Consider the following 54278-nt stretch of genomic DNA (forward strand, 5'->3'; position numbering starts at 1 on the left):
CAGGAAACACCACCATGTGCTTTACTGTGTGACAAGCTAAGGACCAAGGATAACTGGCCACTAGCTCCAGAATGCCAGTCTTCAGGAAGAAAGCATCACTTGATGATGCCTTGATTTGGACATTCTCTTAGCCTCAAAACCATAAGCTAATAAATTCCCATTGTTTAAGCCAAACCATTGTCTGGTAATTGCTTGAGCAACCTAGGAAACTATAACAATTGGCAATATTTTGCTTTCAGCACTTTAAAAATGTCATCCCATTGCCTTCTTGCCTTTGTAGTTTCTAATGGGAAATCAGCATTTAAACTTATTGAGGCTCCCTTGCATTTGTATCATGTTGCTTCTCTCTTGTGGCTTTCAGAATTCTCTCTTCAGCTTTGGCATTCAATAGTTTGATTATAAAATATCACAGTGTGCATGTATTTGGGTTTATCCTGTTTGGAGTTTGTTGAGAATCTCAGATCTTTATATTCATGTCTTTCATTAAATTTAGGAAGTTTTCTGCCATTATTTCTTTGAATATTCCTTCTGCCCCTTTCTCTCTTTCTTCTCCTTCTGGGACTCTCATAATGTGTATAATGGTGCACTTGATGGTGTTCCACAGGTCTCTTAAGCTCTGTTCACTTTTTAAAATTATTTTTCTTTCTACCCCTCAGTCTGAATCATTTCGATTGTCTTGTCTTCAAGTTCACAGATTCTTTCTTCTGCCAGCTCCAATCTGCTGTTGAAACCTATCAGGGAATCTTTCATTTCAGTTATTTTGGTCTTCGATTCTTGTATTTCTGTTTGGTTCATTTTAAAATTTATATCTCTTTATTGAGGTTCTCATATTGTTCATTCAATGTTTTCTTGATATCCTTTATTTCTTTCTCTGTGTGTTCCTTTACCTCCTTGAGCATATTGAGAACCATTTTTTAAAAAGTCTTTGTCTAGTATGTCCAATATCTGATCTTCATTGATGGTTTCTGGATTTTTATCTTATTCCCCTTTGATTGGGCACCTGTGCTGGTTTGAATGTATTATGTCCCGCAAAATACCATTATCTATGATGTAATCTTGTGTGGGCAGATGTTTCAGTGTTGATTAGATTGTAATTCTTTGAGTGTTTCTGTGGCAATGTGCCCCACCCAACTGTGGGTGATGACTCTGATTGGATAATTTCCATGGAAGTGTTACCCCACCCATTCAGGGTGGGTCTAAATTAAATCACTGGAGCCATATAAATGAGCTGACAAACAGAAGGAACTCAGTGCAGCTGAGAGTGACATTTTGAAGAGGAGCTACAGCCAAAAGGGATGCTTTGAAGAATGCACTGGAACTGAGAGAGGAGCTTCAGCTTTCAGAGACATTTTGGAAATGGCCTTTGAAAGCAGACTTTTGCTCCAGAGAAGCTAAGAGAGGACAAACACCCCAAGAGCAACTAAGAGTGACATTTTTGAGGAGCTGAAGCCTAGAGAGGAACATCCTGGGAGAAAGCCATTTTGAAACTAAAACTTGGAGCAGATGCCAGCCACATGCCTTCCCAGCTAACAGAAGTTTTCCAGATGCCATTGGCCATCTTCCAGTGAAGGTACCCAATTGTTGATGCATTACCTTGGACACTTTCTGGCATTAAGACTGTAGCTGTGTAACCAAATAACGCCCCTTTTATAAAAGCCAATCCATTTCTGGTGTTTTGCATTCTGGCAGCATTAGCAAACTAGAACAGCATCATATTCTATTTCTTTGTTTGCCTTGTAATTTTTAATTGTGCACTGTAAAATTTAATATTTTAAGTGTTAACTGTGGGATTTAGACCTTAAGATGTCTGTTCCTTAAGTTTGTATCCCATTAGTAATATGAGAGATTACCTTGAATGCCAGGAGTCAACAAAAACAAACAAACAAATGCAAAAAACATTTTTCCCAGTTTTGCAAATTTCTTCTGTGTTGGCCAGTGCTCTCCTTCATAGTTTAGCCTTCCTATCAAGAATATTAGGCCAAAGCAAATGTGGAGTGAAGGGTTCTCTGTCTTTTCTGAGCCTGTCTTGTTCTGGACTTCTGCTTGCTTGTCACCTTAGGAATTTCCCCATTTGCAACAATTTGAATCCCCTCTCTACTTCCTATGATATAAACCTTCTCTCCTCCTGGTGGCCCTATTGCATGACTTAAAGCAAGTAACCCTTTACCGCAGCCCACTTTGCCTTTATTGTTTCTTACGCTGCTTTAGCTGTCAGCAAGCTGCTGCCTGTAGGGGAAGTTCTGGGAGGTTGAGCCAGAGACAAGTTTTCCTGTTTCCATCTTTCAGGTTGCCTCCTGATAGCTTGGCACTGACATACAGGCACTGTAGTATGCACATCGGCTTCCTCTGCTTCCCTGGAGCAGGCCTGGGATGCTCAGTGGGAGTGCAGGCTGGTTCCACACTCCACAATGGAGTGTGTGTGAGAGCGGACAAGGATGCCAGGAGCTGCATCTACCATTTTTAAAGCTCCTTTTTTTTCTGATTTGTCACTCGCCCAGTTACTGCAACCCTTTAAATGTTTTCCAGAGTTCTAAGGAAGATGGCTGTGCCAGTTTTTGCTAATAGCTCAAAGGTTCTGTGTGGGAATGCCACCCAGGAGCACCTTATGCCACTGTCTTGGTTGGCCAGAAACTGGTTTATTACATTTTAAAGCCAAAGTTGAAAGCTTTAAATAATATTGTCTTCTAACTAAATATATGCACATTTAGTTTTTTTGAACTGTATTTAGTATATTTCTGAATGTTTAAAACATACACAGCATGAAGTATTAAAATTAATAAGCAAAAAAGGAGAGTAGTTCAAACCTTGTCTTGTAACATTCATTCTTTTCTTAGAAAGAGGCAGTAAAAAGTTATTTGTTGCCTTTAGTGTAATCTGTCTACCAGCAGAGGTTTCTTATCAATTTAGTCCCACTCAAGAGCCTAATAACTTTTAGTGCATTTGTGCTGATATTGCCATATTCTTAAGCAATTTTTTTTAAAACAAGTAACAAAAGCCCTTTGCTTCTGAGAGACCTAAAACTTCATATATTTATTATGTTACCTTCTGTTATGTTTATTTAAAAGTGCTTATTTTTATTCTGGTTATTGAGGCTGAAAAACTACCACATTGCTTGCTTTTAGGTACCCATACACTTATCTTAATTAAGTGACCGGTTTCCTCTGAAAATTCTTTTTTGTTGTTGCCTTCCTCAAGCCAAACCATGTATGCATGAAAAAGTCAGGCTATCCTTTATACCTAAAAGTTTCTGTTTATTCCCAGATGGCCACTAGGTAGCACCGAAGGATAACACTTTCACCTTATAGAATGAAGGCTGCTAGAAGTAGTTAGACTAATGATTGGTAAATCTTTATGAATAGTGATGTACTATAGCCCAATATGAGATACAGTTCTTCTATTCTGATATTGTTGGCTATTGCAATAAATTAAACAGAGCCACTGGTCGTATCATCAGCAGATGTTTTCTGCTTTCCCCTCATGTTTGCCTGAAGGCCTCTGCTGTAAACTACTCATCAAAAATTGGGTCTCTTGAGAGAAACAACAGAAAAAGACAGCCTCAGAGGTTCAGTGGAAATTACCCTGCTAGGTACTCATAATAAATATCAGAAGCAAAAGGCTTTTGTTATTTGTTTTAAAAAATTGCTTAAGAATATTGCAAAGAATAGAATTATGAGAACAAATTTACCAGTTTAGGCTGCATTGTCACCTACTGACACCTGTGAGACCATACCAGGGAACTTAAAACTTGGAATTTACAGGACTATTTTAGTACAGAAGCAGATGAATTCATCAATATCATCTGCTAGCCCAAGATCAGTGTAACCAGAAACAGGACTGGATGAAATTGTTAACCGATATTTAACTGTGATGATTTATTTTAGAAAATTATAAATATTGCTTTAAATGTTATTTTCTAACAGGCATATGAAAACACCATTTTACTTTTTTCTTGATTTATCTATTTACAACCCTCAATTTTAACCTATGCCTGTGGAAATTGAAATAAAATGTTCTTTGGATGGTATTTTGTTTCAACAGAAACTCAGATTTCAGGAAATCTTAATATAGATTACCAAGATAATGAGTACTCAGGAGAAATTAAAGATGATGATGACCCCATTAACTGAAATTCATACAGGTGCTTTTACAATATGTTAAGCTTAGAAAAAGTTCAGCTATCCTTTGTTAAAGGACACTGAGTGAAATTCTACTTTTAATAACTACATCTATAAACATCTATAAATATACATCTATAAACAAACATATTTGTAGACAGCATCACTGGCAGAATATATGAATATTCTATAGAAAATATCATATACAGTGATTATTCTTTTAAAATATTATACAAAATGGCTCTTACGAGTTGCTTTACTTTTTATGACAATGTAGTAATTTATATAGTTTCATTAGTCCTTCTATCTATGAATTTGGAACTATAACTATGCCAGAAATTTCACATTTAAAGGAAAATCTCATTGATTGGATATAACAAATCACTGTTAAAGGGCAAGGATTAGAGTTCATACATGGAAATAAGGCTTACAAATTCCCCCAGTTTGCTGGTCCATAGCTAATTCAGTCCCTATGTGACAGGTGAAAAAGGATGTTAATTCTGACAAACCACAAGCATTAGTGAACTCTTGGCATCTTAAAGAAAAAGGCATTTTATCTACAGTTCTAGGCACTGCAAGCAAAGTTCTGAGGAACTGAGTTGGCAGAGGGTTCTCAGACTAATGAGCTGATAGTGGCAATAAAAATGTTTCTTAGTATGGTAGAAATGATTAAATTTACGGCCTTATGGGCCTTCTAAGGCTTCCAGCGGATATTAACTCCTAGTTTTGTATTGTTAGGACCCTGGCTTTGTTAACTACACAAGGAGGTCTTCATGTCAATCTTAAAATGGGCCAAAAGGAGGAGACTCTTAAATTCAGGATCCTGAATGAGAACCTTTCTGCACCTTAGGGGTAGCAAATAACCAAAAGGAGGAAGTTTGTAAAAAAAAAAAAAAAAGTTCAAAAAATTAAAAATAAGGTGAAATTGTGCTCACTTGATCCTTTAACATGCTGTACTCAAGCATTTTCTAATAATCCTGCTTGATCAAAATCTGAGTGTTTTAGGCATTGCTAATCCTGAAAAGAGTCCAGATGGCTGTGTACAATTGGAAGTTAATCTGTAGAAAGCTGATAAGCTATGATAGCTTTTGCTTTCTTTCTGGTAAAGAAGATAATGCCAAGGTTATGAATTTATTTCCCTTTGCCATTTAGCCATTTTGAATCTAACATGGTGATCTTTCCTGACTGACTATATATGTCAGCTTTTTCAATTACTCTTTGAATCAGGTATCTTGTTTTTTTCCTGGTTCCCTCATTAATGAAATGACTAACAAATAAATCTCTCTCAGAATTTGGCTCTCAGAGTGGAAATGCTGGAGCATGACTGGAAGCTTGTCTTGTGTCAATAAAGGCCCCAAACACACACAGAGCAGTCCTGAGAAAGAAACCGTAAACCTGCTGCTACCACCACTGCTTCTAGATGATCTATCTGCTCTGCTGTTGGGAACAAGGCTTTACCATAACCACTAGTGAAGGCAGCTCCAAAGCCACTTCTGTACCAGGAACTCCGCCTCTTTACCACTGCTTCCCGCAAAGTCAGTTTCTTCCTCTGTCACCCTTACTAGGAAAGTGAATGCAGAGTGGTTCTCTGTTTCTTCCTGTTTTCACTTTTGAGCTGAAGTCTCAGGTGGGCAAATCAGACTGGTGGGACTTAGGTCCCATATTTGTGCCCTCACTTCAAAGAGGGTGAAGGGAGGTAAGTTTTCTGGTTTCTACTCTGGGGAAGCAGGGCTCCTAAGGTAGGGAAAATTTCATATTTCATGTTCTAATATGATGGGCAGCCAGAAAACATAACTAATATCCATACACAGAATGTGAGGTGCTACATGGAGTGGCTGAGAAGAATAAGTGCTTTGGTTCATAGGCCACATCAGTGGTTCTTTTTTTTTTCAATCATTTTAAAATTGTAGAATATAACATGTATACATAGAAGTGGTAACTTTCTAAGTGTAATTTAAGAAGTAGTTAGAGAGCAAATTTCAAAAAATATTACAGGTTACAGTTTCACAGTTTCAGTTATTTCCATATTGTGAAATATAACATTCATACAAAAAGTTAGTATCTTTCCAAGTATGATTTAACAAGTAGTTATATAGGAAATTTCCAAAATTGTTATGAGTTACAGTACCATGGTTCAGTTATTTCCTTCTTGTGAAATATAACATATATAAAAAAGGCGATAGCTTTGAAAATATGACTTAACAAGTAGCTATAGAACAAATTTCAAAGGATGCTATGGGTTACAGCTCCACCATTTCAGTTCTTTCCTTCTAGCTATTCTAATACCCTAGCAACTAAGAAAAACAAAATTATATAAAGATTCAGTATTCATAATCATTTGTTAAATTCCTTCTTATCTGTTGCTACCCCTTCCTCTAGTTTAATCACTTGCCTGATCTTCAGGGATATCCAGGCAGTGACCACCCTAAATTGTTCATATGAAAAGGGGTGTTGACTTTATGAGAAAAGAGGACACATCTAGTTGATGTTCTTGAAGAGGCTATTGCCTCTGGGTTTTGGGTCTTAGCTGGCATAGGAGATCTCTGAAGGATTTAACTTTCTGAAGAATAAACTTAGTGAGTGAAACTTTTATACAGTCTCAGATAGGGATCCGGGTATTCTTTAAGGTTTTCAGGACCGCTATTGACTTGGGCTTATCATACTGTGGTCATTTGGAATATCTGGGTGAAGCTGGCATAGGAGTAAACTCCAAGACAGCCTTTTGACTCTATTTGAATTCTCTTAGCTACTGAAACCTTATTTTGTTGCCTTTCTTTTCCACTTTTGGTCAAAAAGGCATTCACAATCTCTGGAAGCCAGGGTCAGGCTCATTCTGGGAATTAGTATCTTTCAAAGTCCCATGTCACCAGGGATACTCATTCATCTGGGGGGGAGGGTCAGTGAGAGGGTGATGAATTTATTTGCAGTTAGGTTTACAGAGAGAAAGCTCACATTTGAGCAACAAAAAAGTTTCTCTGTAAGTGACTCCTAGGTATAATCATAGGTGGGCTTAGCTTCCCCTTTACAACCATAAGTTTCATCCTTGCAAGCTTCACATAGCATATGTTATGTCCATGACAATCCATCCTTGTCTCACATTATCATCGCTTAGTTGTACAATCCTCATCACTCTCCATTTTAAACAATTTGCATGACCCAAAGCACCTCGTAGCTCTTGACAGCCCTTGATTATTTGTCCCTAGTATTTGTGTAGTACTAGTATGGAACTCCTTAATTATAATCCCTAGTATGCAACAGGTAGACTTTTTCCCATATATCCTTCTGTTGTCAACTCTCTGTGCTAGTGCCATATTTTGGTGGTATATCATGCAAGCACCTATGTATATTTATGTTGCTGATCTGTGGGATACATGCCGTTAAACAACCCCTTTCAATACTATTCGCCTTGAATACAGCTCTGATACTTAAAATCCCATGAACAAACAATCGTCAACCCTATCCATTCCCGTACCTTTGAATTCACTATCATTAACCTATCTGAACATATATTATCATTCCCCTTCACTAGCTTCCGTCTATCACTAGGTCCCCAATATTCTACATCATAAGACATTGATTTTACATTGTTCAGAGAGTTCATAGAAGTGATAACATACAATGTTTCTCCTTTTGTGTCTGACTTATTTCACTCAGTATTATATCTTCAAGGTTCATCCATGTTGTCATATGTTTCAGGACCTTGTCCCTTCTTACTGCTGCATAGTGGTCCATCTTATGTATATACCACATTTTGTTTATCTACTCATCTGTTGAAGGACACATGGATTGTTTCCATCTCCTGTCAATTGTGAACAATGCTGCTATGAACATCGGTGTACAAATATCTTTCATGTCACTGCTTTTAAATCTTCTGAGTATCAGCAGTTCTTAAAGCCCAGTTGACCCATAGACTCACAAGAGATAATATGATGTTTGCTTTGTTTTAAACCACTAAATTTGGGTGTGGTTTACTATACAGCAATAGGGCTGAAACATACAGTATTTACTTTTTGCATCTGCCTTTACTCAAAAGCTTCTATGAGTGTCATCCATGTTGCTTTTGAGTCATTGACTTTTGTTTTGTTTTGTTTTAACTTCAGGGGCCAATGGTGGCATTAATTATATTCCTCAGTTCATGGTACATTGTTACGATTTGTCCATACAAAATCCTCTCTTTTGCTTGTTATTCTTTATTCCTTTTTATCCACATTCTCCACTACCCACTTCCTTCCACTTATTAAAAGAAACCATCCAATGTGTTTTATATGTATCTTTTTGTTATATGTTTTCTTGTAAAATGTGTGTTTTCTGCATATGTATTTTTTATTTTAAGTAAGTGGTTTTGTGTTTAATGATTCTTCATTCACTTGTTTGTTTCCTTCAAACCTCTATTTTAAAGGTCTAACCATATTACTATGAGTGCACTTAATTCACTTCTTTTAACTTCTGCATGGTACTCCAGGGTGTGCATTCATGACATTTTTCCTACTCTCTCCCTCTGGTAGATGCCAATATTGCTTCTGTCTTCCTGCCTCCACAAATCATCTTACAAATAACATCCTCATCCAAGCTCCTTATTGTCCTATATGACAGTTGGAGATGTGTTTTATATTCCCAGGGGTAGAATTGTTGGATCATACAGTGATTGTACATTTAATTTGATTAAGTATCAGAAAATTTTCTCTGGAATGTCTGTACCAGTCTAAATTTTCACTAGCAGTGCAGAAGGCTTCCTTCCTCTCTATTTCCTCACCAATAGTTGGCCATATCCAACTTTCTATCCAGTCTAATAGGCATAAAGTAATGTATCAGTAGTATTTAAATTTGTCTTACCATAAGAACAATTAAGGATTCTAATTTTAAAAGTTTAAATCTCAGTTCAGTTCTCCAAGTCTTTGCTGTGCTACTGAGGGTCTGTTGGCTCACGGGTGACCTGTACGTGGGAGGGTTCACTCACATAGTTAGGGAATCCCCTTCTCCTGTTCTCTCCTTTTGGAAATTCCCTCACACTCTCCCACCCACAAGGGCATCTTTTCTCAGTTCCTCAGACCAGAAAGGTGGTGTTTCTCCTGGACATTTAGTGTTTGTGCTGCCTTGACTTACGGGCAAAGCTGTGAAAGCAAAAATGGAAAACTGAAAAATTGCCACCTCCCCCCCACCCCAAAGGGTAACTCTCCAAGTTTTAACTCTTTCACATTCCACCTGATTTTATTTACTTTTCAGAGTGCTTGGGTAGTTGCTTTTTTGTATTTTGTTCAGAATTTTTAGGTCAGTGGGAGAGATAGGCCAATTGGGTTCACTCCTTCTTTTAAAAAACCACACACACACACACACAAAATGGGAAATGTTAGATTGTATATATATGTAACAGAATAAAAATTAAAAAAAAATCCATGGAACTACACTATACAAGCAGTGAATCCTAAGTTAAACCACTTACTTTAGTAAATAGTACAATTATCAATTGTAACAAATGTTCCACATCAATGCAAGGTGGTGGAGTGGTGTATGGGAATCCTGGATTTTACGTGATTGTTTTGTAAACCCTCAATTTCTCTAATAAAGAAAATAATAATAATAATACCTATATAGGGTTTTTTGTTTGGATTCAAAGAGCTAATGTTTATAAAGTGCTTAGCAAATACCTGGCTCAGTAAACATAGCTCTTTTGTTGTTATTGTTAGTAGTATTTGAAATTCCCAAGTGTCCCCCAAATATTCAAGTATTTACCATGTATTCATCCTTCATGTGAATTAATGGGTTATGAAGGGAATTCTGTATGTGAATTTGCTGGTGCTCTTAGCTGATACTCCTCTGTGTAGTTGTCTTGTCTACTCATCAGTCTTAGCCCTTAAAAGAATGAGTTCCAACTCTTCACTTGTACCCTCAGGCATCAGAAGGAGTTTTTATTGCTCCTAATAGTTCAAAAATCACTCAGTACCTGATGACCTGTCATGTACAGGTCATGTACAGGGCTCTTTCCAGTTCTTGTACTGTCCCCCACCCCATCCCCAACCCCCTTCTTCTGGATAGGATCTTTAGACGTGGGGACAAAAGAGCAAAAAGAGTATGCTGGCATCTGGGAGGGAAGACGCTCCCTCCTAACAAGCTTCCTCTGGTTGACTACCCATTTCCTGTTGACCATTCCAGGTTCTGGTCTCAGAGTGTTTATCATAAAATAAGGAAGGAACATCTGAGTAGATTCACTCATCATAGAACTTCGGCAGCTCATTGCCTAAGATTACTCGATGGTCCACACCAGCAGCTGTGATAGTGACCAGGTAGATGACACCCCCACTGGAGCCATCCCGGCCCATGGCCAAAGCGATAGCTGCACAGGGTTTCAAGTTGGAGAGAGGGAGAGAGAATGGCTTAGCTTCAGAAATCTTTTCCTTCCCCTCCTACCCATGTGCCTTTCAGACCTCAAAACACTCTCCCAGAGGGGCATATTTAGTGGTGTGCTGGTGAACTGGCTGGGGAAAAAAAAGCCTTGATTTGCACCATCTGCCGATGTGCATGGTATAAATACCCACACCATGAGCAATTTCAAGTTATCATCAGTTTAACAAGCAGCTTACAAAACACCTGAAGATCTAATAATCAGCTCTCATGAGCTGGTCCACGCCAGCTCCAGCACACTATTGGTTCTTACCATGACCATACTTCATAATGTGGTTTACTCAGGACTGTCCTGGTTTATTCACATTGTCCTGAAGTTCCTTCTAGTTTAGCATTTGTCCTGCCCCTTTCACTCTCAAAAGTGTTCCAGTTTGGACATAAAATAAATGGTCACACATGTATTCTTCTTCCTGATCGTCATAATTCACTTCCTTCCCATGTTTAAAAAACCCTTCCCAGGTTCCCTTCCACCTGTTGAGTTACCATCTGTAGTGAAGCGTCTGCACTCCTCAGGGGACATGCCTGGTTTATACGCTGCGTCCACATAACCGTAGACATAGGTGCTGCCAGAGCCACCAATGGCAAAGGGCTGTCGAATCAACATTCCTCCCAGGGTTCCATAAACCTAGGTGGGGGCATCCTCAGGTCAGCCTAAAGAAGCTTCTCCTTCCCACTGAGACAAGCAGTTGGCTTCCTCACTCCGCCCTGGTATCTCACACCCCAACAGTTGCTTTTAGGGGCAGTGCCTTGGAAACTCATTGCCAGAATGACAAATGACCACCGTCTCCTTCTACAGAGAAGGATGGAACCCTTGGGGAGGGGGTGGGTTAGGAGGAACTCGCCTGTCCCCCTTCACGTTGGTCCCAGCCAGCTACCATGAGATGAGCAGACAGGTCCTCCCGGTGTTTATAGGTGATGTTCTTCACCACATTCGCAGCAGCCAGAACCAGAGGCGATTCTTCCAGCTCCATCCTGAAGGAGATGTCAGGTGTAGGGTCAGCATAATTTCCCCAAGTCCCACTGTCTGGTGCCATTGCTGCCAAGTGACTCCTGATCCTGTGTTTATTAGTTCAAACTCCAGCTTCCCTTCCACAGGGAAAGCTGTACCGGGAAAGCAGGGTCACATGCCACCAACTGGTAAGAGCCTTTCAGTTGTTCACCCTCTTCTCCCTGCCCCACCCCACCCCTAATTACATAATTGTCTTTTGTCTACAAGGACCCTGACCTTGTAGGGAAAGGCAGGTAAGCTTTACTTCAGCCCAAATGGCCTTGATTTCTCATAAATTAACTTTGATTGAGATTATGGTGTGCCACATGATTGTTTTCTTCCTCATTATATGTATTTAGTTATATACAACTTTCAAATTGTTTTCACATATATATTTTGATTATCAAAATATCCATGAAGTGAGGTAGGGTAGGCACTAGTATCCACGCTTCACAGATTCAGAAACCTGCTTACAGCAATTCAAGTACCAGTTTAAAGCTAATGAAAGCAGGAGCCAAAACAAGAATTTTCCATTTTCTAACTCAGTGCTCCTGGAACAGAAGTTCATGGGATTAAGGGAGCTCCGGGAGGTGTGGAGTCGGGAGCTCCGGGCCAGTGGGGATTCCTACCCATGGAGTTCCAGCTGGTAGGAGGCCATGTCTGCCATGGCCTGGGCATCAGCAGCTGAGCCAGAGAGTGCACAGTAGATGTGCTGGTGTAGGGGGGCCAGCTTGTCAAACACTCGGTTCACCACTGCCTCTCTGTCAGAAAGGAGAAGCAGTCATCAATGACAGCATTGGCAGAAATTTCTAGGTTAATCACTGAGTGATTCTCAAATTTATTTGATAAGAGAACAGACATGGAGTGCATGAAAATTAATGCTTGGATTAAAGAAGAAAACAAACACTCTCATGTAAAATGTGTCACTGCAAGTATTAGAATTTGATTTATTTACAGGCTTAGATTTTATTAAAAACAAAATCAGTAAGTTAAGAAAGTAAGAAAAATGTTCCTTTTAACAATTTTTCTTTGCTATTCATCTTGAGAAAAATTAGTGTTCTATGGAACATAATGAAGTATTGATCTAATCCCATATACTCATATTGCATGTGAAGAAACTGGCCAGGAAGTGAATGGGGAGACAAAATTAGCTTAACAGTTGATAAATGAGAAACCAAAATAGCTGCTTGGCAAAACCATCTCTTCTATCCCTAAACATGGATGGAAGGAGGGACCCTCAAGTCTCTATCTCTTGTCCCTCTCAGACCTTATTCCTTTACACTCACCCCTGTATGCTACAGGGACAGACCACATACGCATTCAGATCCCAGATCTTCCTTTACGAATTGAGAGACCAAGAACCCATCCGACATCTTACTACAGTGGCCTCTCCTCTCTGAGGGGTCTGTTCCATTCTCCCAAAGCTTCAGTTCATCAGTTTTTGTTCATGAATGAGAGAGAAAAATGAGTATTTGGGCCATTAGCTTCTTTCTAAATCCATATACCTTCCTGATACTCACCCTGCAGACACCCGAGAATCAGAACCCACCACAACGCCCCCGTCAAACTCCACTGCCATGATGGTTGTCTGCAGAGACATAGAGGACAGATGTCAGAGCAGGAAGTCTTGATCCACACATTGTACAAGCGAGGAGACACTCCCAGAGAGGAGAGGAGACTGACTCAAGGTCACACAGTAATTCAGGCCAGAGCGGACGCCCAGTACAAGGTTTCTTCTCCATCTTTCCAATTTCTCTATTGCCTTACCCCGCTGCAGGGGAATGTCACAGCACAGCCTTGATATAACACAGAAAGAACCGCATCCTAAGCCCCAACTTTCTGGGTGGAATCCTTTCTATTCTAAAGAGAGATGGGGAAAGAGTCTCCCTGAGGCAGAAGTGCTCCCTTTGAGGGAAGGGCTCAGGGGGCAAATAAGCAGCCCCACAGGTGAATTTTCACTATTGCACATGCATTGTTACATGCTCCAGTGGTATGCAGATGTGACAGACTGGACCCTAAACAAGGGAAACAAGGTCAGGCTTGTTTGGGCCCAGAATCCCCCATTCCTGTCCCCATTTAATCAGAAGTGAGCTTTTTCAGTTTGCTGAACAATGTAAAACACTGAGCTGGTCAGTGGTTAGCGGAGCCAGGTGTCAGGGCAGGAGGAAAGCAAGCAAGGATCATGTAAGCACTTGAAAATAAGTTTTGCTTGAGGAGCTTGTGATCAAGAGATACAGTTTTCAGGTAGTGAGGATAAGCTGTGTACCAAGAGAGGACTGGACTGGGTTGTCTGGGCTGATTTTTTCCAAGTCAAGAAAAGAACTAAGGAATAGTGATAAAAGATAAAGCTATACTTTCTCTACTCCTGTTGAGTTGGAAGGAATCTTAAAGATAGTTTGTTCAAATGAGGAAACTGAGTCATAAAGGAGGCAAGTGACACCTAGAATCACACAGACTTACTAGCAAAGCTGGAACTAAAACCCAGGTCTAACACTTATGGCTTGTTCTGGCTGCTACTTCCTATTTTCCATGGCTCATCTGGCAGTGAGAGATTTTTCAACTTGCAAATGGTTTGACTGCGACTTTTCTCACCATTCCATAGTTACTCCGGCATAACCGTTCACCATGAGTTTGGCCCGAGAGCTGAGGCAATCCCATCCTAGAGATTATTCCTCTATAACAGAGCTGTCTCCAAACCAAGAGTGGTGGCAGCAGTCTGGGAGCAGAGGCCAGTCAGCCTTGGGGCTGCCATCTGTCCCAGGCACCCAACCTGGGCAAAGTCTCCCAGCATGCATGTGGGAGTGGGCAGGGTAGACTCAGGGACAGGAGCATGGCAGCACCTGGGCCAAGCAGGAACCTTCTTGAGCCAAGCTGGGGAAAGGCACCACAGCTCCCACAGCTCCCCCCATAATCAGTGCTCCGACTATTATCATAGGTCTCTGCGATGAGTTGACCCTTCTCAATCAGTGTTCATGTGTTCATATTCCCTTTTCCCAAGTGTTGTCCCACTTCACTCAGGGCACCGTTTCCTCACCTCTTTGCATAGACTCTAGCCCCCTTTTTTGATTTAACCACCACCCTCATCCAGTCCAGAGTGAAAGCGAAAGCGTTTTAGAGCAGCTTCCCCTTGACGCTTCAAGGTAAGAGCCAAACACCCCCCTCCCCCACTCACCACCTCGAGTGCCCCGACCCTTTGCGGCCCCCCAGATGACCTTCTTCAGAATAGAGACGCCTTAAATTCATTGCGGGAAGCAAGCAAGCACTAGCTGCTACAAGCCACTTCCCCACATTTCTGTTAGTCCCTGCACAAACACATTCCTCAGTGCTTCCAGGGTCTCCCCATCGTTCCACCTCCGCCGTCTCTCTGCTAACCCCCAAGCCCAGACCCATTACCCCGGTGTGGACTTCTCCGGCCCGGGGCAGGTCCCGGGTTGGTGCTCCCGCCCGCAGCATCCCGGCCTGGCGCCTGGCTCCTCGCTGCCTGGGGCTCTGGTTTCTGACCTGGGACAGCGCGCGGCGCGCAGCCTAGAGCCCCGCCCCTTCTCCGCGCCCGCCAGGGGGCGCCTGTGTCCTCTGGGTAAGGCTGGTGCCGGGACACCAGCCTGTCTGGGGCAAATCTGCCCAGCGACATGTGACGAAAGAGCCCCGCCCTGAGACTAGGATGAGAAAGTTCTGGGAAGTGCATCCCTCAGGAGGAGGTAGGGAGAGGAGCGAAAGGTGTGCGCGATGGAGAAGATGGGGGCAACGGTGCTGCTCCCCAGAGTCTCAGAACTGGTATCAAGGTCAGGTCCCAAAATAGCCTGGCCGCCTCGTGTGGAAGCCGGCGGTTCCAGCGAGCTATCGACTGCTTTCGATTTCCCTTTCCCCTAAACAGCAGCACTTCTTGCTAGCGAGACTCGGGACTTTCCAAGGGCCCGCCCCGGCCCGCCCCTTCTCCCTCCTCCAGCCGTCAACCTCGGCGCCAGCTCGGTCACAGACGCGCCTAGGACCCACAAGCTCCGGGAAGGAACCCCGGCCAGGGCCCGCGCGCCAATGGCCGGCTCAGGGTCCCCGGCTCCCCGCGGGTGCCTCTGCCTCTGCCGGGCCTCCTGCGCTTGGCTGGGGGTGACGCTGCTGCTTCTCGCCGACTGGCTGCTGCTCCGGCCCGCGCTGCCCGGGATATTCTCTCTGCTGTTTCCCACGGCGCTGCTGCGGGTCTGGGTGGTGGGCTTGAGCCGCTGGGCCGTTCTGTGGCTGGGGGCCCGCGGGGTCCTCAGGGCCACGGTCTCCACTAGCGGAAGTGCAGGAGTCCAGAGCTGGCTGGCAGCTTTGGAGCCACTGGCGGCGGCGCTGGGTTTGGCCCTGCCGGGACTTGCCTCGTGCCGAGCGCTGGGCTTGTGGGGAGTCCCCAGGGATGGTGGCAGCACCCGGCTGCTGCACTGGGCAGGTCGTGCGGACGCCTTCCTCATCAGCTACGCAGCGGCGCTGCCCGCGGCCGCCCTGTGGCACAAGCTTGGGAGCCTTTGGGTGTCCGGCGGCCGTAGCCGCTCTGGAAACGCCGTGCGCCGGCTTCTCGGCTGCCTGGGCCCGGAGATACGGCGCTTCCCGCTGTTTCTGGTGTTTTTGATCTTCTCCTGCCTCGGTAAGGGAGAGAGGAGAGAGGGGAACCGGGAGGACGCAGGGGACTGGGCAGGAAGGAGGAGTCATGGTCATGAGATAGGATGGAACTGTGCATGCGGCGACCCAGTTGGGGTCCTGAGGTGACCACTCCAGTCTGGAGGAAAGAGCCTTAGACTGGGTGGGCCTGAGCCCTGGTCTCCAGTCCTGTCCCAGGAGTCACTTCATTGGGCCACGTTGGGCAAGTCCCTTCCTCTTGGACAGCTGTGTCCTCAGCTCTAACAGGGTATTTTATTCCATCTCTAGCCTTTCTACTTAAACCCTGAAAGGTCTGGTGGAGCAACCACAGGGCCGTGAGTTCCAGGGCAGCCTACTCAGGAGTGGGATTTGGGCCTGAGTGTCTTCTTTCTGCCTCCGACCTCAGGAATAATGCTAAGGGTGGAAGAGGGGTGGAGTGGGGGTGGACTGGTTAGAGCTGACCTGCTTAGACTCAGTACTTGTGACTGACCACTCTTCCCTCTTCCACCCCAGGGGAGATGGCCGTCCCGTTCTTCACCGGTCGTCTCACTGACTGGATACTACAAGATAAAGCAGCTGCTGCCTTCACGCGCAACATAACTCTTATGTCCGTTCTCACCGTAGCCAGGTCTGGGGGCTGAAGATGGAAGGCAGAGAATGGGGGATCCTGGAAGAGAGGGAGCTGGACGTTGGGGCTTGCTGTCCAAAGTGCACGGCACCTGTGGGGGATACCTGGGGCCTTCCTTCTGCATCCTCCCAACACCCACCCTGACCTTCCTTCTTCCCCTTCCCCTAGCGCGGTGCTGGAGTTCGCGGGTGACGGCATCTATAACAGCACCATGGGTCGTGTGCATAGCCGCTTGCATGGAGAGGTGTTTTGGGCTGTCCTGCGCCAGGAGACAGAGTTTTTCCAACAGAACCAAACAGGTTTTTCACGAAACACTTTCATTATAGCCATGTACTCTTTATATGCCCATGCTTCGTCTTTTACTTAGAAACTTGATCTCTCTGTCCGTCGCTCTCATACGCATGCATTGTCGTTTCTTATTCTTTTTTTAAAATCATATTTTTTATTGTAGAATATAACATATAAACAAAAAAGTGATAACTTTCCAAGTGCTATTTAACAAGTAGTTAGCGAATTGCAAAGAATGTTATAGGTTACAATTCCACAGTTTCAGTTATTTTCTTACTATGAAACATAACATATATACTGTTCTGGTTTGCTGCCATTTTGCAAAACACCTGAAACGGATTGGGCTTTTATAAAGGGGGTTTATTGGTCACACAGTTACAATCTAAGGCCATAAAGTGTCCAAGGTAAGACATCAACAATTGGGATCCTTCATTAGAGAAAGTCTGTTGGCATTTGGAAAACCTCTGTTAGCTTGGAAAGGCGTGTGGCTGGCATCTGGTTGCTCCCAGGTTGCGTTTCAAAAGGGCATTCTCCAAAACGTCAGTGTCAGCTTCCAACTGCCATCTTCAAAATGTATCTCTCAGCTGCAGCTAGCAGTGAGCTTCTTCTGTCTGAGCTTTTATAGGGCTCCAGTGAACTAATCAAGGCCCACACTGAATGGGTGGGGCCACGCCTCCATGGAAATTATCTAATCAGAGTTATCACCTACAGTTGAGTGGGTCACATCTCCATGGAAACAACCTAATCCAAAGGTTCCAACTTAATCAACACTAATACGTCTGCCCCTACAAGACTGCATTAAATAATATGGCTTTTTCTGGGGGACATAATATACACAAACCAGCGCATACACAAAAAGGTTACTATCTTCCAAGCATGATTAACTAATAGATATATAGGAAATTTCCAAAGTTATTATGAGTTATAGTACCATAGTTTCCATCATGTCCTTATTGTGAAATCTAACATATATACAAAAAGGTATAGCTTTCAAATTACAATGTAACAGGTAGTTATATATGAAATTTCAAAGGATGTTATGGGTTACAGTTCCACTATTTCAATTTTTTCCTTCTAACTATTTTAATACCCTAGCATCTAAGGAAAAGAAAATTATATAAGGATTCGGTATTCATAATCCTCTGCCAAATTCCATCCTGTCTGTCACTACCCCCTCCTCCAGTTCAATCACTTTCCCAATCATCAGGGATGTCTGGGTAATGACCACCCTAATGTATTCATGTTGAAAAGGGGTGTCAACTTTATAAGCAAAGGGGACATAGCTAGTGGATGTTCTTGAAGAGACTATTGCCTCTGGGTTTCGGAACTTAGCTGGCATGGGGACACTCTGAAGGATTTAAGTTTCTGACAAGTAAACTTAGTGAGTGAGACTTTATAGAGCATGGTATTCCTATTAATTGTTGTCCATAGTATGCAATGTGTAGATTTTTCCCATGTACCCTTCTGTTGTCAACTCTCTGTGCCAGTGTCACATTAGAAATATATAATGTAAGCACCTATCTATATTTGTGGTGCTGATCTGTGGGAAACATGCCTTTAAACAACCCATTTCATTCCTATTCACCTTCAATACAACTCTGATACTTATAATCCCATCAACAAACAATTGTCACCCTTATCCATTGCCACACTTTTGAATTCGCCATCATTAACATATCTGAACATATTAGACTATCATTCCCCCTCACTAGCTACTGTCCATCGCTAGGTCCCCAATATTCTTACATTATAAGACATTGATTTTACATTGTTCAGATAGTTCATAGAAGTGGTAACATACAATGTCTCTCCTTTTGCATCTGAGTTATTTCACTCAGAATTAAATCTTCGAGGTTCATCTATATTGCCATATGTTTCAAGACCTTGTTGCTTCTTACTGCTGCATAGCATTCCATTGTATGTATATACCAAATTTTGTTTATCCACTGGTCTATTGAAGGTCACTTGGGTTGTTTCCGTCTCTTGGCAATTGTGAACAATGCTGCTATGAACATCCATATACAAATGTCTGTTTGTGTCACTGCTTTCAAATCTTCTGGGTATATACCGAGAAGTGGAATTGTTGGATCATAGGGTAATTCAATATCTAGTTTTCTGAGAAACTGCCAAACGGTCTTCCAGAGTGGCTATACCATTGTATAGTCCCACCAGCAATGAATAAGAATTCCAATTTCTCCACATCCTCTCCAGCATTTGTAGTTTCTTGTTTGTCATTTCTTATTCTTGATATACCTCAAGTCAGAGCAAAATAGTCTTCCCTTTACCTTCAGAAAAACCTATTTTTCCTCCAGAATTTTCCCATAGTTCCATCCCTCTGTCCTTAGATAGAAACCTCAGACTTTCAATATGTCCTTAGATAGAAACTATTTGGAAATTTTGGCATCCTAGAGTCCAACTGCCTCACTTTCCAGAGAAGGAAACTTGAGGCCTAGACCTAAAATGCCAAAACTTGCAAGACTACATATGGATGGCAACAAACTTGGGGGTTAACCCCATTCTCTTGCCCATTACAGCCTCCTGGATTGATTCCTAACAGCTCTCTCCCTTCTGTTCCATCTCTGTTATATGACCAGCTTAGGCTCTTCCTGACTAGGTGTAGAGCTTGGGATATACAAGTTCTTTAAGGAACAGAAAGGTTTCAGAGAAACAGATTCATAGGGGTGCCAATTTTCTCATGGCTAAATTGAATGGAGATCTTTGTCAGGTTTTACAGCCTCTTTTGCTGTTACACTCGTTCTCCCTGCACTGAGATTCCCGAATCTCTCCACACACCTATACTACCTTGTTTGTCCCAGCCTTCTTAGAACACCACTTTGACACCCCTACTCGTGACACCCTGGCTCATTGTTGGTCTTTCCCATCACTCTGAACCCATTTCACTCACTCCACGCTCTTCTCCCCAACCCCTGGCAGGTGCCATCACATCTCGGGTAACGGAGGACACGGCCACCCTGAGTGAGTCTCTGAGTGAGAAGCTGAGCCTGTTGCTGTGGTACCTGGTGCGGGGGCTGTGTCTCTTGGGGCTCATGCTCTGGGGGTCACTGTCCCTCACCATGGTCACCCTGGTCGCCCTGCCTCTGCTTTTCCTTCTGCCTAAGAAGCTGGGAAAGAGGTACCAGGTATGTTCAGGGAGTTGGCTTAACCCACATGGACCCTTTGCCTCCCAGACTTGGCAGACTCATTTCCTCCTGGATTTCTTTAAGTACAACTTTCCTGGTACTTTCACAGATTCTCCACCTTTGTGGAACCCCCTGTCCCTGCCGTCCATGTTCCTAGATTGCTCAACGTTGATCTTCATACTCTCTATGTCTCTTCTCCTAATTTTAACCCATCTCTATCTTTTAAGAATATGATCCCCAACTCTTTCTGTGTCCTTTTCTTCTCCTCTGTATAATTCTATTGAGAGCTGTGTCCTTTTCTCTTCCCTCCTCTCTCCTATCCCTCTGCCTCTTCTCAACTTTAGTCTCCAACCAGGTAACTCAGATACTAGTGAAACTTAGAATCTTGCCAACCCTGAGTGACAACTCCTCTCCATGTGTCCACAGTTGCTGGCAGTACAGGTGCATAAATCTCTGGCAGAGTCCAGCCAGGTGGCCATTGAGGTCCTGTCAGCGATGCCTACAGTTCGGAGCTTTGCCAACGAGGAGGGTGAGGCCCGGAGGTTTCGACAAAAGCTGCAGGAAATGAAGAGTCTTAACCAGCAGGAGGCGCTGGGCTACGCATTTAACTTCTGGACCACCAATGTGAGCACCTGGAGACGGATGCCCATTCTCCTGTCCCCGAGATGCCTTGACTCCATTCCCTTTGCCATGACCTTCTCCCAACTCCGCCTCCACCAGGAAATGGTTGGCTCAGTATTATCCTTGCAATCCGAGGCTCAATTCCCTTTCCAGGGTCCCTAAACCCTTCCCTCTTTTTAAGGATTCCAGATAGCTTTCTTTCACTATGGCATACAAAATTCTCCCAACCCCCTTTGTAGGGAGATGATGTGTCTTCCAATTTAGGGCCATCTTTTTTTTTTTTTTTGCCTCTTAGAGGAAGCTCAGGAAGCCATAAATCCCTGCACCTGAGCCCTCTTCGAGCTGGATCTGTGGGGATGTGCTAGTGAGAGCCATCAGAATAGGGGGGGGCCAGTGACAAGGGGCATCTGTGATGTAATGTCAAGAGAACTAGACCAGGAGACAGAAGTTCCTGTCTTGATGCTGCCATTTACTAACTCTGTGATCATAGGCAAGTGATTTACATTCTCTGAGATGTTTCCTCACTTTAAGAAATGGGAGTGATAATGAACATCACAAGGAAGGGCTTTGATATGATTATTAGATGACATATCACTTTTTTGAAAGTCTTTTGTGAAGAGTAAAATGTTACTGACACAAAGGTGATGATGATGATGATGACGACGACTTCTATGATGAGTATTTGAGTCAGACTCCTTGGGGTCACTCTTCCTTTCTACCTGTTGTGCCTGCTGCTGTTACTTGGAGGAAAGGGACTTTCTATTTCCTTGGGCCCTTTCTCTCTCCTTTGTGTCCCCTCTTAGATCATGCTCCCATAATCCCTTTTCTCTGTGGTTTCTCCACAGATCTCCGGGATGCTACTGAAGGTGGTAATCCTGTACATTGGAGGGCAGCTGGTAATGAGTGGGGCTGCAAGCAGTGGGGACCTTGTCACATTTGTTCTCTACCAGATCCAGTTCACCACAGCTGTTGAGGTGAGGTTCTTCCAGTTTCACTCCCCAATGCTTTTCCTCTCCCCATCCCATCACGATCTGTGTCCCTTTCCTTCCATTATTTGTCCTTCTCACATCACATGACCCAGGCAAGCAGATTAGGTCTCACCACTTCCCTCTCACTGTTCATTCCTCTCCTCCAGGTTCTGCTCTCCACCTATCCCAGTGTACAGAAGGCCGTGGGCTCCTCAGAGAAAATATTTGAATACCTGGACCGGACCCCTCGCTGCCCAGCCAGTGGCCCTTTGACTTCCGTAGACTTGAAGGGCCTTGTCCAGTTCCAAGATGTCTCCTTTGCCTATGGAAACCAGCCAGATGTCCCAGTACTGCAGGTACAACCCACCAATGCCCATATGCCGCCAACCCCACCCTCAACTTTGCCATCGTAAATTTTCTTTCTGCTCTCAACCTACTTAACATTTGAGCACAGATTCTTTCTAACCCTTTAAAGGCAAAGAAAAGCACCGTCTGTTCCAAAAAGCTGCCCCAACTCAAGAAACAGTTTGGGCTTCCAAGGGGAATGGGAGAAGAGGTTCTCAGGGAGAAGGCTCTCATATCTCAAGGAATTGCTGCAGCAAAATCTGTCTCCATTCCCTCATCATTCCTTTATCTTTACATGATGAAATGTGATTTTTTTCTGGTATCTGAAATCAAGTGTGTGACACGGTGGTGCTCAGTCTTTGCCCTTGTCTCTGCCTCATCTTCCATCTCGACTTCTTGGGGAGGTATCTTCCCTGGGAACAGAAGTCTGTAGTAATGTGGGGGAGGGTAGTAGTTATATCTTCCCATTTTTCTCCATTCTTTTTGTAACAAGACAATGGCAGTCCCAAGGGTAGGACCCTCAGTCTGCTTCTCATGGTGTCACTCTCTGGCCTCTAGGGGCTGACCTTTACCCTACGTCCTGGTGAAGTGACTGCCTTGGTGGGGCCCAATGGATCTGGGAAGAGCACAGTGGCTGCTCTGTTGCAGAACCTGTACCAGCCTACGGGGGGTCGTTTGCTGCTGGATGGGGAGCCCCTTCCCCAGTATGAGCATCGCTACCTGCACAGACAGGTGAGCAAAAGGATGGCATGGAGGAGGATAGGGAGTATCCAGTAAGAGCATTCTCAATGAGTACTATGAAAGGAAGGTTAATGAATGATCGAAAACCTTGGGTGGAGATGAGGGTGTGGTCGAGAAAGGTTGCATGACTTTGTGATACCCTCCCAATAAGCATTTTGAGTCTTCAGCCCCAAGATAACCAACCTCCTGTGTTCCTTTTCCTATGAGTCTTCATCGTATTTCATCCCAGGTGGCTGCAGTGGGACAAGAGCCACTGCTATTTGGAAGAAGTCTTCGAGAAAATATCGCCTATGGCATGATCCAGGAGCCAGATATGGAGGAAATCACAGCTGCTGCAAAGAAGTCTGGAGCCCATAATTTCATCTCTGCATTCCCTCAGGGCTACAACACAGGTAGTCTTTCCACTCAAGTTACCTAGCAGACATCTTTACTTTTACTGAAACCCTAATATTTTTCCTTTATTCTTCAGTTGCTCTTGCCCCATTGACATCAGTTTGAAGTGATAAGATCATTCCCATGGCTTCTTCATCCTCAGAACTCTTTCCGAGACCCTCCTTGTGTGTGTGTGTGTGTGTGTGTGTGTGTACATATGCACATGCGGTTATCTAGCTCTCACCTTGACTCTTGCCTCTGCAGAGGTAGGTGAGGCTGGGGGCCAGTTGTCAGGGGGTCAGCGACAGGCAGTGGCCTTGGCACGGGCATTGATCCGGAAACCACGTGTTCTCATCTTGGATGATGCCACCAGTGCCCTGGATGCAGACAGCCAGTTACGGGTGAGAGTCACCTTTGTAATGCCTCTACCCCACTCAATCCTGTTTCTTTTCTTTACCCCATGTAATTCATATTGATATTATAATTATCCAAGCCAGTCCTTGCAATTCTTTCAGCTTTTTAACTTCTCCAGATCACTCAGTTCCCATTAACATCTTCCCAATGCATCTAGAACCAGTTAAGAGACTATCTACAGGCTCTGAATCTATGAAGCCAAACGCAAAGGAAAGGTCTTCCTAATCATGTTAACTAAAATCAATTGCTCTTTTAATATGTGCAGTCTCTTTATGATGCTGCCTCATATATTCATCATAAATCCTTGTGATCTGGGGGGTTTTATCCTCATTCTACAGATGATAAAATGGAGGCTGAGAGAGGTTGAATAATCAAGGTCCTCCAGCTGTTGAGTAGCAGAGCCTGGAACAAAATTCAGATCTACTTGACTGGAATGCTCGTGCTCTTTACCACCAAGCTGTATTTCCTTAAAACATCATATAAAAGCTCCCAGTCCATGGTAGAGAGGAGAGACTGTTCAATACCCTTCACTCTTCTCCTGTGGGTTTCACCATAGTACTCTTAGTCATATCCCACTTCTTCCACCTCATGTAAATGTGCCTTAGCAGGACAGGTTTGACAGAGAAGCACTCAGAACGAGGCTCTTCAGTCTCCTTGTGGTTTTTGGTGGCAATGATCCTGGTGAGGTCTGTCCTAGCCCTGGAAGCACAGATGTCTTCCTGGGCTGAGTGGGCCCCTCCTCTGACAGGATCTATGTCTTTTTTTTCAGGTGGAGCAGCTCCTGTATGAAAGCCCTGAGCGGGGCTTGCGATCTGTGCTTCTCATCACCCAGCGCCTAAGCTTAGTGGAGCAGGCTGACCACATCCTCTTTCTGGAGGGGGGAAGCATCTGTGAGGCAGGAACCCACCAGCAGCTCATGGAGAAGAGGGGACGCTACTGGGCTATGGCGCAGACCCCTGGAGGGTCAGGTGCTCCGGAATGAGAGACTAATCAGCACTGCACACTCCATATCCTTCTCTTCTCTTCTCTGTGGTGGAGAATTTGGGAGCAAAGATCTACCAGTGATAGAGTAGTCAACTGCTTCTGGAAGGAGTTAATCCTAAAACATCCTAAAATTTAACCCCGTTGGTGATGCTTGAAATCCTGTCATGAGTGTTACCTCTTTTTTTTTTTTCCTTTTTTTTCCTGTCCCACCTTTTCTTGATAATGTAGAATTCCTGGAAGATGAACATAGGGTTTATAACTCCTTAGTGTAACCGGGTTTAGAGCTAGGGTTGATGCTTTGGTGTGGATAGCACCCTGAAAATTCATAGAAATATTCAGAATTTACAGAAAACTATTTTCCAACACAACCAAAGGACACTATGCTGGCCCATAAATAACCTGTGGATTCTTGGTATTTATAATAAAATTGGTATTTTGTACTGTGGCTTTCCGTGTGTTTTTGGCATCTGGAACAGCTCATGGTCTCTCACAGGGCACGTTTCAGGAGGCTGGGGGCTTCCTCCTTTAGCATCTTCAGTGTTTCCCAGCCCTCAGTGCACCACCTTCTCCCTTAAGTTTTCTATTTTCTACGGTCTCCCCCTCCAACTTCTCTCACCGCCCCAACCCCTGCTCTCAGGATGAGCGTGATACAGCGCGTTCCAAGGCACCAGCGGCAGCAACTGCTTGGACTTCCTGAGGTGGAAGATGGAAGGAGAGCGAGGCCAGAGGAAGTGCAAGCGCCGGCGGGGGAGGGGCTGGCAGCGCCTCGCGGGTTCTTGTCCCTTAGTGGAGAGAGGTACCACTGCACCTGCAGCGGTGATTTCAGGATGGGGGGCGTGGTTATCTCGTAACTCTCTTCATTCAAGGAGGGCCAGGATGGTGTGACGTTAACAGTTGCTGGGCAGATTAGGCCAGCATAGGTTGCAGTGAGAGGTGGGGCTTAGAGCAATTGAACTCGCCAGTGCTCAGCCAAGGAAGAATTATGCACGGAGGGGAGGGCAGAAAGGGCCTGTCTTTTGTGGGTGGCTACAGGTTAGGGAGACCGTTGAACGGGGGAGGCGCCCTGTGAGGCACCGCGTGGAAGGATTCGGAGACTAGCCCTCTTCCTTCCGTCTCCTGGTCCCATCCCCCTGCACACTGCGGGTTTAGTGTGTTACCGGTTGCCCAGGACCTGGCCTCAGGACCCATCGTCTCCACGTACTCCCTCCCCTACTTTTATAACGTGATGGTCATACGAACCTCTCCCCAGCACCCCACGTGAAACTGCTCGCGGCTCCTAGGCTGACTTCTAGCTTTCCGGTTGAGGCTACACCTTTGGATGATACGGCCCCACCCACCCCTGCCAGAGCACGCCCCGGCGGCCGGGCCTCTCGCTGTAACCCCATCGCCAAGGGGCCTTCGAAGTCGCTCCTCCCGTTATTCCTTCCTCTGACAGCCCATTACGCCTCGTTTCTCCCATCTCAGTGAAGCCGGAGCGAAGAAGCCTGTCCACAACATGATATTCCTGGTCCCCGGACACCCACTGGCTTCTTCTCGGCAAGGGCAGGGGGATGTGGAAAAAATTCTGGTTCCCTCCCCTTCGGGCTACGGCTTTCGCTTTCACTTCCTCCGCCGAGAGCCGACAGATCTCCGGGTGCCGGGCGATCATGGCGCTTCTGGAGGTGTGCGGAGCCCCCCGAGAGCAGGAGGACGACTGGGCTTTCCCCGTCGCGGGAAGCAGGCACCGCTCGGACCCCGGACACTACAGTTTCTCTATGCGCTCTGCCGAGCTCGCCCTGCCCCGGGGAATGCAGGTCGGGGCTGAAAGGAAACCCCGAAGGGAAGCGGGAAAGAGGGCGCAGAGGAATAGAGGCTCCGCTTTGGGACTGTCCTCCCGCGGGGGTCCCGGAGGGGGGCATCCTTCAGGCCTGGAGAGCAGCGTCCGGGCCGGGACCCATGGAAGAAGCCACGTGGGGACGGGGTGGGGTGGGCGCGGCGGGGAAGGCATTTGGAAGTGTCAGGGGATGAGCAAAGAGTTCGAGGTGAGGTGGGGGCTCCCTCGGGAAGACAGAAGGCTTTCCTGCCTTTTCTCCACCACGCACAGATCAGGAAGCCTTTTTCATGAGGTTATCATGTGTTACAGGGCTGTGTAGTGTCTTGGAAAACCTTTGAACTTGGGCAGCTAGTCTCACCTCAGCAACTCAGTGTGGTGTGACTTGGGGCAAGTCACTTAGTCTAGTTCTCAGGCTCTTCCGCAACATGGAGATACTGTTAATGGAACGTATTTTGTGAGGATTAAATGAGTGGTGAATGGGAAAAGTATTAAATTCACCCTTAAAATTCATAGTTAGGGTAGCAGTTGGTTTTCATGTCTATTGCACTGGAAAATGGGAAAGGTTGGTGTCGTGGGCATCTTTTCTTTTTGTCCAGCCATTTTCTTCCACAGATTGTTTATTAACTGTCCCATTGATTGATGGTGGAGAATTTCTTCCCATCTCTTCACCGCCATACTCTCTAATACTTTTCCTGGCACCACCTGCCACAGAAGTTTTCATTGCCCTTTTCTCTATATCTTCTCTCCCATTAGCCAACTGAATTCTTCCAGTCCCTGGGTGGGAACGGCGAGAAGAACGTTCAGATTGAGATGGCCCATGGCACCACCACACTCGCCTTCAAGTTCCAGCATGGAGTGATTGTGGCGGTGGATTCTCGGGCCTCGGCTGGGAGTTACATTGGTGAGTGTGGCTGTCCTGGCAGGCAGATTCGGGGGAGCTGGACTCTCCTCTTTGCAGGAGAAGAACATCTGCACCAAGAGGGAAGTAGGTATTGATTTAGGACACACAGGGAGAGCTGTGGGTCATCACTCCATCTTCTTCCAGCGACCATACGGGTGAACAAGGTGATTGAGATTAACCCTTACCTGCTTGGCACCATGTCTGGCTCTGCGGCTGACTGTCAGTATTGGGAGCGTCTGCTTGCCAAGGAGTGCAGGTAGGTGAGGCCTCTAAACCTGGTGGTCAACCCCTGGATCCCCCAGATCACTGCTCCTCATCCCCCACCCCTGCATGTTCCCCCTCAGTGCTAAGAGAGTATTTCAAAAAACGGCTTTTCAGTGAGAAAAACCTCCTCCCAAATCTCAGTCCACTCTCCTGCCAGTGGGGCAGATGATTTGTTCCATTATTTGACACTGACACCATCAGCCCTGGTGGGAGGGTATCACACACCAGGATTGTTTTTTGTGTTTTTGGATACTTTAAATTCCAAGTCTCTTCCTGATCCTTAGATCTTACAAAATAACTCCTTCCAAATGCTTATCTCTCTAATCACTTTCTGCCCCATTAAGTGGGCAGCTCAGAGAGCTAAACTTGCCCTGCCCCTCTAAGTCATCCATTCTCCCCCACGGTCCCTGCCCAGGCTGTACTATCTGCGGAACGGGGAGCGCATCTCAGTGTCAGCAGCCTCCAAACTGCTCTCCAACATGATGTACCAGTACCGGGGCATGGGCCTCTCCATGCACAGCATGATCTGTGGCTGGGACAAGAAGGTGGGTGCTCTCCATTCCCCAAGTTCCCCCACATATTCATGAAAGGTCTGTTTTCCCATGGTCCACCCCCTCTCCTTCCCCTACAGGATCCATGGCGTGTTATGTGATGGTTCCAGTGTATCCATGGGCTATTTCTTGGTCTAGATGTGGACCAAGCCCGTATGAGTTTTGTAAACTTATCGCCTTTGGTAAAACAGCTGATTCCAAGTTTGTTTTTCCTTTTTATTTCCAAAGTTCTATGATTGTTACCAAAGTACTGTCCTGGTTCACATGTTCCTGTGGTAATTCTCATTCTTCTGTCCACTTTTTATGGGTCACACTTGAACCTCTATGTTACCAATACCTTCCTCTTCAATTGCAACCTGGAATCTTCTTTCATCCTATAGGGTCCTGGCCTCTACTATGTGGATGAAAATGGGACTCGGCTCTCAGGAAATATGTTCTCCACTGGTAGTGGGAACACTTATGCCTACGGAGTCATGGACAGTGGCTACCGACACAATCTTAGCCCTGAAGAGGCCTATGACCTTGGCCGCAGGGCTATAGTTCATGCCACACACCGAGACAGCTATTCTGGAGGCGTTGTCAATAGTGAGAGACCAATGCTACCAAGCCCAGGGTGGTGGTGGTGGTGGGAGTGATGGTCACGAATGGGAGATTCAGGAGAAGCAGAGTGGCAGGGAGGAGGTTTTCAGAGTCAGAAGAGGGGCCTTGAAGTCCCAGTAATAAGGGCTTGAGTGTGTGTGTGTGCGCATTGTTGATGCCTTCAAGATAACATTTTTAACAGGAACTTCCCGAAGTGAAAGGTGACTCCGTGTTCTTTTCTCAATTGCCCACAGTGTACCACATGAAGGAAGATGGTTGGGTGAAAGTGGAAAGCACGGACGTCAGTGACCTGATGTACGAGTACCGGGAGGTCAATCAGTAATGGTGGCAGCGCTTTGCCTGGCCTCCTCTTGGGGTGCCTGGCAGACTCAGGGAACTGGACCAGCTTAAGCTCCAGGAGATGGAAGGGCCTAACCTGAGCCCAGAGGAGAGTGACTAGGCTCGGTGGTTAGTCTGGGGGAGGCAGAATTCATCCTTTTGTGTTTTCTCTATTTCAAAGAGCAAACATGCCACACACCCCCTTCCTGGCACCTTCTGGGTGCCCTAATAAGTACAATAAAGGAAAACGGTTATAAACGGCTGTGTATTTTGGTTGAGTGGGATTGGGACTGTGGTTGTTAGGAGGGGTTGGGGGAAGAGCAGATTTTTTTTCTGGAGAAGGGACTGGAACCCCCTACCAAAGCTTTACTTTTCTAAGAAATGGGGCCTCATGAAATATGTCTCTTGGGTTTTCCTTCTCAATTGCCTCTCCAGGACCTCAGGAAGATGGACAACTGTTACCTGTGGACACTTATTTGCAATCCCATTTAGGTTAGGGTCCTTCTGGTAGTGTTACATCTGGAGGGGGGGGGGTCTTGTGTTAATGGTTTGGGTGTTTGGGGAAAGGGAACCTAGAAAAAAGTCTTTGATGTTGTAAAGTGGGATGAAAAAATTTCCACCTCAACAGGTGTGTGGTAATTGCAAACACTTTACCATTTGCTCCAAGTAGCCCTTCAGAGTTATTGGATATAGAATGTAAAGAAGGACATTAGAGGTTCAGTTTCATGATCGGTCACGCTTGGTTGCAAGATGACAGGCCCATGACTGAAGAGGAAGAGGAGATAGGGAGGACTCCCTGAAACGGACACTATGAGGAAAAGTTAAACAACCAGGTTAGAAAAATGGAGAAGGACGTAAGGTTCTTTCCTGAATCAGGCTGGAGCTACAGAAAGGAGCACAGAAGACGCCACTTCTCAGAGGAGAGTTAGTCAAGGTAAAAGGGAGAAAGAAGGAAGCAGCTGAGTGTGGAGGTTTTTTTCCACAAGGGAGAGATCCTTATAACCCCAGAATGGAAAGGGTTGGAGAAAGTTTGATAATTCTCTACTTTAGATCCCCTCCCCCTTATTTTAAACTTTGAGTGACTCATTGGTAGTCACACCAATAACATTTTAAAAGGTGGTTTGGAATTCTAGTGATCCTCCCTTTGAGGATTTTTTGACTTTGGAAGATACAGTTTCAACCTGAAGAGTTATTTCTGGAAGAAACACATAGGCATGTTCCATAGTTAGGCTCTGGCCAGGCAGGAACCAAGGACCTGCGTGACTGCACTTTTAACCAGTGTTAAAATAGACCAAGAAACAAAGTCCACTACCTGGGGTCTCCCTCAAAAAAGCTGAAGGTCCTCCCAACATAATTTGGAATGTTAATTTAGAGGCGTCTGAACATGTGCCCTGTTCAAGGTGCCCTGCTGAGGAGGACAAATGAAGACAATGGTTCACTGCCTCATGAACTGGAAAACTGTAGGTGCAAACTCCCAGGGTCCCCATGAGACTGGCTAAAACCTATTTAGGAGAGACCCTTCGTGCTTCTTCTCGCTCGGGGTCCAGATTTTTGTATCCCAAGACCCTAAAATTGGAGCTTGGACTGGGAAAATGGTTCGGAGCTTGAGGTAATAACGTTGACGAAAATCCAGTGGTTCTCCAATTACAACCCATCCCAATCCTTGAAACAGATTTATTTTACTTCATGACAATTCTAAAATAATCGCAGTCAGTTTTATATCACAGAGTAACTGCTGCTAAGGGTGTGAGTTTCACTTGGGGGCTGGCAAGCGCGAACCCGAGTTCGGGATCCGGGTTCCTTGGTCTGTAGGTCTCGCGCGCCCCCACCTGGCCGCCTCGCGCAGAGCGAGCGCATTGGCTGGGGAAGCGAAAGCGAAAGCGAAAGCGGCGAAGCCCTCTCGTCCTCCCCAGGAGAGCGTCGCTAACTGATGAAAGTGGGAAACGACGTTTGAGGCGGAGGCAGCGGAAGATTTCTCCACCACCCAACGGAAGGCCTCCCGAAGCCGCCTGTAGGGACGCGTCCCAACCCATCACCCACTCCACGCTCCCTGCGTCGGGTCCCTCTGGACCTCGCGGCGTGGAAGGAGCCGAGCAGGACCGCCTCGCTGTTTGGGACTCGGCGGAGCAGGCGCAGGTTGGGGCAGGGGGAGGGTGTCGGGATTTTGTTTGTTTGTTGGTTGGTTTAAAGAATGAGGCTCCTGATGGGGAGGTCCCTCTCCACCTCTCACGGGTAGACTGACCCCTGTAGGTTGTACTGATTGGCACGGAGTAGCCAGGGGGTCTCTCCGGGTAGGACTGGGTAAAATGAGAAACCCACGGGTTGGGTGGGGTGAGGGACAGGAAAGGATTGGGATTCCACTTCCATAATTTCTCACCCTCTCCCCACAGATAGCACCATGCGGCTCGCTGACCTGAGTCCCTGGGCTTTCCTGCTGCTGGTGGACTCGACCCTCCTCTGGCTGCTTCGGGGGACCCTGGGGGCTTTGCTCCCGGGAGGGCTTCCAGGCCTGTGGCTGGAGGGAGCCCTGCGACTTGGAGGGCTGTGGGGGCTGCTAAAGCTGGGGGGGCTGCTGGGCTATGTGGGGACCCTGTTGCCCTTGCTCTGCCTGGTGGCCCCGCTGTTTCTCTCCCTGAGGGCCCTGGTCCCAGGGGCCTTGAGCGCTCCCCCCGTCAGAATGGCTTCAGCCCCCTGGAGCTGGCTGCTGGCGGCCTATGGGGCTGCCGGGCTAAGCTGGGCAGTGTGGGCTGTGCTGAGCCCCCCAGGAGCCCCCACTTCAGCCCAGAAGACGGAGCAGGGCCAGGAGAACAAATCCTTGATGTGGAGATTGCTGAGGCTTTCCATTCCAGACCTGCCTTTCCTCATTGCCGCCTTCTTCTTCTTGGTTGTTGCCGTTTTGGGTGAGTCGGGGAGAAGCTTGTGAGTTGGAGGTGGGAAGAGGCCTTTGACACCAGCACATTCACCTGTTCTCCATCACGCTTCCTTCAGGTGAGACATTGCTCCCTCACTACTCTGGTCGTGTGATTGACATCCTGGGAAGTGACTTCGATCCTGATGCCTTTGCCAGCGCCATCTTTTTCATGTGCCTCTTTTCCTTTGGAAGGTAGGGGATGGGGGCAGGTGGGTCCATTTGCTAGCCCCAGATTTTCACAGGCGCCCTCACTTTCCTAACTCCAGTTTCAGACTCTTTTGTGCACAAAGCACATGTAGTTTAAAAATACCTAATCTAAAATGTGCATGTGTTTATTTATTCACCATTCTGTTCCATTCATTCTTCCTTCCTTCCTTCCTTCACCGTATTTATCCAACATCTTCAAAGTTTATATTATTTATAGATACAAGTACAAGTGAACTTAGCACAAAGGAGTTTTTTTCCCCCCAAAACTCTGCTATATATTTTTATTTTATTTTATTAGGGAAGTTGTAGGTTTACAGAAAAATCATGCAGAAAATAGTTTTCATATTTGCCCCCATGGGTACCTTTGTTGCAATTAAGAAAATATATTATAATAATATTAGTATAATTTATTATAGTCCATAGTTTACGTAGGGTTCACTGCTTGTGTTGCACAGTCCCGTGGTACAGAATGTTTCTCAATTGCCTCTCAGCGTTTCTATCTCTCTGAATCCATTTTTCTTTTCTGTGTCCTACCTCTCGCCCCTAAACCTGTTTCCAAAATATCTCTCCAGGATTTCCTCTTGTCGGGCGTGGGGGGTTTCTTCCTCTTGACCCTTCTTTCCTAACTCATTTCAACAATTCCTGAAGATCTTCTCTCCAGCATCTTTACCCTTTCCCTCTTTATTTGCTTTTTCCTCTTTTAGATATACTCAGGAGTGTGTTGTCCCAAACAAACAAATACGACTAGACGGGGCCAGGACTGGTGTAAGGCAGGGGAGGTGCCTGGATGCACTCTCGGAGCTGTGCACCTGCCTCCCTTGCCCCGCCCTGGTCCTGGCTCTCTTGCTTGACATTGCTCCTTTTTTACTGCCAGACTTCGTTTAGAGTGCGCTCAAAACCGAGTCGTCATTATGCCTTCATCCTACACCTGCAACTCTGCTGAAACCAATGGCTCAGAAGGGGATAACTAACTGCTTATTGATGGGTCCAGTACCTTTTTAAAAATCAGCCCTCAATTCTCCAGGCTTCTCTGTAGCATTTGGCACTAGAATAACCTCTTATTACTGACCTTTTTTCTGAAGTTAGCTTTTTAAAAATAAAATTGTGGTTATATATATATATGTAACATAAAGTTTGCTGTTTAAGCCATCTTTATGTATATAATTCAGTGAATTAATAACATTCACAATGTTGTATTGCCATCACCGCCATCCATTACCAAAACTTTTTCATCTCCCTAAACAAAAACTCCACATCCTTTAAATATTAACTCCCCATTCTCCCCTTCCCCTAGCCCCTGTAATCTACCTTCTGTCTCTATGAATTTGCTTATTCTAGATATTATAAGTGGAATCATACCATATTTGTCCATTTGTGTCTTGCTTATTTCCCTTTAAGGCTCATCTATGCTTATCATGGAGCAGAACTTCATTTCTATTTACAGCTGAGTAATATTCCATTGTCGGTGTGTACCACATTGCGTTGTACGGTTCTTTATATAGATAGTCATGAGTGGCAAGGACGAGATGTATGAAAGAAAGGTTTGTTAGTATTTACACATCTTAGAACAGGGAGGAGTGTCAGGCCTTGCAGGGCCACGTGGGGAAACATGCCAGGAAGGCAGGTTCAGACAAGCCGGCCAGGAGCAAGAGGTGTACAGTGGACCTGGGACTGCCGTCATGGTGTTCTGACCCGGGTAGGAGGTGCAGCAATTGGTCAAGCAAGAGTGAGGATTAGGGAGTCTGCATTTGACCTTCATAGGGGCATGAACCCAGGTAGGATGGGAGGAGAGGGAGAAGCTGTTTATCTTGAATAAGCAGGTGTCAGGGGAGACCCCTGAGGGATCTAATGACAGGGTCTCAGATGCTGAGGCTGCATGATAGCGCAAAATCCTTTTGTTAACACTGACCTTGGACATGCTGAGGTGGCACATTGGTGTGACAAAAGTCCCTACTTTATTTTAATTCACTACACACATTTTGTTTACCCATTCATTATTTTGAATAATGCCGCTACTAATATTGGTGTACGGGTATCTGTTTGAGACTCTGTTTTCAGTTCCTTTAAATATATACTTAGGAGTAGAATTGCTGAGTCATATGGTGATTTTATGTTTAACTTTTTGAGGAACTGCCAAACTGCTTTCCACAGTGACTGTACCATTTCACGTTCTCATGAACATTGTGTGAGGGTTCCAATTTCTCTGCATCCTCTCAAACACTTATTTTCCTTTTTTTATCCTAATAATAGACATCCTTGTAGGTATGAAGATGTATCTTATTGTGATTTTGATTTGTATTTCCCTAATGGCTAATGATGTTGAGAATCTTTTCATGTGCTTGGTGACATTTGTATATCTTCTTTGGCAAAATGTTCAAGTCCTCTGCCCATTTTAAATTGGGTTTTTTTTTTTTTTTGTTATTGAGTTAGAGTAGTTCCCTGTATTTTCAGATAGATTATTTGCAACTGTTTTCTCCCATTCTATAGTTGTCTTTACACTTTCTTGATAAGGTCCTTTGGTGAACAAAAATTTTTAATTTGGATGAAGTCCAGTTTATTTTATTGTTTGCTGCTCATACTTTTGGTATCTTATCTAAGAATCCACTGTCAAATCCAAGGTCATGAATATTTCTCCCTATGTTATCTTCTAAGAGTTTCATGGTTTTAGTTCTTGTATTTAGGTCATTGCTCCATTTTAATTTTTTTTGTATATAGTGTGAGGTAGGGATCCAGATTCCTTCTATTGCATGTAGAAATCTGGTTTTCTTAGCACTGTCGGTTGAAGAGACTATTCTTTTCCCATTTCAGTCTCAATTAGCTTTTATGAATTCCCTTTCTACCTTCCATTCCACTCTACCTTTTTTGGAGACCTCTCCTCCTCTAGATCCTTAAATGTGGGCTTTTCTCATGACATAGTTCTATGATCTTTAAAAAAATTTTTCCTGTTGCTCTAACTCAGTACAATTCTCAGGTGATTCCCAGACCCATACCTCCAGTGCAGAGCTCTAGTCTTGTAAATCCTGTTGTCTCCTTGGTGTTCCCATTGGATAGTCTAATCTCACACTCCTCATACCTTGATCTCCAAATGCATCATATTCCCTCCCAGTCCTCTTGAAAATGGATCCCTCTTCTTAGTCCCATTCACAAAATCATTAGTAACCTAGCCCCAAACATTGGTGCTGGTGCTTTCCTCGTATTCAAATACTAGCCCTGTCATTTATTACTTTCAGAACTTTTCTTCTGTGGCTCCTTCCTCTCTACTCTCGCTGCCATTGCCAAAGTCCAAACGCTCATCATTTCCTATCCAGACCACCCCAACAGTCTCGTAACTACGTTAACTAAATTTATATTAAAAACTGGTATGTTGTAAAATACCTGCTTCTATGCCATCTTTTTTTTTTTTTTTTTTTTTTTAACTTTTATTGTAAATATTTGTTTGATCTAAGAGGAGTTCTCCAACTTTAAGGTTGAAAAGAGATGGGGAATAGTGAGACTCCAAGCCTCTGGAGTGGGAGGGCAGTTAGTTCCATTGATCCAGTTCCTGTAATGAAGTGTCTGGGACTGGGGAGAAGGACTTCGGGGGCAGGAAAGGAAAAGGCAAGTCAGAGGAGAAACCTGGAGGGGAAGGAAACACTGAGGCCAGGTCAGAAGCAAGGCCTAGGCTATTTCTTTTCAGAATTTCTTTTCACTTCTGGCGTATCCTTCTCTTGTGTCTAGCACAGAATGAACTCCATAAATGCTCGTGAGTTTGAACATGTCATGATTTTGTCCTACATCTAGCTCACCATATTCCCTTTCTGCTTCCTGCTTATTCCCACCCCTCTTGCCCCCTCCCCTTGTTTCCTTCTCTTTTGCCTCTCATGGGATGCTTTCCCCAACTCTATTTTTTTTTTCCATTCTGGACTTTCTGCTCCACTTTCCCCACCGCTCCCCTCCTGCTCTGCGTCTCCCTCTCCCTCCATCCTCCTGTTGTCTCCCCGCCCAGCTCACTGTCTGCAGGCTGCCGAGGAGGCTTCTTCACCTTCATCATGTCCAGAATCAACCTGCGGATCCGGGATCTGCTCTTCTGTTCCCTGCTGCGCCAGGACCTCAGTTTCTTCCAGGAGACGAAGACAGGTGGGGCCTGGAGTCCAGGTCTGGCATTTCCCTGGACATTTCTTGCCCCTCAGTTACCTTCCACCCCCAGTCTCTCCTGCCTTTGTCAGGGCACTGGGCCCGGGGCTGCTTCGTGCTCTCTGGGGACAGGGTGGGGAGGCAGCTTCCAGCCGTCTCTCTGTGAGTCGGGGTGGGGGTATTTAGAGGAGGGAACTGTGTCGGGGGGGAGGTCAGGGAGGAGTTCCTGGGTGTATTGCGTTATGCATGGTTTCCTCACTTGCTTTGTCCTCCTCAGGGGAGCTGAATTCACGGCTGAGCTCAGATACCACCTTGATGAGTAACTGGCTTCCTCTTAATGCCAACGTACTCTTGCGGAGCCTGGTGAAGGTGGTGGGACTGTATAGCTTCATGCTCAGCCTGTCACCTCGACTCACCCTTCTCGCTCTGGTCAAAGTGCCCCTCTCAGTAGCAGCTGAGAAGGTGTACAGTGCCCGCCATCAGGTACATGTGCGTGTTAGGGGGCCCCAAGGGAGATGAAGAGGATCCCCCCCTTGGGAGCGAGAGGCTGTCCTAGAGCTCTCCTCTTCTCAGACCTTGGGGCAGAAGTTCTAAGTGGAGGGTCCATGGATGGGCTTCAGAACATCTGCGATCCCTTGGGACTGTGTGTAAAATCATGTTTGTGTGTGTGTGCGCTTGCGCGTGTGTGCTGTTTTCTGGGGAGACCATAGCTTTCATCAGCTTCTCAAAGGAGTCTGTACTTCCCTCCCCTACAGAAGATTGAAAATGCTGTCTTACAGAGTTTTGGGTGGAGAGTGTTTCCCTTTATAATCAGTAGGAGCAATTTGGACGGAGTGTAGAGAAAATAGAAAGTGCAGGCAGGAAGTCCCGAGTCTGAACGTCAGCTCCGCCATCTCTAATTGGCTGTGGCTCCTTGGACACACTACTCCCCCTTTCCTCATTCAGACCCTGCTGCACTACCTAGCATTGAGAGCTGAACGATACATGGTTTTGTTCCTCCTCTACACTTCTGGAAGGAAATGTCAGGAAGGGAGGAAGAGGACAGATTGATATTTTTAGATAGATTGGGGAAGCATCCTAAGGGCTGGAATGAGACATGGGTGCCTGCTGCCTTCTCCCTCATCAACCCTGCTATCCCCCTGCCCCACTTTTCCAGGCTGTGCTTCGGGAGATCCAGGATGCAGTGGCGGGGGCAGGGCAGGTGGTGCGGGAAGCAGTTGGCGGGCTGCAGACTGTGCGGAGTTTTGGGGCTGAGGAGCATGAGGTCTGTCGGTATAAGAAGGCCCTTGAACGATGCCGCCAGCTGTGGTGGCGACGAGATCTGGAACGCGCCCTGTACCTGCTCTTACGGAGGGTGAGACAGCTGAGCAGCTGGGAGGAGCCAGGGAGGCAGCCTGGAAAGGCGTGAGGCTGGTCCTGGGGCTACCTGCTGCTCAACATCCTAGGGGTAGGGAGGAGAGAAAGAATGAAGACTGTTTTCCCCTTGCAGATGCTGGACTTGGGAATGCAGGTGCTGATGCTGAGCTGTGGGCTGCAGCAAATACTGGCCGGGGAGCTCACGCAGGGTGGACTGCTCTCCTTTCTGCTCTACCAGGAGGACGTGGGGCATTATGTGAATGTGAGTGAGCAGCCTGCACGGATGGTTACTCTCTTCTTTCTCCTCTGTTTTTCTCTCTAACCTTCTGGCCCGAGCTTTATTTGTTTCTCTTAAAAAACAAAAAAACCCAACTCACTCTAAGAATTTCAAACATGTTAAAAAAAAAAAAAAAAGACAAGATAATGAAATGAATTCCCATGTACCCATCACCCGCTTTAACAGTTATCAACTCTTGGCCAGTCTTGCTTCATCTGTACCCCCATCCACTTCCTCCTGCCCATATTGTCATGAAGCAAATCTCAGATAAAATATTTCATCTGTAAATATTTCATTATGTATTTCTAAGACATAAACACTGTTTAAAAAATATAACCACCAAACTATTTTTGCATCTAAAAAACTAACAGTAATTCCTCAAATTCATCAAGTATCCATTCAGTGGTCAAAATTCTACTTTTCTCATACATGTAATATGTATATTATTTGCTTGATCTAGGATCCAGATACGGTCCATGTGCTGTGAGTGGTTGGTATGTCTCTCTCTGTACCACTCTCCCCCCACTCCCACTGCCTTGCAGTTTTGTAAATTATTTGTTTAAGAAACAGGTTGTTTGACTTACAGAGTTTTTTATAGTCTGGATTTTGCTCGAATCCCTGTGGTATTTAACATATTTCTGTGCCTCTGCACTTCATGGTGATCGGTAGATAAACCTAGAGGCTTTTCAGATCCAGGTTTGTTTGCTTGTTTTGACAACTGTACTTTCTAGGTGGTGGCATGACCTCCCTCTGTGACTCACCAGGTGTTGATGTTCAGTGCCTACATCTATTAATTTATGGAATTAGGGGTTGCAAAATGGTGATATTCAGTTATTTTTTCATTTGTTAGCTGGTTGCATTTATCAAGGTGGACTCCTCTCATCTACTGTGAGGTTACCTGTGGTACAGTTTGGCTAGCAAAGGCAGAAGGAGCTTTTGAGTCTTTCCTGTATTTACCAGTTTTCAAAAATAATTAGTTACTTCTTTTTGTGCTTTATTTTATAATTTTCCTAGACATTTATTCAGAATCTTTTATGGGTGGAGAATTGTTCTAGGCTTTCGATGGCTACAAAGATGAATTAGGCTCTTTTAAGGAGTTTCCTAGCTAATCATCCAAGACAGCTTTGTACAAAGAATACGAAACAGTAATTGAAAAAGTCTGGGGACAGAAGCAATGCCTTGCAGGATGAGTATGTACTGCTCCATCCTTTACACTGACAATTGGAACCCTGGGGTATTGTGGCACTTTTAAATCCCACCAAATTGCACTTATAAATGTAGAAAATCTTCTTTGGGAGGAGGGGATGAGTAGTGTAGTTGTGGATGGGGTGTGGTAGGGAGTGTGTGAGAAGCGGGGAAGTTGGTTTATTAGCTGCGTGGTTTCTGGTGGGCTGCGTCTGATTAGCTGGCCCCTCCATTCCTGTGTTCCAGGCTCTGGTCTACATGTGGGGGGACATGCTGAGCAATGTGGGAGCTGCTGAGAAGGTTTTTGGCTACCTGGACCGACAACCAAAGCTGCCCCCTCCGGGGACGCTGGCCCCTCCCTCTCTGCAGGGGCTTGTGGAATTCCAGGATGTCTCCTTTGCGTATCCCAGTCGCCCTGACCGGCCGGTGCTCAAGGTACCTGAAAGACGCCACGGCGAGACGCTCTGGCCCTCCCCTCCCTGCTGCTTGGGCTTCCTCGGGCATCACGGCCTCTAGACCATCTGCCTTGGAGAAGCTGATCTTGCCTCGGAAGGGAAGAGCAGGGGAGGAGTCCTGAGGGAGGGGAGGCGGACGCTGACCCTTGCCTGGCGCTTCTAGGGGCTCACGTTCACCCTACGTCCTGGCGAGGTGACCGCGCTGGTGGGGCCCAACGGGTCTGGGAAGAGCACGGTGGCTGCGCTGCTGCAGAATCTGTACCAGCCCACGGAGGGGCGTCTGCTGCTGGATGGGGAGCCCGTCTCCCAGTACGAGCACCACTACCTGCACAGACAGGTGCGTGGGGCGAGAGCAGGTGGGTAGGGGATTGGAGAGGGGGAGCACGCGCAGAGAGAGGAGGGGCAGTCCTCGGAGTCCGTTCTGGGGGCGTTGGGGGAGGGGGGAGGGAGGGTCTCTCCTTCCGGGAGGGGGCGGGGTCCACGCAGCCCTCTGCCCCGCCCACTCTGCGCAGGTGGCTTGGGTTGGGCAGGAGCCCGTGCTGTTCTCTGGTTCTGTGAGGGACAACATCGCCTATGGGCTGGAGAGCTGCGGGGACGATGAGGTGAGCGCTGCAGCCCGGGCCGCCCGCGCGGACGACTTCATAGCGGAGCTGGAGCACGGCATGCACACAGGTGCCCTCGCGGAGCCGTCAGCGCGAACTGGGAAGGGGCGGGGGGTGGGGCTCCCTGAGCACATCCCTGTACCCCGGTGTTGCTGTTTCCTGGTCCTCTGTCCCCACTTCTCCTCCTTCCCCCAACGCGATGGATTCTTTAGCTTCCCTCTCTTGCTCGTGCGTCTTGGCTCCCGGGGAGCCGCGGAAGCCGCGCTCTCTACCGGGCAGCCCCTTCCCTTCAGGCCCCAGCCCCGGGGCCCTCCCCAGTGCTCACGTGTCCTAACTGGTTCTGGTGGGAACTCTCGTTGTGCAGTGGCTGCGCCGCGGGGTGAGGAATGAAGTGGTCACTCGTGGCTGAGAAAGGACATGTTTGATTTCCCCAGACGTCGGGGAGAAAGGGAGCCAGTTGGCCGTGGGACAGAAACAGCGTGTGGCCATTGCCCGGGCCCTCGTGCGGGACCCGCAGGTCCTCGTCCTGGATGAGGCCACCAGTGCCCTGGACGTGGAGTGTGAGCAGGCGGTGAGTACAGACAGGTGGGAGCTGCTGGGGAGAGCCGGGCCTGAGGGGTCGCCTTGGAAGGAGCAGCGTGGGCAGAATCGGGCAGGGGGGAGGACGGGTGGCCCACTAGTGGAGAGAGCATCTCTGCCTTCTTAGGGTCCAGGACTGAGGAAGGGAAGTGGAATGGAGGATAGGTGGGCTGGGGGCATCTCGGCTTCCTCCACTGCTCCCTTACCACTCTCTGGGAGACAGAAGGAGTTACAGGTGCTCTCTCCAACCTCCTCATGTTCTACACCTTTTTCACCCTAAGCCATAAGAGCTGGTGTCCAGCTGGGGTGTGGCGTCCATCTCATTCTTTTCTCCTTGCGGTCCCCTGCTCTTCCCTTTTAGCTGCAGGAATGGCAAGCCCGCAGGGACAGGACCGTGCTGGTGATCGCTCACAGGCTGCAGACGGTTCAGAGCGCTGACCAGATCCTGGTGCTCAAGCAGGGAGAGCTGCTGGAGCGTGCCCAGCTCCTGGAGGGGCAGGACGTCTACTCCTGCCTGGTGCAGCAGCAGCTGGCAGAATGAGGCCCCAAGGACGCTGGGCACTTCTCATGGCCATCCCTAGGTGGTAGCTCCTGCTTTGGGATGTGCCCCTGGAGCTGGAGGCATGACGGAGATTTGGACTGCGTGTGTTTTCCGGGGTTCACTGTGGGGGTGGGTTGTCTGTGACCGGGAACCTACTTACCTCATGAACAGAGCTTTGCCTGGTGTATTGTGGCATAATAAATGTCTTTTGAAGTATTTTTTGTTATTACCTTAATGGCACTCATTCATATAGAAAGTTTAGAAGATACAGAAAAGTACAAAGAAGAAAAGTAAAACCATCCATGGTCTCACTTCCCAGAGATAACCACAGTTAATATTTTGCTTACTATGTTATCAGTCTTTTATCTGTCCTGTGAGATACATATTAACCTGTAAGACATAACTATCCATGAGGTTACCTTTCTGTGTCTGTTATTTGGGGGAAACTGAGGTGTGGAGGGGCAGAGCACAGTTCCCCAATTAATAGTGTTAATAACATTGATAATAGTTAGCGTTTATAGACTTTTAATATGTGTAGATACTATGCTAAGTGTTTTCCATATATTATCTCTTTTGATCCTTACCTACAACCCTGTGGAGTTCATTATTATGACCCCCATTTAATGGATGAGGAAACTGAGGCTCAGAGAGATGAAATAACTTTCCCAAAGTTACACAGTGGAGAAGTTGGGGTTTGAATCCTGACCTGACCCAAAGCCTGTACTCTCAACCAATAAACTGAACTGCATCTCATATTCATAATCTCTAATCCATAGTCAGATCAGACAGAGCTCTGTTATTTCTAGCTCCAGATACCTCTGCACCCACTTTCTTCTCTCTCGTTCTACTCTTAATAGCCCTCTTTCATAGTCCTACAGAATCTCATCTCCAGAGAAATTCCTGTACCATTGGTGACCCTCTTCCAGCCATTCTCCATGAAGCTGTTTGTATTTTTGAAAGGTACAGAGGGTGATGCCACTCCTGGAAGATTTTTCAAATGCTCTTGCTCCTTTTCTGCTCAGATCCTTCTCAGAGTACACAGAACTTTCTAGCCTGTTTGTCTCGTCCTTTCTGGTTGCTTAAGCTCCAGCACAGCAGGCTCACCCTCCTTCATACCTGTGTGCCTTTCATGTGGTGTTTACTGAGCCTTCCCTGATTTCCCACAACTCTTCAAGACTGAGCTCGGGGTTCAGGTTTTCCAGGAAGCCTTCCCCTATATCCCTCCTCTGGGAAAAGTGCACTTCCATGTGCTTCCTATCACTCCTGGGAGTTAACGTCTTTCATAGCCCTTACTAATTTCTTTTTATTTTGTCCCTGAAACTGTGAGCTCCTGGGGGAAGGCCATATACCTTATTAAGCTTTGTATCTGCTATCTGGCACAGGGCCTGATTGATAGTAGGCAATCAATAAATATCTATTGGATAAATCTATTGAATAAGTCCCCATCATCCACCGTCCTGTCTCTCAACCACATACACATACCACCCGCTGAAAACCAGGTTGTACACGTCCCTGTTTGCCGGGAGGGATTTGCCTTGAGGGGTTCCTATTCTAGGAAAGAGAAAGTTTCACAGTCCCAGAAACAGCAGGTACTTTCCAGCACTAGCAATTAGCCAGCCAGAACTTGGCTGCTTTGCATTTTTTTTTCTCCTTGGCAACCACTGGGAGCTGGGTGGGGTGAGAATAGGGAGTTTCTTGAGTGTGTATAAAACCTTTGTTTCATCCTGCCACTGTCCTCTGCTCCACTCCGACGTGCCTCCCAAACTTCACTCTGAGGGCTAAGTGTGCATTTGGAGAGAGAGGGCACTCCTGATTCCTCCTCTTCCCACAAAATGTCCTTTATTTATAAAAGGGAAAAATAATCTCTGCATCTCCCAACTTTATGGAGGCTGTAGCCCTCATGGAAGAAGAGGACCTGTGAAAATGCTTTTGAAATCCTCAGTACAATTACCCCATAGACTCATAATACTTTAAACCTGGAAGGCATCTTAAAAATAAAATAATGTAGCAGTCAAATCTTACTTTTGAAATAGGGAAACTAGACTGAAATCACAGTTAATCAACAATAGATGCTGGGACAAAAACTCAGGCATCCTAATGGGCAGTACAAGAGGATGCAGCAGATCTTAAGATCATAAGATGTTCCAGAGATTTCTGATCTCAGGGGAAACTCCCAGGTAAACCTTATGTAACGGACACAGAAAAATGTTCCCTGACGGTTAGGCTATTCGACTGGATAGATAAATTCCTACAAATGTGACTATTCTGGTAACTACAGATATTAGCAATGCGGGTTTCCCAGGAGTTCTTTTCATCCACCCTTCCTAACCTCTGCCCCCACCCCCACCCCCTCACCATTTGATTCTCCCTGCCCCACAACTCCCCCTTCTTCTGGCTGCTTCCCTTCAGTATCTTTCCCACAAGGAGGGGGGAAATGTTCATAGATTTCCTTTTTTTTTTTTTTTTTTAAGTATTTTATTTTATTTTATTTTATTTTTTTCTTTCTTTTTTTTTCTTCATTTTATTGAGATATATTCACATACCATGCAGTCATACAAAACAAATCGCACTTTCGATTGTTTACAGTACCATTACATAGTTGTGCATTCATCACCTAAATCAATCCCTGATACCTTCATTAGCACACACACAAAAATAACAAGAATAATAATTAGAGTGAAAAAGAGCAATTGAAGTAAAAAAGAACACTGGGTACCTTTGTCTGTTTGTTTCCTTCCCCTATTTTTCTACTCATCCATCCATAAACTAGACAAAGTGGAGTGTGGTCCTTATGGCTTTCCCAATCCCATTGTCACCCCTCATAAGCTACATTTTTATACAACTCTCTTCGAGATTCATGGGTTCTGGGTTGTAGTTTGATAGTTTCAGGTATCCACCACCAGCTACCCCAATTCTTTAGAACCTAAAAAGGGTTGTCTAAAGTGTGCGTAAGAGTGCCCACCAGAGTGACCTCTCGGCTCCTTTTGGAATCTCTCTGCTACTGAAGCTTATTTCATTTCCTTTCACATCCCCCTTTTGGTCAAGAAGATGTTCTCCGTCCCACGATGCCAGGTCTACATTCCTCCCCGGGAGTCATATTCCACGTTGCCAAGGAGATTCACTCCCCTGGGTGTCTGATCCCATGTAGGGGGGAGGGCAGTGATTTCATCTTTCAAGTTGGCTTAGCTAGAGAGAGAGGGCCACATCTGAGCAACAAAGAGGCATTCGGGAGGAGGCTCTTAGGCACAATTATAGGGAGGCCTAGCCTCTCCTTTGCAGCAACCGTCTTCCCAAGGGTAAAACCTATGGTAGAGGGCTCAACCCATCAAACCACCAGTCCCCTATGTCTGTGGTCATGTTAGCAACCATTGAGGTGGGGTAGGCAAATACCCCTGCATTCTCCACAGGCTCCTCAAGGGGGCACTACATCTTTTTTCCTTGTTTTTCTTTTTTTTTCTTTTAACTTTCCCTTCTTTTTTAAATCAACTGTATGAAAAAAAAGTTAAAAAGAAAACAAACATACAATAAAAGAACATTTCAAAGAGACCATAACAAGGGAGTAAGAAAAAGACAACTAACCTAAGATAACTGCTTAACTTCCAACATGTTCCTACTTTACCCCAAGAAAGTTACCTAATATAGCAACATTTCTGTGAACTTGTTCCTACTATATCCATCAGAAATTAACAGACCACAGTCATTCCTGGGCATCCCCAGAACGTTAAATAGCTTATCTGTTCTTCTTGGATTATTGTTCCCCCTTCCTTAATTGCTCTCTATTGCTAGTTCCCCTACATTCTACATTATAAACCATTTATTTTACATTTTTCAAAGTTCACATTAGTGGTAGCATATAATATTTCCCTTTTTGTGCCTGGCTTATTTCGATCAGCATTATGTCTTCAAGGTTCATCCATGTTGTCATATGCTTCACGAGATCGTTCCTTCTTACTGCCACGTAGTATTCCATTGTGTGTATATACCACATTTTATTTATCCACTCATCTGTTGAAGGACATTTGGGTTGTTTCCATCTCTTGGCAATTGTGAATAATGCTGCTATGAACATTGGTGTGCAGATATCTGTTCGTGTCACTGCTTTCCGACCTTCCGGGTATATACCGAGAAGTGCAATCGCTGGGTCGAATGGTAACTCTATATCTAGTTTTCTAAGGAACTGCCAGACTGACTTCCAGAGTGGCTGAACCATTATACAGTCCCACCAACAATGAATAAGAGTTCCAATTTCTCCACATCCCCTCCAGCATTTGTAGTTTCCTGTTTGTTTAATGGCAGCCATTCTAATCGGTGTTAGATGGTATCTCATTGTGGTCTTAATTTGCATCTCTCTAATAGCTAGTGAAGCTGAACATTTTTTCATGTGTTTCTTGGCCATTTGTATTTCCTCTTCAGAGAACTGTCTTTTCATATCTTTTGCCCATTTTATAATTGGGCTGTCTGTACTATTGTCATTGAGTTGTAGGATTTCTTTATATATCCAAGATATCAGTCTTTTGTCAGATACATGGTTTCCAAAAATTTTTTCCCATTGAGTTGGCTGCCTCTTTACCTTTTTGAGAAATTCCTTTGAGGTGCAGAAACTTCTAAGCTTGAGGAGTTCCCATTTATCTATTTTTTCTTTTGTTGCTTGTGCTTTGGGTGTAAAGTCTAGGAAGTGGCTGCCTAATACAAGGTCTTGAAGATGTTTTCCTACATTATCTTCTAGGAGTTTTATGGTACTTTCTTTTATATTGAGATCTTTGGTCCATTTTGAGTTAATTTTTGTGTAGGGGGTGAGGTAGGGGTCCTCTTTCATTCTTTTGGATATGGATATCCAACTCTCCCAGCCCCATTTGTTGAAAAGACCATTATGACTCAGTTCAGTGACTTTGGGGGCCTTATCAAAGATCAGTCGGCCATAGATCTGAGGGTCTATCTCTGAATTCTCAATTCGATTCCATTGATCTATATGTCTATCTTTGTGCCAGTACCATGCTGTTTTGGCAACTGTGGCTTTATAATAAGCTTCAAAGTCAGGGAGTGTAAGTCCTCCCACTTCGTTTTTCTTTTTTAGAGTGTCTTTAGCAATTCGACGCATCTTCCCTTTCCAAATAAATTTGATAACTAGCTTTTCCAAGTCTGCAAAGTAGGTTGTTGGAATTTTGATTGGGATTGCATTGAATCTGTAGATGAGTTTGGGTAGAATTGACATCTTAATGACATTTAGCCTTCCTATCCATGAACATGGAATATTTTTCCATCTTTTAAGGTCCCCTTCTATTTCTTTTAGTAGAGTTATGTAGTTTTCTTTGTATAGGTCTTTTACATCTTTGGTTAAGTTTATTCCTAGGTACTTGATTTTTTTAGTTGCTATTGAAAATGGTATCTTTTTCTTGAGTGTCTCTTCAGTTTGTTCATTTCTAGCATATAGAAACATTACTGACTTATGTGCATTAACCTTGTATCCCGCTACTTTGCTAAATTTGCTTATTAGCTCTAGTAGCTGTATCATCGATTTCTCAGGGTTTTCTAGATATAAGATCATATCATCTGCAAACAATGACAGTTTTACTACTTCTTTTCCAATTTGGATGCCTTTTATTTCTTTGTCTTGCCGGATTGCCCTGGCTAGCACTTCCAGCACAATGTTGAATAACAGTGGTGACAGCGGGCATCCTTGTCTTGTTCCTGATCTTAGAGGGAAGGCTTTCAGTCTCTCACCATTGAGTACTATGCTGGCTGTGGGTTTTTCATATATGCTCTTTATCATGTTGAGGAAGTTTCCTTCAATTCCTACCTTTTGAAGTGTTTTTATCAAAAAGGGATGTTGGATTTTGTCAAATGCTTTTTCAGCATCTATTGAGATGATCAATTGATTTTTCCCTTTTGACTTGTTAATGTGTTGTAATACATTGATTGATTTTCTTATGTTGAACCATCCTTGCATGCCTGGAATGAACCCCACTTGGTCATGGTGTATGATTTTTTTAATGTGTCTTTGGATTCGATTTGCAAGTATTTTGTTGAGGATTTTTGCATCTATATTCATTAGGGAGATTGGCTGGTAGTTTTCCTTTTTTGTAGCATCTTTGCCTGGTTTTGGTATTAGATTGATGTTAGCTTCATAAAATGAGTTAGGTAGTGTTCCATTTTCTTCAATGTTTTGAAAGAGTTTGAGTAAGATTGGTGTCAGTTCTTTCTGGAAAGTTTGGTAGAATTCCCCTGTGAAGCCATCTGGCCCCGGGCATTTATTTGTGGGAAGATTTTTGATGACTGATTGGATCTCTTTGCTTGTGATGGGTTGGTTGAGGTCTTCTATTTCTTCTCTGGTCAGTCTAGGTTGCTCATATGTTTCCAGGAAATTGTCCATTTCCTCTACATTATCCAGTTTGTTGCCATACAGTTGTTCATAGTATCCTCTTATAATTTTTTTAATTTCTTCAGGATCTGCAGTTATGTCACCTTTTTCATTCATTATTTTGTTTATATGGGTCTTCTCTCTTTTTGATTTTGTCAGTCTAGCTAGGGGCTTGTCAATCTTGTTGATCTTCTCAAAGAACCAGCTTTTGGTGATATTTATCCTCTCTATTGTTTTTTTGTTCTCTATGTCATTTATTTCTGCTTTAATCCTTGTTATTTCTTTTCTTGTACTTGGTTTAGGATTGGTTTGCTGTTCATTTTCTAGCTTCTTCAGTTGATCCATTAGTTCTTTGATTTTGGCGCTGTCTTCCTTTTTAATGTATACGTTTAGTGCTATAAATTTCCCCCTTAGCACTGCTTTTGTGCATCCCATAGGTTTTGGTATGTTGTGTTCTCATTTTCATTCATCTCTCTATATTTAGCAATTTCTCTTGCTATTTCTTCGTTAACCAACTGATTGTTTAGGAGTGTGTTGTTTAACCTCCAGGTATTTGTGAATTTTCTAAGTCTCTGATGGTTATTGACTTCTAATTGTATTCCATTGTGGTCAGAGAATGTGCTTTGAATAATTTCAATCTTTTTAAATTTATTGAGGCTTGTTTTATGTCCCAGCATATGATCTATTCTGGAGAAAGTTCCGTGAGCACTAGAAAAGTATGTGTATCCTGGTGATTTGGGATGTAATGTCCTGTATATGTCTGTTAAATCTAATTCATTTATCAGATTGTTTAGGTTTTCAATTTCCTTATTGGTCTTCTGTCTGGTTGATCTATCTATAGGAGAGAGTGATGTGTTGAAGTCTCCCACAATTATTGTGGAAACATCAATTGCTTCCTTTAGTTTTGCCAGTGTTTCTCTCATGTATTTTGTGGCACCTTGATTGGGTGCATAGACATTTAAGATTGTTATTTCTTCTTGCTGAATTGCCCCTTTTATTAGTATGTAGTGGCCTTCTTTGTCTCTCAAAACATCCCTGCATTTGAAGTCTATTTTATCTGAGATTAATATTGCTACACCTGCTTTCTTTTGGCTGTAGCTTGCATGAAATATCTTTTTCCATCCTTTCACTTTCAGTTTCTTTGTGTCCCTGTGTCTAAGATGAGTCTCTTGTATGCAACATATTGATGGTTCATTTTTTTTTGATCCATTCTGCGAATCTATATCTTTTAATTGGGGAGTTTAATCCATTTACATTCAATGTTATAACCATGAAGGCATTTCTTGAATCAGCCATCTTATCCTTTGGTTTACGTTTGTCATATTTTTCCCCTCTGTCTATTAATATTCTTTATTGTACCCATACCGAATCTCTTTAGTACTGAACCTTTCTCCAAGTCTCTCTGTCCTGTCTTTGTGTCTCTGTCTGTAGGGCTCCCTTTAGTATCTCCAGTAGGGCAGGTCTCTTGTTAGCAAATTCTCTCAGCATTTGTTTGTCTGTGAAAAATTTAAGCTCTCCCTCAAATTTGAAGGAGAGCTTTGCTGGATAAAGTATTCTTGGCTGGAAATTTTTCTCACTCAGAATTTTAAATACATCGTGCCACTGCCTTCTCGCCTCCATGGTGGCCGCTGAGTAGTCACTACTTAGCCTTATGCTGTTTCCTTTGTATGTGGTGAATTGCTTTTCTCTTGCTGCTTTCAGAACTTGCTCCTTCTCTTCTGTGTTTGACAGTGTGATCAGAATATGTCTCAGAGTGGGTTTATTTGGATTTATTCTATTTGGAGTTCGCTGAGCATTTATGATTTGTGTATTTATGTTGTTTAGAAGATTTGGGAAGTTTTCCCCAACAATTTCTTTGAATACTTTTCCTAGACCTTTACCCTTTTCTTCCCCTTTTGGAACACCAATGAGTCTTATATTCGGACGTTTCATATTATCTATCATATCCCTGAGGTCCATTTCGATTTTTTCAATTTTTTCCCCGTTCTTTCTTTTATGCTTTCATTTTCCATTCTGTCATCTTGGAGGTCACTGATTCGTTGTTCAACTTCCTCTAGTCTTGTACTATGAGTGTCCAGAATCTTTTTAATTTGGTCAACAGTTTCTTTAATTTCCATAAGATCGTCCATTTTTTTATTTAGTCTTGCAATGTCTTCTTTATGCTCTTCTAGGGTCTTTTTTATCTCCTTTGTATCCCGTACTATGGTCTCATTGTTCATCTTTAGTTCGTTGAGTAGCTGCTCTAGGTGCTATTTCTCTTCTGATCTTTTGATTTGGGTGCTTGGGCTTGGGTTATCCATATCGTCTGGTTTTTTCATATGCTTTATAATTTTCTGTTGTTTTTGGCCTCGTGGCATTTGCTGAACTTGATAGGGTTCTTTTAGGATTTGTAGACCAATTGAAGTCCTTATCTCTAATTTATCAGATCTACAGCTTTGTGGAGTACACTTTCTCTAACTAACCAGCAGGTGGCGTCCATGAGCCACCTGTTCTCCACAAGCCAGTTCTCTCCTGCTTAGCCTTTTTGGTGAGTGGGGGAGTGAGTCTTGTGGGGTCCAATTGGTGTATCAAGCTTGCGTGTGTAGTTGGTGTTGCCTGCCCTGTATATGGGGCGTGTTTCTGGGCGTCAGGGAGGGGGGGTGGCTCTAACAATCAAATCTCCCTGGTGTTCATAGAGTTTTAAAGCTGCTGCAATAGTCTAATCTTTCAGTTCAGTCCTGCCACAGTTTGTCTCTGCCACTGACCCACAAGTCCTTGGTATTGGCGTATGGCTCTTGAGACTTGCAAGTGGGCCCCTCTTCCAGGCTGTGCACCCCGAGTCCTCTGTTGAGGGATGACTATGCTATGTCACAGGTGAGTGCCGTCCCCCCAGGGCAGTTCTGGGCTGCTGGGCTGTGTAGGGAGGCTCCCAGTCTGCTGAAATGATGGCTGAATGGGGCTTTGTTAATTCACACTGCTCCACCTTCCCAACTCTGGGACAATCAGCTGAGGTTGCAGGGAAGGCTAATGTCCACACCCAGTTTTGTGGTGTGTGCCTGTTATTTGAAGCACTTCCGTCACACTGGGTTGTCTGGGGCAGCTCTGGGCTATGGGGGCTGGTGACGGGCAGGAGTGTTTCCTGTCCACCAGGATGATGGCTGTGAGCAGATACCTCCCTTTTCTTGGGAAGTTGTGGTGTTTAGTGAATTTTCTCAGCCACTGGATTATTGCCTTTTGTCTCAGAGCTCTCTTAGTTCTGCTCTTGTCTTGACCTGCCCAAATTGCAAGTCTTTGAAGCTTTCTGTATTGGGCTTCTTAGAGTAATTGTTTTAGAAAAAGAAAAAAGGATTAAAAAAAAAAAAAAAGGCCCTCCTCAGAGATCTAATGGGTTATTGAAATGCTAAGAGACAAAGCAATTAGGGCCATTAAGGAAAGGTCCACAGGGCAGAGAGATCAGCTTTTCTTCGGGATTTGCATATGAGCCTCAGGGCCTGAGCTCTGCCCTTCCCCTTTCTATGCTCACCAGAACTCCAAAAATCCTCCACTTTTATTTTGGAGATTTTCGTGCTGTTTTTTTCTATGCCTGTCTCCTCTCTGCTGGGCTGGTTGCTCTCAGATTCTCTGGTGTCTGGTCTCAGTCTATCTATGGTTGGAGTTTGGATCAGTAGAATGAGTTTCCGATAAGGGCTGCCACTGCAGTTCTCCCTTCTCCTTCCCGGAGCTGACAGCCCCTCCTCCCACGGGACTGAGCCTGGCAGGGAGGGGTGCGGGTCCCCTGGCCACAAAAACTTACAGATTTTGCTGATCTCAGCAGTTCGACGTTTTCATGAGTGTTGTATGAAGTATGCCCAAAGTCAGATTGCTCTGTGGTGTCCAGTCCACGCAGTTCCTGGCTTTCTACCTACTTTCCTGGAGGAGTAACTAAAACATACAGCTCACCAGTCTGCCATCTTGCCCCACCTCTCTCATAGATTTCTTTAGAGCCCCCAAACCATCCCACCATGTCTTCCCTGCCCCATGTGGAAACAGCAACGCCCCAGTCTAGTGGGAGAGCCCCTCGGAGCCCAACGTCAGTGACGACTCATGAGGATAAAGGGTGGAATTGTCGGGGGGTTGGGGTAAAAGGCTAGAGAATAAGGAAAACAAAGATATCCTCTGCATTTGGTGCTAAGAGTGAACTAAATGGGCACCCGTTTGTGTGTGATGTCATCTAGGGGTCCTAGGAAATACTGGGTTTTGAACCTAAAGCTTTATGGAATCTTATGAATAATAATTCCAATAACAATAATGATTATCATTCACCAACTGCTTACCGTGTACTACTGCTGTTCTAAGTGCCTGACATAGAGCTTCTTTTTTTTTTAAACAAATTTCACATTTTATTTAGATTGAAATAAACTGTACAAAATTGATTTTCTTCACCAAAAATAATAGCAATATTTTCTGTATTCCTAGATAAACCACAAAACACTTATTTTTGTAGGCTTTCCAGGTTCTGCTGATAAATCAAGATGAGGCAGTAGACATAGTCATGGAAATAGAAGAAATCAGACAAATCAGCAGTCAGTATCCATGGCCTCTGATTCTGTCTTGACCATGAAACAGAAATGTTCAACACATACCTGCTAAACAGCTTTTGAAGGCATGGGCTCAATAAAGGAATGTAAACAGCAACAACCAGTTGTGGAAAAAGGCATTTGAACTGTAACTTGTTCCTTTAGGTTCATTTGATAAAGACAAAATCTAAGCTGAAATCCTTGCTTGGCGAGCTCAGTTTCTCTCGCTCTCTGGTTATTCCCTTAATTATCCAATATAAATTTTAATAACTTACTTTAAAGTCTTTCTAGTTAAAGGTCAATATTGTACCTCATTGAAACATTTTACAAAATGCATTCCTTCCTTCCACACCTTGTCAAAATTCTGACATATAGCTTCTTACTTTATCTTCAAGATAATCCAATGTGGCAGGTATTATTGTCCCTATTTTAAGAATGAGAAAATGAAAGTTTAGAATTATTTACTGAGTTTCCTGGGTCACACAGCTAAGAAAAGTTGGATTCCACCCAGTTTTACAAAAGAACTCCTTAAAAGCATTGTCTATGCTCGCTGTATCCATTTATCCTGCTACTGTTCTCTTTTTTAAGATACAATTTAATTTACTTATTTTAATAGGCAATACATTTATGTGGTTTGAACTTCAAAAGGCAAAAAAAGGTGTACAGAGGAAAGTCTCATTCGCGTCCTTCCCCTCAGTTTGCCAAAGCCTCTTGCATGAATAATTCATGCTCTAAGCTTTTGGTTTATCCCTCCAGAGATATTTAATGCATATTTAAAGAAATATGTATATACATATTCTTTTTAAGTTTATTATGTGACATATATAGAATATAAAATTTGCTATTTTAATCATTTTATTATTTTATTATTTTTTCATTATTCTAATTAGAGCAGTTGTGGTTTACAGAAAAACTATGCAGAAAGTAATTTGCAGAAAAATCATTCAGAAAGTACAGAGCTCCCAAATACTACCTCTCACATGCAGTTTTCCCTATTAACATTTGCATTAGTATGGTAACTTTGTTACAATTGATGGAACAATGTTATTATAATTATATTATCTATAGTCCATAGTTTACACTAAGATCTGTTCACTCTTTGTGCTGTACAGTTTTCTGGGTGGTTTAAAAATTTTTATTCTGCATTTTAACCATTCTAAGTGTATGATTCAGTGGCATTAACTACATTTGCAATTTTTTACTACCATCACTGCTATTCATTACCAAAACTCTTTTATCACCCCAAATAGAGATTCTGTACCCATTAAGCAATAGTCCCCCTTCTCTTTTCCCCTGGCCCTTAGTAGCATCTAATTTAATTTCTGTCTCTACGAATTTGCTTATTCTAGATATTTCATATAAGTAGAATAATACAATATTTATTCTTTTGTGTCTGGTTTATTTCATTCAGCATAATGTTTTCAAGGTCCATCCATGTTGTAGCGTGTTTCAGAATCCATTCCTTTTTATGGCAGAATAATATTTCATTGTATGTATATACCACAGTTTGTTTAAACATTCATCTGTCAATGGATTCTTGGATGGTTTCCACCTTTCAGCTATTTGTGAGTAATGCTGCTATGAACATTGGTGTACAATTATCTATTTGAGTCCCTGCTTTCAAGTTTTTTGGGGTATTTACCTAGCAGTGGATTGCCAGATCATATGACAATTCTATGTTTAAGTTTTTGAGGAACTGCCAAACTGTTTTCCACAAGGGCTGCACCATTTTAAATTTTCACCAGCAAGGCATGAGAGTTCCAGTTTCTCCACATTCTCTACAACACTTGGGATTTCCATTTTTCAAAATAATACTTATCTTGGTGTAAAGTGGTATTTCAATTTGATTTACATTTCCTTAATGGCTAATGATGTTGAGCATCTTTTCATGTGCTTTTTGGCTATCTGTGTATCTTTGGAAAAATGTCTCTTCAGGTCCTGTGCCCATTTTTATATTGGATTGTTTGTCATTTTGTTGTTGAGTTGTAAGAGTTCCTTATATAAACTGAATATTAACTCCTTACCAGGTGTACGGTTTCCAAGTATTTTCCCTCATTCTGTGAATTGTCTTTTCACTTTCTTGAGAATGTCTTCA

The 54278-nt window shown here is 44.6% G+C and overlaps 4 protein-coding genes across 7 annotated transcripts; 3 read left to right on the plus strand and 1 right to left on the minus strand.

Moving 5' to 3' along the window:
* Positions 1–9591: 9591 nt before the first annotated feature.
* Positions 9592–15920, minus strand: PSMB9 (proteasome 20S subunit beta 9). Of its 3 annotated transcripts, none has more exons than XM_037843663.1 (6): positions 15457–15920; positions 13023–13090; positions 12132–12263; positions 11357–11486; positions 10998–11139; positions 9592–10446 (listed from the first exon to the last, which is right to left on the minus strand). In XM_037843663.1, exons 2-6 carry the CDS (start codon positions 13079–13081, stop codon positions 10319–10321), a joined length of 591 nt encoding a protein of 196 aa, XP_037699591.1. In that variant the 5' UTR covers positions 13082–13090; positions 15457–15920; the 3' UTR covers positions 9592–10318. The 3 variants fall into 3 exon arrangements, with proteins under 3 accessions (XP_037699591.1, XP_037699590.1, XP_037699589.1); XM_037843662.1 differs by lacking the exon at positions 15457–15920 and adding an exon at positions 14896–15116 and having other exon boundaries at positions 11390–11486; XM_037843661.1 differs by lacking the exon at positions 15457–15920 and adding an exon at positions 14896–15114.
* Positions 15535–25062, plus strand: TAP1 (transporter 1, ATP binding cassette subfamily B member). The gene is made up of 11 exons (XM_037843660.1): positions 15535–16123; positions 16630–16744; positions 16913–17043; positions 19967–20172; positions 20599–20796; positions 21639–21767; positions 21929–22117; positions 22665–22838; positions 23077–23239; positions 23484–23620; positions 24403–25062. The coding sequence occupies exons 1-11, from the start codon at positions 15535–15537 to the stop codon at positions 24613–24615; spliced, it is 2244 nt and encodes a 747-aa protein (XP_037699588.1). The 3' UTR covers positions 24616–25062.
* Positions 25063–26050: 988 nt separating this feature from the next.
* On the plus strand, positions 26051–29322 carry PSMB8 (proteasome 20S subunit beta 8). Its single transcript, XM_037843377.1, has 6 exons — positions 26051–26410; positions 27184–27331; positions 27476–27587; positions 28011–28140; positions 28527–28731; positions 28980–29322. Exons 1-6 carry the CDS (start codon positions 26168–26170, stop codon positions 29066–29068), a joined length of 927 nt encoding a protein of 308 aa, XP_037699305.1. The 5' UTR covers positions 26051–26167; the 3' UTR covers positions 29069–29322.
* Positions 29323–30967: 1645 nt separating this feature from the next.
* Positions 30968–41506, plus strand: TAP2 (transporter 2, ATP binding cassette subfamily B member). Of its 2 annotated transcripts, XM_037842570.1 has the most exons (12): positions 30974–31200; positions 31455–31964; positions 32053–32167; positions 36168–36298; positions 36573–36778; positions 37452–37649; positions 37785–37913; positions 39360–39548; positions 39732–39905; positions 40081–40240; positions 40605–40741; positions 41111–41506. In XM_037842570.1, the coding sequence occupies exons 2-12, from the start codon at positions 31463–31465 to the stop codon at positions 41288–41290; spliced, it is 2121 nt and encodes a 706-aa protein (XP_037698498.1). In that variant the 5' UTR covers positions 30974–31200; positions 31455–31462; the 3' UTR covers positions 41291–41506. The 2 variants fall into 2 exon arrangements, with proteins under 2 accessions (XP_037698500.1, XP_037698498.1); XM_037842572.1 differs by lacking the exon at positions 41111–41506 and having other exon boundaries at positions 30968–31200; positions 40535–40672.
* The last annotated feature ends 12772 nt before the right edge of the window (positions 41507–54278 follow it).

The sequence above is a fragment of the Choloepus didactylus genome, chromosome 7 (assembly GCF_015220235.1).
Source record: "Choloepus didactylus isolate mChoDid1 chromosome 7, mChoDid1.pri, whole genome shotgun sequence".
Classification (NCBI taxonomy): Eukaryota; Metazoa; Chordata; class Mammalia; order Pilosa; family Megalonychidae; genus Choloepus; species Choloepus didactylus.

Excerpts from the sequence above, each read along its gene's own strand:
- PSMB8 (XM_037843377.1), top strand. The coding sequence starts at position 26,168 with ATGTGGAAAAAATTCTGGTTCCCTCCCCTTCGGGCTACGGCTTTCGCT. Across the intron at positions 27,332-27,475 it reads CTCGGCTGGGAGTTACATTG|CGACCATACGGGTGAACAAG; the intron begins GTGAGTGTGGCT and ends ATCTTCTTCCAG. Across the intron at positions 27,588-28,010 it reads CTGCTTGCCAAGGAGTGCAG|GCTGTACTATCTGCGGAACG; the intron begins GTAGGTGAGGCC and ends GTCCCTGCCCAG.
- TAP2 (XM_037842570.1), top strand. The coding sequence starts at position 31,463 with ATGCGGCTCGCTGACCTGAGTCCCTGGGCTTTCCTGCTGCTGGTGGAC. Across the intron at positions 36,299-36,572 it reads CTTCCAGGAGACGAAGACAG|GGGAGCTGAATTCACGGCTG; the intron begins GTGGGGCCTGGA and ends TGTCCTCCTCAG. Across the intron at positions 36,779-37,451 it reads TGTACAGTGCCCGCCATCAG|GCTGTGCTTCGGGAGATCCA; the intron begins GTACATGTGCGT and ends CCACTTTTCCAG.
- TAP1 (XM_037843660.1), top strand. The coding sequence starts at position 15,535 with ATGGCCGGCTCAGGGTCCCCGGCTCCCCGCGGGTGCCTCTGCCTCTGC. Across the intron at positions 17,044-19,966 it reads TTTCCAACAGAACCAAACAG|GTGCCATCACATCTCGGGTA; the intron begins GTTTTTCACGAA and ends AACCCCTGGCAG. Across the intron at positions 23,621-24,402 it reads ATGCAGACAGCCAGTTACGG|GTGGAGCAGCTCCTGTATGA; the intron begins GTGAGAGTCACC and ends CTTTTTTTTCAG.
- PSMB9 (XM_037843661.1), bottom strand. The coding sequence starts at position 14,955 with ATGCTGCGGGCGGGAGCACCAACCCGGGACCTGCCCCGGGCCGGAGAA. Across the intron at positions 12,264-13,022 it reads GATTCTCGGGTGTCTGCAGG|AGAGGCAGTGGTGAACCGAG; the intron begins GTGAGTATCAGG and ends CCTTTCTGACAG. Across the intron at positions 10,447-10,997 it reads CAGACGCTTCACTACAGATG|CTATCGCTTTGGCCATGGGC; the intron begins GTAACTCAACAG and ends AACCCTGTGCAG.